The sequence below is a fragment of the Equus quagga genome, chromosome 4 (genome assembly GCF_021613505.1).
Source record: "Equus quagga isolate Etosha38 chromosome 4, UCLA_HA_Equagga_1.0, whole genome shotgun sequence".
NCBI classification, from domain to species: domain Eukaryota; kingdom Metazoa; phylum Chordata; class Mammalia; order Perissodactyla; family Equidae; genus Equus; species Equus quagga.
Genome location: NC_060270.1, coordinates 14,777,655 through 14,849,743, shown reverse-complemented (window position 1 = coordinate 14,849,743; position 72,089 = coordinate 14,777,655). Strand labels below are relative to the sequence as shown.

The 72,089-nt window shown below is 39.2% G+C and overlaps 1 protein-coding gene across 1 annotated transcript; it reads left to right on the top strand.

Moving 5' to 3' along the window:
* The first annotated feature begins 36,203 nt into the window (after positions 1-36,203).
* BTLA (B and T lymphocyte associated) lies at positions 36,204-65,984 on the top strand. Its single transcript, XM_046659208.1, has 6 exons — positions 36,204-36,424; positions 51,128-51,451; positions 57,523-57,558; positions 58,701-58,841; positions 60,651-60,697; positions 63,700-65,984. The coding sequence occupies exons 1-6, from the start codon at positions 36,337-36,339 to the stop codon at positions 63,973-63,975; spliced, it is 912 nt and encodes a 303-aa protein (XP_046515164.1). The 5' UTR covers positions 36,204-36,336; the 3' UTR covers positions 63,976-65,984.
* Positions 65,985-72,089: the final 6,105 nt, after the last annotated feature.

Below are 72,089 nucleotides of genomic sequence, written 5' to 3'. Positions count from 1 at the left end.
CTCCTGGCTGGCTTGCCAAATTGTTACCAAACCCAAACACACGTTCCTTTACCCACCGCACAAGAGGGGCAATAACTGGAACACCAGGTTTGGGGCAAAGAAAGAGGTTTATTATTGAAAGGCAGCCAGATGAGGAGATAGGAGATAAAACTCAGATCCAGCTCCTCAAAGGGAAAAAGGGAGGCGTTTTTATCTGAGGTTTTAGGCAGGGGAGGGGGAGCATGTCGCCTTGCTCGTTGGCGCCTTTCCACCAGCCTGCATTTGGCCTTGAAGACTGAATTTCTTTTCCCTTGACTGTCTAGACTTTTGTGTTTCGTTTTCGTCTTCAGCCTCCGTTCCGCCCAGTGAGGCTGAATCTGGATGTCTGGACCTTGACTTCCTGGGAAGAACAGCTCACTCGTATACTAAAGGGGGACAGAAAGATCTGGCTAGTGTTAAACAGTAGTTGATTATGCTGAGTCTACACAGCTGCAGTTAGCAAACCTTAGCTCAAAGTTTTTCCTCTTCTAGCCTAGGAAAGATTTTTAACTTCTTCATTCCTGGTTTCATATCCATAATACATTTATCAAAACTAAGAAATCAACATTGATACAATATTATTAACTAAACTACAGATTTTATTCACATACCCCGGTTTTTCCACTTAATGTCTTTTTTCTGTTCCAGAATCCTATTCAGGATGCTACGTTGTATTTAGTTGTCGTGTCTCAGTCTTTTCCCATCTGCGACAATTTCTTTGTCTTTCATGACTTTGATTCTTCTAAAGAGTAATTCATCAGGAATTTTGTACAGTGTCCCTCAATTTGGGTTTATGTGATGTTTCTTCATGATTAGACTAAGGTTATGAGTTTTGGGGAAGAATACTACAGGAGCGGTGTGCTCTTCTCTTTGCGTTATGTCAGGAGGCTGTTGGTTAAGGTGGTGTCTGCTACATTTCTCTACTGTAAAGTTATTTGTTCCTTTCCATTGTTGAAAGTGAGTCATTAAGTATATCGCCTCAAAGGGAGAGGAATTCTGGGGAAGGGAGTATCCAAGAATAGTCGTGTGTAACCAACATAGTAATTAGTAACTTTGTTGGGGAGATACTTTGAGGTTCTATGAATATCCATTTTCTCCTTAAAGTTTCATCCAGTAATTTTAGCATTCATCAGTGGTTCTTGCCTGCAAGACTTATTACTGTCTGTTCTTTTGCCTATTCCACGCTGCCTTGAATGCTATAGTAAGCCTTGATGATTCCTCCAACTTTTCTTCTGCAGAATTGTTTTGACTATCCCAGTTTCTTTGCCTTTCCATGTAAATTTTTGAGTCAGTTTGTCTATATGTACAAAAAGGCTTGCTGGGATTTTGATTGGAAGTGCTTTGAGTATATAGATTAAATAAGGGGGAATTCACATCTTAAAAATATTGTCTTCAAATCTATGAATATGGCATATCTATTTACTTAGATTTTCTTTGACTTCTTTCTTTCATCCTGCACATACTGTATTGTTAGATTTATACCTAAGTACTTTCTTCTTTTTTCTTTGGTGCTATTATAAATATTTTTTCTTAATTTCAGATTCCAATTCTTTACTGCTTGTAATAGGAATACAATTGACCTTCATATACTGATCTCGTATTCCGCAACCTTGCTAAATTCATTTTTAATTCTGGTAGTTTGTTGTAGATCCTTTTATATATTCTACACAGACAATTATATCATCTGAAGATATAGACAGTTTTACTTCTGTCTTTTCAGTCTGTGAGTCTGATGTTTTTCCTGCCTCATTGAACTAGGTAGGATTTCCAGTACAGTGTTGAGTAGCAGTAATGGGAGTGGACATCCCTGCCTGTTCCTGATCTTTGGGAGAAAGCACCCAGCTTCTTGCCATTAAGCTGGCTGTTAGCTGTAGCTTTTTGTACATGTCCTTTATTAGGTTGAGAAGATCCCTTCTATTCCTAGTTTGCTGAGAGTTTTTATCATAAATGTTGGATTTTGTCATTAATTTTCTGTATCTGTTGAAGCAATCATAGTTTTAAAAAATTATCTTTGTTAATATGGATTAAATTGATTATTGAGACAGCCTTGAATTCCTCAGATGAACTCCGTATTATTTTCATATATTGCTAGATTCAATTTTCTAAAATTTTATTGATGGATTTTGCAGCTATGTTCCTGAGGGATATTGGCAGTGGTTTTCTTCCAATGTCTTTGTCTGATTTTGATTTTATGGTAATGTTGGCCTCATAATATGAGTTGGAAAGTGTTTCTTTCTCTTCTATTTCCTTGGAGATATTGTGTAGAATTAGAATTTGCCAGTGAAACCATCTGGGCCTCGAGATTTTTTGGAAAGTTTTAAATGCAGATTCAATTTCTTTATTCTATATAGGGCTATTCCTTCTTGAGTTTGGTAATTTGTGTTTTTGAAGGGATTTTATTCTGTAATGGAGATAGAGAGGAAAGATCCTGGTGGAGTTTCTACCCCTCATGCATGGCTACGGTTCCTCTGCTCCAGGTCTGTATTACAATGGACACTTGCTAGGGCTCTTTTTGACTTTTCTGTGAGTGTCAGGAAGAGTTCATGGAGGAAGAGCCTGTAAGAGGATGGGAACTCTTCTCAAAATCTTCAGCCCCAAGGGTTTCACACTATTCTGCCCTTCTGCAGTCTACCTTCACCTGTTTGCCAGCTATTCCCGCTGCACTACCTCAGGTGGGCGGTGTCACCTCTCCTCTTCAGTAGAGAAGATTTTGGACCACTTCTTTCCTCTGCAACCTAAGGTCCCCTGTGGGTTCACATAGTCTTAAATTTGAAGCTAGTCTTGCTCTTTTTTGGTGCAAGGGTGGAAGCAACACTTTTTCCAACTCTCTACATCTTGAGGCAGAAGTCTCTATGTTTTTTAAAACCCCAACTTGATTTCAAGATATACTCCTTGGTTGAGCCAAATGGGGGGAGAATGTTTATTCTGACCTCTGCACATAAACGATTTAACCTCAAAGTACATGATATTGTGGTGGGATACAGTGTACTGTTTGTTATATAACATGATGGTGTTTACATTTTTAACTGTTTAAAAAATAATGGGTGTATTTTTTAAATAATTCAAATAAATCAATGATTTGAGAGCTCCCAAAGCACTCTGCAAACCTGACGTGTCTACAGAATGCATAGTTATTTTGTAGGGTTTGGGCTTCTATTTCAAGAAAGGAGAGACAGCCAAGCAACTTAAGTAGAGATTCTCCTAAAAATACTAGGTAAGTATAGCAGACTTGTAGAAGAAATTCGGTTATAAACACATGAGCTCTAGTAAGTTGATTTATAGGTAAAGCTTGTTATTTGCTGAGCTACAGAATGCAGAATGCTTTGTCTTTATAATTTATACTCTTTCTACTTCTAAAGATTTAAAGGACCATGTTAGTTCTTACAGTGAAGAATTATATGTGTCTGAATTCAGTAAATATGCCCTGATTAAAGTATAGAAGTAAGCCAAAAACTCCCATGAAGGGTAAAATTATAAACTTTCTAGAAGAAAATGTAGGAAAATATCTTGTCATCTAAGATGTAGAAGAGCTTCTTAAATACCAGTCTCCCCCCCCACCGAGCATGAGCCCTAATGCAGAAAAAAGATAAATTTTATTGTATCAAAATTATGAATTTATTTTCAAAAAGAGATACTATAGACAAATTTAATAGATAAATGGTAGTTTGGAAGAGGTTATTTATAAGATCTGAAACCAGCATGCGACTCATCTTTTTAGACTGTACAGGGAAGTTCTACAAATTGACATCAAAGAGCTAAGGGTATTAGTTAATCCATTGCTGCATAACAAATTACCCCAAAAATGCAGTGGTTTAAAACAATGGTAAGCACTTCTCTCTCACCTTTTCTACGGGCCAGGCATTTGGGAGTGGCTTAGCCCAGGGTTTCTGGGTCAGGGTCTCATGATGTTGCAGGCAGCATGTTGGCCACGGTTACAAATGCCTGAGGTCCTAACTGGAGCTGGAGGATCCACTCCTAAGATGACTCACTCACTTGCCAGATGACTGGCAAATTGGTGCTGGCTGATGGCTGTATCTTACCTTGTGGACTCCTCCATAAGGCTCCTTGAGTGTCCTCAGGACATGACAGTGGGCTTCTCCCAGAGAAAGTGATCTAAGAGAGTAAGGCAGAAGCCACAATATCCTTTATGACCTAGTCTTAGAATTCACACACTGTAATTTCCTCAGTATCCTTTTGGCTACACAGGTCAGCCCTATCCAGTGTGGGAGGAACCACACAAATATCATTGTGGGCCATCTCATAGGTTCACTACCACAGCCAGGAATCTTAATTTTTTTTTTAAAGAAGATGAAATATGAATAAGCAATTATAGAAGAAGAAACCCTAAAGGCTGACAAGTGTGTTAAGATTCTCAGACTTATCAGAGAGATGTTAATTTAGACAAGGAGATGCTTTTTTATGCCTATTCAGTTGGCAAACATGATTGGATAATGGTAAGCTTTCAGAGACACGTGAAGATAGAGGAATCCTCAGGCACCGCTGGTGGACTGTGGACTGGTGCAGCCATTTTAGAGAGGAGTCTGGTAGTACCGATCAGATTAAGTATGTCTCACTCCTGAGTATATACTCCAAAGGAGTGGATGCAGAGGACCTCAAAGAGACATATTAGAAGAACTGTTTTCCACCTGTTTTTCTCCCTTGCTACTCACACAGAACACTTCACTTCTTGTCACTGAATGTATGGAGGTTTTTCTCCACATCAAGCAACTGTCTCTGACACCAGCTGGATGCCCCACAGTTTAACTCAGTTCTGACACTCTCTACCCGGAGATAGCGTCAGATCCCACAGGTTAAGAGGTCAGTCCCACAAGACTCCTCCCACCCCACTTCAGATGCTAATTGCAAGTAGTATGTCCTCACATTTGACCTACAACTTCTGTCCAATTTGGCTACAAACTGGAGGTTCCCACGACCCCCTCCTCAGATTCAATTAATTTGCTAGAGTGGCTCACAGAACTCAGGGAAACACTCACATTTACCAGTTTATTAAAGGATAAGATAAAGGATGAAAAAGAACAGCCAGTGGAGAGATACATAGGGCAAAGTCTGGGAGGGTCCTGAACACGGGAGCTTCTGTCCCCATGGAGGTGGGGTGCGTCACTCTACCACTGTGGATGTGTTTGCCAAACTGGAAGCTCTCTGAACACTGTGCTATTAGGATTTTATGGAAGCTTCCTCATGTATGCATGATTAGTGATTAACTGTGTTTCTAGCCCCTCTCCCCTCTCTGGAGGATGCAGGGTGGGACTGAAAATTTTAAGCTTCTAATCTTTCTGGTGACCAGCCCCCATCCAGGAGCCCCCCCAGAATCATCTCAATAGAACAAAAGATGCTTTCAGTGCTCTTAGTATTTAGGAATTTACAAGGGGTTTAGGAGCCCTGTGTCAGGAACCAGAAGGCCAATATATATATTTATAATTTCACAGAGGACATATAGCAGGATGCTCCTTGCTGTATTGTTTGCGGTGACAGAGGTTGGAAGTAATCTGGGCATTTATCATTGGTAGGATTACAAAGTACCTTACAGCAGTTAGAAACAGAATAGCTACATGTAAAGCAACATGGATAGATCTTAAACACAGCTCTGAATCAAAAAAGTAAGTCTCAATTATTTCCTTTGTAGTTTCCTCTATTTTCCGTTTTTATTTGGTTATCTATTTGATATCACAAACATAACATGTCTAAACCAAAACACCCGATTTTATGTCCATTGCCACACAGCAACTACCACAACTGAACTGCTAACAATAAAAACACGTTCTCACTTTCGAATCTTCCCCATCTCAGTTAATGTCACTACTGCCCACTCAGTGGCTGAGCCAAAAATCCTAAGAGCCATCTTTGATTCCTCCTTCCTTCTGTCCACACCTACCCCACTGACACATATCACATCTATCAGCCTCAAGTCCTGTCCTCTCTACCTCCATGGTACATCCCCGTGCCTGGGATTCTGTAAATGGAACCACAACTCATGTGATTCTAATGCACAAAGTTCATGGACCACACTTTGAGAAACCCTAAGAAATACTGTCTCCTGCTTAGTTGAGGAGTAAACTTTTCCTTTTTGATAAATTTTGGTGCTTCTCAAGAGGGAAAAATTAGAGGAAGATATTAATTTTGGGTTTTTTAGAATAAAAGACATTTTCATGATTCCATTGTTAATCCGTGAATGGACAGGTCTCAAATGTAATATCTTTCCAGATTTATCTCCAATACAGCTGATAGCATGAAAGTTTATATTTAGTGAACAGGAAGTAGCTCAGAACTGGGCTCTAGAGCCAATATTTAGTTCCCAGATCTCTACTTTAGTCTTGTGACCTTGATTGGTTTACATGCCTCTGAAGCTCCAGGTTCCCCCACCTGCAAAGTGAGGATGGTATTTTCCAGCTATCAAGTTGCTAGGAAGATTGAATGAGATAATGCATGTAAGGCAGTGAGCACAGTGCTTGACCTTTATGCTGCTGCTGGTATGTCGGTTACAATGATTACTCTTGCACCACTCTACAACTTCCGGTTTTGAGATCACGAAGCTCACGTACATCCAGCAGAGGGCAGTGGAATAACACAAGTTTAGTACTTAAGCATGCTGGAGATGTCAGAGTTACAAAACGCTCCTTCTCCCACTTTCTGATACTTTTTATTGTAACAGGGGAAAGAGACGGGTAACACTGGTGAGCCTCCTTTATGTTTGAGATTCTCTCCCCTGCATTTATTGAAGAACAATGATGCATCCGGTTTACCATTGTTCCCTCGTAATTATTTGCAGTTCCAATCTCCTGACATCTTTCCTGCCCTTCATGTCTACCTTTCAAAAATGAGGGGAGTGGACTAAAATTTTTTTGTTTTATTAAGGTATAATTGATCAAATTACAATGGATTTGAAGTATACAACATGATGATTTGATATATGCATACATTGTAAAAGCATTCTCAGAAGCAACACATCTATCACCTCACATATTTGTGTGTGTTTGTGTGTGGTGAGAAAGCTTAAGATCTATTCTCTTACCTAAATTTCAATAGTACAATACAGTATTATCAACAATACTCACCATGCTAGACATTAGATCCTCATACTTTATTCATCTTGTAACTGAACGTTTATATACCCTTTCACCAACCTCTCCCCTTTGCCAACAGCTCCTGGTAACCACCATTCTACTCTCTATTTCTATGAGTTTGACTTTTTTTTATTGCAGTAACATTGGTGTATAACATTATATAAATTTCAGGTGTACATCATAATATATTTTGAATTCTGTATAGATTACATCATGTTCACCACTCAAAGACTAATTACAATCCAAACTTTTTTTTTAAGGATTACACATAGAGTGATAACATGTGGTATTGTCTTATTCTATCTGGCTTATTTCACTTGGTGAAATGCTCTCCAGATACATCTATGTTGTTGCAAGTGACAAGATTGTCTTCTTTTTAAACAGTGAGTAATATTCCGTTTATATACCACATTTTCTTTATCCATTTATCCTTCAAAGGACACTCAGTGTGTTTCAATATCTTGGCTATTGTGAATAATGCTGCAATGAACATGGGAGTACAGATACCCGCTCGAGGTGATGAACATCATTTCTTTTGGATATATACCGAGAAGTGGGCTTGCTGGATCATTTGGTACTTCTATTTTTAATTTCTTGAGGAACCTCCATACTGTTTTCCATAGTGGCTATATCAGTTTACATTCCCACCAACAGTACACAAGTGTTCTCTTTTCTCCACACCCTCACCAGCATCTGTTATCTCTTGTCTTTTTGAAAGTAGCCATCCTAACAGGTGTGAGGTGATAGTTCGCTGTGGTTTTGATTTGCATTTCCCTGATAATTAGTGATGTTGGGCACCTTTTCATGTACCTGTTAGCCGTTTCGAAGTCTTCTTTGGAAGAATGTCTAGCCAAGTCCTTTGCCCATTTTTTAATTGGGTTTTGTGCATCTTTTTGCTATTGAGTTGTATGAGTTCCTTGATAAATTAACCCCTTGTCAGATATGTGGTTTGCAAATATTTTCTCTTATTCCATAGGTTGCCTTTTTGCTTTGTTAACAGTTTCCTTTGCTGGGCAGAAGCTTTTTAGTTTGATGTAGTCCCACTTGATTATTTTTACTTTTCTTATCTTTGCCTTTTGTGTCAAATCCAAATCATTGCCAGATCAATGTTAAGGACCTTACCCTGTATGTTTTCCTCCAGGATTTTTATGGTTTCTGGTCTTGTGTGCAAGTCTTTAATCCATTTTAGTTGATTTTGGTGTATGGTGTAAGATAGGTGTCCAGTTCCATTCTTTTGCCCAACACCATTTATTGAAGAGACTATACTTTCCCCATTGTTTATTCTTGACATTTTTGTGAAAAATTAATTGACCAGGTATGCATGGGTTTATTTCTGGGCTTTCTATTCTGTCCCATTGGTCATGTGTGTTTTTATGGCAATACCATACTATTTTCATTACTATAGCTTTATAATACAGTTTGAAATCAGAATGTGTGATGTCTCCAGTTTTGTTCTTCTTTCTCGAGATTGCTTTGGCTAGTTGGGGTTGTTTTCAGTTCCCTATGAATTTTAGGATTGTGTTTTCTATTTCTCTGAAAAACGCCACTGGAATTTTGATAGTTACTGTCAATATTTTATAGTTTTCTTGGGTATAGATATTTCACTTCCTTGGTTAAATTTATTCCTAAATATTTTGTTGTTTTTGATGTTATTGTAAAGTGGGATTGTTTTCTTAATTTCTTTCTCAGATAGTTTATTGTTAGTATATAGAAGCACAACCGGTTTTTGTATATTGGTTTTGTATCCTGAAACTTTACTGAATTCATTTATTAGTCTAATAGTTTTTTGGTGGAATCTATGGTTTTCTATATATAATATCATGTCATCTGCAAACAGAGGCAATTTAACTTCTTCCTTTACTATTTCCATGCCTTTTTTCTTTTCCTTGCCTAATTACTCTGGCTAGCACTTCTACTTCTATGTTGAATAGAAGTGGCAAGAGTAGGCATTCTTGTCTTGTTCCTGATCTTAGAGGAAAAGCTTTCAGCTTTTCACCGTTGAATATGATGTTAGCTGTGGGCTTGTCATATATGGCCTATATAAATGAGAATTTTTATCATGAAAGGATGCTGAGTTTTGCCAAATACTTTTGCTGCATATATTGTGATGATCATATGATTTTTAGCCTTCATTTTGCTACTGTGGTGTAACATATTTATTGATTTGCATATGTTGAACATCTTTGCATCCCAGGAATAAACCTCACTTGATCATGGTGTATGCTCCTTTAATGTACTGTTGAATTTGGTTTGCTAATATTTTGTTGAGGATTTTGCATCTAAGGATATTGGCCTATAATTTTCTTTTCTTGTAGTGTCCCTGTCTGACTTCGATATCAGGTTATTGCTGGCCTTATAAAATGAGTTTGGAAGTGTTTCATCGTCTTCAATTTTTGGAAGACTTTGAGAAGGATTGGTATTATTCTTCTTTAAATGTTTGATAGAATTCACCAGTGAAGTCAGATAGCCCTGGACTTTTCTTTGTTGGGAGATTTTTGATTCCTGATTCAATTTCTTTATTCATTATTGGTCTGTTCAACACATTTTCTGTTGCTTCATGATTCAGTCTTGATAGGTTGTATGTTTCTAGTAATTTATCTGTTTCTTCTAGTTTATCTAATTTGTTGGCACATAATTGTTCACAGTAGTTTCCTATGATCCATAGTATTTCTGTGTCATCAGTAGTAATGTTTCCTCTTTCATTTCTGATTTTGAATCTTCGCTCTTTTTTTCTTAGTCTAGCTAAAAGTTTTTCAATTTTGTTTATCCTCTTGGTTTCATTGATCTTTACTGTTGTCTTTCTAATCTCTATTTCATTTTTTTCTGGTCTGATCTTTGTTATTTGCTTCCATCTGCTAACTTTGGCCTTAGTTTGTTCCTCTTTTTCGAGTTCCTTGAGGTGTAAAGTTAGGTTGTTTATTTGTGATCTTTCTTCTTTTTTAAAGTAGCCATTTTTCTCTATAAACTTCCTTTTTATTACTACTTTTTCTACATCCTATAGGTTTTGGTATGTTGTATTTCATTTTTGTTTGTCTCAAAATACTTTTTAAATTTCCTTCTGACTTCCTCTTTGACCCAATAGCAGTTCAAGTGTGTGTTGTTTAATTTCCATTATTGTGAATTTTCCAGTTTTCTTGCTGTTATTGATCTAGTTTGATTCCATGTGGTTGTAAAAGATACTTGGAATGGTTTCAATCTTCTTAAATTTGTTGACTTGTTTTGTGACCTAACATGTGTTCTTTCCTGGGGAATGTGTTCCATGTGCACTTGAGAAGAAAGTGTAGTTTTTGCTGTTGTATGGAAAGTTCTGTATACGTCAGTTAGGTTGATTTACTCTATAATATTCAAGTCAGCTATTTCTGTATTGATTTTCTGGGTGGATGTTCTATCCATTATTGTAAATGGGATATTGAAATCCCCTACTATTATTGTATTGCTGTCAATTTCTGCCTTCAGATCTGTCAATATTTGATTTATATATTTAGGTGCTCTGATGTTGAGTGTGTTATGTATTTATAATTGTTATATCTTCCAGTTGAATTGGCCCCTTTATTATTATATAAAGACCTTTGTCTCTAGAGACAGTTTTAGACTTAATATGTATTTTGTCTGATATCAGTATAGCTACCCCTACTTTCTTTTGTTTACAATTTGCATAAAATATCTTTTTCCATTCCTTCTCTTTCAGCCTATGTGTATCTTTAATTCAAAAGTGAGTCTCTTGTAGACAGTATATTGATGGATCTTGTTTATTTATTCATTTAGCCACTCTGTGACTTTTGCTTGGTAAGTTTAATCCATTTATATTTTAAGTTAATTATTGATAAGTGATGACTTAGATTGCCATTTTGTTGTTTTCTTTCAATTGTTATGTCCCTCTGTTCCTCTCTTGCTCTCTTCCTTTGCTATTTGATGACTTTTCAAGAGTGGTTTGCTTTGTTTATTCTCTTCATCTTTTGTGTATCTAGTATAGGTTTTCTTGTTGCTTAGCTTGAGGCTTTTGTAAAATATCTTGTAGTTATAATCTTCTATTTTAAACTGATAGCAACTTAACTTTAAATTCATGGAAAACACCGCTCTTTTATTCCCCCCACCCCAACGCTTTGTGTTCTTGTAGACAGTTGGCTTCATTTATATTGTGTATCCACAACCAAATTTTTATGTAGTAAATTTTGTATTAGGGTTAAAAGTAATTTGTGCACCACCCTTACTGTGTTTGTATATGTCTATATATTTACCTTTTTCTGTGAGATTTGCGCTTTCACATGCTTTTGTGGTGTTGTTTACCATGTTTTCATTTTACTTGAGCAAGTCACAGCTGAGGGGATACCTCTTGGTGTGGGTCCAGCATGCATGCACACTTGCTGCAGTGGTGGAGCCAGTGTCTAATGTGCAGACTCACATGGAGTGCTTGCAGAGATAGGGCCTGGGGTGTGGGCATGGTTTCAGAAGAGTGGTGTCAGCTCTGGCACTGGGGGCCATGGGGTCCAGCAATGTGCACAGGTAGCTCTGGCTCTGAGGAGGGGTCAGCACTGTGCAGAGGCGTCTCTGGCCTTTGGGGTGAGGGTGCAGCTGCTACTTGGGTCCCAGCATGGGATTGGGTACAGCAGTGGCTCCTTCTCCAGAGGAGGCACAGCATGTGGACTCCAGGCAGCTCCATCAGCTGGTTTCAGCACAGCTGTAGACGGTGGGGGTCCTTGGTGGCAAAAGCTTTGGGTGTCCACAGCAGTCATGAAGGCTACTGAGGTCCTCATGTTCTCCTTTTCCCTAATAGGGGGTGGTCACACTCATCTTTGTTGGCAATAAACTGTGCCAGACTGGGGGAAGAGGTGACATAGGTATGCTTCCTATGCTTTTCTATGCAACTATCCTTGGTTTTTGTGCTCCACAGGGTTTCTGCAGCTACTTTTTTGTGCTCTGGAGCTCTCCCAGAGCTATTGTCATCAGTATGTAGTTGTTTATTCATTATTTTTTGGGGTGAGGGGAAGCATTTTATCCTCCTAGTCTACCATCCTACTGATGTTACCTGTTTTCATATCTTTGGGATAAATACTTAGGGGTAGAATTCTTGGGTCATAAGGTACATGTGTAATTGTATTTAAAAGCAGAAAACAAAAACACTGCCAGATCTTTTTCTAACATGGTATGCTACTTTACATTCCCACCAAGAATGCCTGAGAGATCTAGTTGCTCCAAAACTTCACCAACATTTGATATTGTCAATCTTTAATTTTAGCCATTCTGGTAGTTGTGGTGTCGAGTTTAAGTTTTCATTTGCATTTCCGTGATGACTAATAATCTTGAACATTTTTTCTACGTGCTTACTAGCCATATATATGTCTTCTTTTGTAAAGTGTCTATTTAGATATTTTGCCTATTTTTATTGGACTGGTTTTTTAAATTTTTCATTGTAATTCTTTATATATCCTGCATAATAGACCTTTAGCATTTGTACGTTTTGCAAATATTTGCTTCTAGTCTGTGGCTTACCTATTCATTTTCTTAATTGTCTCTTTGAAGAATAGACTTTTTAGTTTTGATGATGTTTAATTTTTCGATTTCCTCTTTTCTGTTGCTTTCTGTATCCTGTCTAAGAAGGTTTTCTACCCATAAATCATGAACCTATTTGCTGTTTTACCTCTAAAGGTTTTATTATTTTTAGCTATTGTCTTTATGTTTAGGTTTGTGTATATGGATGAAATACTGGTCGGTGTTCAGTCCCCACTCCCCCACTTTATTTAAAAGACTTTCCCTTCTCCATTGGATTGCTTTGGCATCTTGTTGAATATCAAATGATCATAAAAGTATAGGTCTATTTCTGGACTTTCTTATCTGTTCCTGTGATCTACTCGTCAGTCCTTACACCAACATACCTGGTCTTGATTGATAGTTTTATAGGAAGACTTGAAATCAGGTAGTGTATATCCTCAAAGTTTTTCTTCCTCTTCCTAGATTGCTTTGGATGTTCTAGGTCCTTTAAATTTTCATACAAAAGTATAAATAAGTTTGCCAATTTCTACACAAAAAAATTCTCTTGGAATTCTTATTGGAAGTGTTAAATCTGTAGACAAATTTGGAGAGAGCTGACATCTTCACAAGATTGAGTATTCTAATCCATGGATATGGTATATCTCTTCATTTGCTTAGGTGTTCTTTTATTTGTCTCAGCAATATTTTGCAATTTCCAGTGTAGATGTTTTGAACATCTGAAATTTATTCCTAAATATTTTGGTTTTTACACAGTTGTAAATGATATTCTTCCATTTCATTATTTGATTGCTTCTAGTATGTAAGAATACAATTGATTTCTTATATTAACCACATTATCATATAACCTGGCTAAACTGACTTATTTCTAGTAGTTATTTCTAGATTCTTTAAGATTTTCCAAGTACACAATTAAGTCATCTGCATATAGAGATGGTTTTACTTTTTCTTTTTTAAACTTTATGCTTTTATTTCTTTGTCTTGTGTTCTTGCAATGATTAGGACCTTCAGTACAATGTTGACTCAAAGTGATATGACTGTGCATCCTTTCCTTGCTCCTGATCTTGTGGCAAAAACATTCAATATTTATTATCAGTTGTCTTAGCTATGGGATATATGTAGCCTGTTGGGAGACAGTTCTCCTGAATCTCTCATGTTGCTATACATCTTGTAAGAATATGTATTAACCACCCTTTTGTTCTGGACTATCTTTTCAAAGATTTTTTTTATAGCAAAAAGCCTTGGAATATATGATATCTCCCATGAGAGCAAAGGGTGCATTTATTTACTGTCCAGTGTAATAAGGATAATATCTCCCTCTGGGGCAAAGCTTAGGCAAGTTCACTTGCAGCTCATTGCATTTGGGTTTGCTAACCTCAAGATTCCTCTTCTGTAATGCAAACCACCATGTGTACAGGTGACACCTGGCCCTCGTTGTGTCACCCTTTGAGAACTGGGGCTTGAGAAAGTGGAACAAGAAAATGCTAATACTCTGACTACTGTTTTTGTTATGAGAAATAAACTGTCCTTTACACCTGACCCAGGAGACTTGTGTTTTCTGTTAGCATCCATTAAACTATGGCAGGCTGATTTGTTAACTTGTAAGTAGAGTAAAATCTCAACTCTTTCCAACTCTTGATAATGACCTCGATCAGATTGTGGAAAGTCCCTTCTATTCTTAATTTGATGAGAATTTTTTGCAGATCTGATTCTCGGGACTCTCTTCCTCTCCTAAATTGCAAATCACTTAATATAATAAATTTAGAATTTTCAATATAAGCGGTGCCATGCTTGTTGCCTCTCTGAATGATGATTACCGCTATCCACCAGCATATTAACATGTGCAAATTCAAATAACTTGTTCATCTTGGCATTGAAAGGACTCCAAAAATAAAAATATATATACTCCAAGTAGGATTTTCCTTCTCCCTAAAATAATCTCAGGCTTCTTTTTTATTGTGAATGAGTGTTGAATTTTGTTAAATGCTTTATTTTTTCAATCTATTGAAATTGTATCTGAATTCTCCTTTATTTTATTTTGTTGTGAATTTCACTGATTTTTGAATATTCAACTAATCTTAATACACCATATTTGGTTATAGTGTATTATCTATTTTATGTATTGCTGGATTTGATTTACTAATATTTTGTTAAAAGATATTTTGCATCTATGTTCATGAGGTATATTGGTCTGTAATTTTTCCTCTCCTTCCCCACCTTCTTCCTTTCCTTCTCTGTCTCTTTCTCTTCTTTCTCTGTATTTTGCAATATTTTTGTCAAGTTTTGATATTCTGGGCACACTGACCTCATAAAACTAGTTGGGAAAACTTCTTTTTTCTGTTATGTTCTGATGGGATTTATGTAAGATAGGTCATATTGTTTTTCCTTAAATGTTTGATGGAATCCACTAGTGCAAATGTCTGGGTCTGTATTCTTTCTGTGATGATTTGATAACAGATATAATTTCTTTAATATATGTAAACATATTCAAATTTTCTGTTTCATTTTGTACCTGTGTTAGTTAGTTGTATTTTTTAAAGAATTTGTCCATTCATCTAAGATGTCAAATTTGTTTGTATACAGTTATTCATTCTATTTTCTTCATTATCTTTTTAATGTATGTTGGATCTGTGGGGATAACTTCTCTTTCATTTCTTTTTTTTTCACTGAAGAAGACTCGCCCTGAGCTAACATCTGCTGCCAATCTTCTATTTTGCACGTGAGCCACTGCCACAGCATGGCCACTGACAGACAAGCAGTGTATGTCCACACCCAGGAACCAAACCTGGGCCACTGAAGCAGAACACGCCAAACTTAACCATTAGGCCACCAGGGCTGGCCCCTTTTCATTTCTTATATTGGAAATTTATGTTCTTTCTAGCTAGAACTTTATCAATTTTGTTGAACTTCTCAAAGAACTAACTTTTGCCTTTAATAACTTTCCCTGTTGTTTTATTTCCTGTATTTCTGCTCTTCATTATTGTCTTCCTCCTACTACTTTAGGTTTACTTTGCTCTCCTTTTGTTAGTTTTTTGAGCTTTAAACTTAGCCAATTAATTTTGACCTTTCTTCTTTTCTAAAATAGGCATTTAAAACTATAAGTTTCTCTCTAATCACTACTTTAGCTGCATCCACAAATTTTGATATATTTTCATTATCATTCTATTCAAATAGTTTCCAATTTCTCTTATGATTTCTTCTTTGACTCATAGACTATTGAAAAGTCTGTTGTTTAATTTCCAAATTAGAGAGTTTTTCCAAATATCTTATTACTCATTTCTAATTCAATTCAGTTGGAGTCAAAGTACATACTCTGTAGAATTTCAGTCATTTTAAGTTGATTGAGACTTGTTAGATTCCAACATTTGGTCTATCTTAGTGAACACACCATGTGCACTTGAAAAGAATATATATTTTGCAGTTGCAAGATATATTGCTCTATAAAAATCTATTAGGTCAAGGTAGTCAATAGTGTTATACAGATCTGTCTTTATTATCAATTCAAGTACATAAAAAAATGTCATTCACTTTAGACTATGTAGTATGTATGAAAAGGAGGGAAAAGAGGGGATAAAAGCACCTTTTGTCTGTGAGTTTGATGTTTTAGAACTCTGACTTTATTATAATTTTACATTAAAGCTTTCTCTGTATAGTTACTAATTATTAGAACTAATGCTTGGTATAATTATGGTTAATTACCCATACCTGCTAATAGAAACAACAAAAGCTCCATCTTAAAAACTACATAAAAGTAAGAGGTTGTTGGTGACCTCTTGGGAGCGGGAGGAAAAAGAGTTAGGTGCAGGAGGAATTAGATCAGATTTGCGGCATCTTGAGTCATGGTTTGTCCTGATGTTCAATGAGTCTGTTGTGTTATGACAGGTTTGCCAGGAAATCCCTTTTCCAGGGAAGAAAATGAATGAGCCCCATCGTATGCAAAGCATTGTGCAATGAACTTTACACATATCGGTTCATTTTCATTCTTTAAGAAACTCTATTAGGTAGACATAATTATCTCCATTTTTCAAACGACGACACTAAGATTAATTAAATTGTCAGGTTCATGAGGTTAGAAAGCATGGCACAGACGATGCTTTGTGTTCAATGTTTAGTTCGATGTTTTTCTTTTCTGGAAATGAAAAGTTTACTCCTCATCTCCGTTGCAGTTAAGTGGGGCCATGTGATAGCTCTTATCAGTGAGCTGAGATGAAGCAGCGAGAAGGCCCTGCATACGTCTGCAGTCTCTCTCTCTTCCCCTCGTACTGAGAGGATGGAACTATAAATAGAAAAACCTGAATTATTGAGTCACTGCTGAAGGCATGTTGCCCTGCAGTTGCCTGGACTTCAAGCAGACACTTGAAAAGTGAGGAATAAACTTGTTTTGTTAAACCACTGAGCTTTGGGAGTTTTTTGTTATTGTATCACAGCCTAATCTATTCTGATTAAAATAGAGGAAGCTGGAATTTGAACCCAGATCTGTTCAACTCTGAAAGCTATGGTTTTTGTACTACCTCTTCTGAGTCCCAAAGACACAGGAATCAGAGCGAATATAGAAGGAGGGGATAGACATCCTCCATTAGCTAGAGTTGGGGGGCTGGATATATGTTAAGAACCTAGTGGGCATTTGTTGACTATTTTTGAAACTACCAAAAACTGAGCTCTTTAGCTGCTCTGTGTACTTCTCATTACCAACCACACATCAACTGTACACTGAAAAAAAAATCCATTCTTGCATAGGTCTATCTTTGTTTTTAATACAGATTGCTTGACCTAAGTAGATATTGCTGTTAATTTCTGTTGCTTGACTCACCCCTTTCTTTTTTGCAAAATTTTGAGTGTGAGTACATATTTGCCTTTTTGGGATCTTAGATACTATAGAGCTATAGTAAACAATATGGTAGCCATGAGCCACATGTGACTATTTAAATTTAAATTTAAATGAATTAAAATTAAACAAATTAAAAATTTAGTTCCTCAGGGGGCTAGCCCTGTGGCGCAGTGGTTAAGTGTGCACTTTCTGCTTTGGCGGCCCAGGGTTCACCGGTTCGGATCCTGGGTGCGGACACGGCACCGCTTGGCAAGCCATGCTGTGGTAGGCATCCCACATGTAAAGTGGAGGAAGATGGGCACGGATGTTAGCTCAGGGCCTGTCTTCCTCAGCCAAAAGAGGAGGATTGGCAAGAGTTAGCTCAGGGCTAATCTTCCTCTCCCCCCCAAAAAATTCAGTTCCTCAGTTGCACTAGTGACGTTTCAAGAGCTTGATAGTTTGCTTCTGGCTAAAGGCTACCATACTGGACAATGCAGATTAGGGGACATTTCCATTATCTCAGAAAGTTCAGTTGAACAGTGCTGCTATAGAGCTTTCATCCATTTTCAAAGGAATCTGACTACAAAAATGTTAAAAAACATTCAATTAGTATGGGTGGTTGACTCACAGTGTATAAAAATATCTTTGTCCCTAAGAAGTGGGCTAATCCTGGGTTAATGATGATTGTGAAATGCCTGCGGTATGAAACACGAGGACCCAAAGCATAACACCCTGGTCCCTCAGGTTGCAGTAAAGGGAAGTTAGAGGGACCTCAGTCACTCGGGGCACCTCGGTCACCTCTTTTGGATGTGTGCGTGAGACAAACCAGGGAAGGGCACTGTGTCAGTCTGCTTGGACTGCCGTAACAAAACACCACAGACTGGGTGACTTAAACAACAGAAATCTAGCTCTTCACAGTCCATGATCAAGATGCAGGCAAATTCTGTTTCCAGTGAGGACTTCTTCGTGGCTTTCGGGCAGCCGCTTTCCCACTGTGTCCTCCCACGGCCTTGCCTCTGTGTTGTGCAGGGAGAGAGGGAGAGAGAGCAAGGGAAATCTCTTATAAGAAAACGACACTAGCCCTGTTGGATTAAGGCCTCATCTTTATGACTTCACTTAACCTTTATTACCTCCTTACGCGTCCTATGTCCAAATACAGTCACACTGGGGGTTAGAGCTTTAATGTCTGTGTTGAGGAAGGGAGGGAGACACAGTTCCATTCAAACAGGCATTTTTCAGAGAAGTGAATCAATTCCTATAGCAGATGACAGAAAACAGGTAGCTTCTTCATAGAATAAGTGCTAAGGGGTATTGAATACAGAAAAACTTAGTAGTGTCAGCCGGGGACATGGAAGGCTTTCGAAGGAAATGAGTCATGCCCATTCATTCATTTATTTATTTGAGAAATAATTATCGAGCATCTACTGGATGTCTAGCGTGACGTTTGGAATTACGAACATGTAAGATTAACTGGATACGATAAATGCCGTTGACGATCTCCAGTCACCTGGGGGATGTGGAAATGCACACACAGGCAGATCTGTGTAAGGTGTTAGGAGCCTGGGATCCTGGTCTGGTGAGTCACAGATCCTGTTATGTAAGCTGGGGTCTGTGGTTCCGAGTTAATGTTTTTGTTTTAGATTTCCTGTGGTTTCTACGTGCCGTGATTGGAAATAATTAGAGATTACCTCAAAATAGGTTTGGGGAAAATCTAGCTCCCTGAAGGCCTGCTTCCAGCCTCAAAACACAGCAACACATCTCAAAATATTAGAGAGGAGGAGGAAAAGACTTCTAGTTCTCACTTAGGCAAGGAAGAGAGTATGGACAGAGTGATAATTTAGTCAGGCTCTTTTAGGGTCGATATTTAAGCACCAAACAATCTTGACTTTTAGGACAAATTTAATTCCCTTACTTTACAAACACGGGCATGAAGCCCAGAGAAGTTCAAAGGCTTGCCTGTGGTCACACAGAGCCCTGATGACAGAGCCAGGAACAGTATCCTGTTTTGGGGTCACTTCCTCTGAGTGCTACTGAAGCGTGTTGGTGTTTATTTTATATTTACCACCAATTATTTCAAAAACCAAAAGTAAGCTTGCAGAAAATTTAACAGCGATTTGGTATTGCCATAACAACCAAGCACTTGATCATTTTTCTAGTAATTAACTTTTGTTGATTTTACAAAAGTATCCATCACAAGAAATTGGAAAGAGAAACCCGGCCTCTTAGATTGTGAAGCACGGCTCTACAGTGTGCTCCCTCTCAAACGGTACCCAGGGAAGGTCAGGTTGATTTCCTCCACACCTGCGGGGCGGCCTAAGCCCTGGGAGGCTGGCTTACGCAGGACAACAGCCCCAGGCCTCTGCCCTTCCCTCCATCCATTCCTCCTGCCTGCACCAAAGGTCGGTCTCTCCCAAAGGCCTGCCGTTGAATGCCTTCTTTTCTTTCTCTACACTCCCTTGAATTCTCATTTACTCCCACAGAGTCGCATTTTTAGACCTGTCTCACAAAACTCTGTTTCTTTCCCCAGCCCCTCTCTGATTCCAGTCTCTCATTTCAATCGTCGTACACCACCTAGTCAACATAGCTTCAAGTCTATAAAGCACAAGATTCTCTCCTCACCCACCAGAGCTCTTTGCAATCACTCAGGCTCAGACCCTCAGGTATCCTTACCCGCTTCCCGTTTCTCAGCTCCCTGATGGTTCATCGTCATCATTTATCAAAAATCCATTTTGCTTTTTCCTTCATACCGTTTCTGGCACCTCTCTCTTCCTTTCCATCCCCACTGCCACCATGGCAGGTCAGTTCTTTAAGGATTGCAATGGCCTCCTCGCTGGTCTCTCTGCTTCCACATGCTCTGCCCTTTAACAGATCCGTCATGCATCCTAAAATGCTAGTTTAGTTGGTAGGACTTCCTCCCGTTTAAAAACCTTCAGGGACTCTCTATCATAAGATAAATTCCAAACTTTTACTCTGATTATAAAGGCCCTGTCCAAATTCCCAATCCCTTTCCATCCTTCCAGCCTTGTCTCTCACACCTCCGTCCCACGTCTGCTCCAGACAATTGGAATTTCCTGTTGAGTTTAACACGTTCCCCACACTTCCCTAAGCCGCATTTCTGTTCAAGCTATTTCTTCAGCTAGTGTGTTCTCGCTCTCCTCTCGGACCACTAAACACCACTCATCCTTTAAAGACCAGCTCAGATCTTACTATTCTCTCTCGCCATTATCAGAAATGATATTTCCACCTACCTAACTGCAGAATTTTGGTTGTGCCTCCACTGTGGCACTGAGTTCTTATGATTTTGCATTATAGTTATTTGTACACATGAAATCTTTCCTAGGTTATCTGCTGCTTGGGGACAGATGCATCACATTTTATGCATGTAGCTAGTATGTTGAATAAACATGACACATGGATTAAACAAAAACAATTTTATTTTTATCCTCCACAATTGCTTCAAACTTTATTCAGTAGCAGTCGTTTTTCCCCTGACTCTGGGTAAAGGCTCCAGCAAGCCCATGACTGTTCGGATCTTTCTTGAGTAATAGATTGTCCTGGAATCATTTTTGCAAACACAGTCGTAATTTGGTAATCCCTATGGTCAATCCAAGGTAGAAAACAAAACCCCAGGATTGACGTTAAGCTTTCTCTCTTTGCCTTGCTGGGATAGGCACCCTGTTTTCTGTTCTCGTTTCTTCCACTTCTTTCTTTCCTCACATTTGATGGGTTTTACTAAATTGCAATTATCCAATTTATCTGTTCAATTGTCTCATCTCTGGCCAATGAGAGCCTCTTCAAGTTGGCTCTGAATCCTTTTGCTATAAGCCTAGTAATCTTTCATAGCTTCCTTGCTCTCCTTTTGACAATATGTTCCAGGTTTATTTGGTACATTTTCCGCCCCAGGTCCTGAATCAACTGTTTCTCCAAGAAGCCCTGGTTTTTGTTTTTGTTTATTTTGTTTTGGGAAATGGTGTGTTAGCACCACAATTCGGGTGCTAGAGATAGATGCTCGTTGATACTTGGTTGGTCATTGTTTCCAGGCATCTTCAGTGGACAGAGGAAAGTTTCCCCCCCAACCCCCCGTCCCCTCCTTCCTCCATCTTTCCTTCCCTTCCTCCTTCCTTGCCTTCTTTCCTTCCTTTTCTTCTTCCCATCTATCTCCTAGCTCTGTCATTACGTATATACGTATTTTAGAATAAAAAGCTTAATACCACCAACAAAAACGTGGGAACATGGCAGAGTCTTTGACCTCTGTCTTGCATCTGTATCTCCTTTCTTTCACAGAGACTTGTAGTTCTCAGAGACATAGGGGTTGATAGATTTAGATTATCCCATAATTACTTATCTACTATATCCTGTGTTACACACGTAATAGTCTTAAAATAACAATATTTTTTTATTTCAGGAAAATTTTTAAATTATATTTATTAGTATTTTTTCTCTTGCTTTGGTTTTCTTCACCAGGGAGTTATATTAACCGTATATTGGATCCTTTGCCTACTTTCAATATTGTTATTTTTTCTCAAATCATTTCTACCTGTTCATTTCATTTTTTTTCTTCTTCTCCCCAAAGCCCCCCCAGTACATAGCTGTATATAATAGTTGTAGGTCCTTCAGGTTGTACTCTGTGGGACACCACCTCAGCGTGACTTGATGGGTGGTGCCATGTCTGCGCCCAGGATCTGAACCAGCAAAACCCTGGGTCGCTGAAGTGGAGCATGCAAATTTAACCACTCAGCCACAGGGTGCCTCCCTCCCCCCCATTCATTTCTTTTGAATTTAAAAACTTGTCTCATTCTCACCTTCTATTTTATTAAGGCATTATCTATTGTGCTGATTCACTCTTGTGTTCCTTCTTGTTTAGTCTTTGTTTCTGAAATACGTTACTTTAATTTTTTTCTAATTCTTTTCTGAATTGTCACCTTATTTTGAGTTTCTCTGATCTAAATTATGTTGTTCTTTCAAGTCTTGTATATTTTAATTTCTTTTACCTTTTTAAAAATTTGTTCTATGGACATATCTTTCTGGCATACTTTCATTGTTTGTTGGGAAGTTAATCTGTTCTTTATTCTCTTTTCCAGTAATAACTTAGTATGGGATTTGACTTCAATACTTTCCTGTTTCTTAATTAGTTTTCCCGAATTTTTAGAAGCCTTATTAGGAAGGATTCAGGGTAGCTTTTCTAACTTCAGAGAGCACTATTTTCTGGGGTTCTTTTTTCTTTTTATAGAGTTCAAAAATATTGTGGCTTGCTTTTTGAACTCTCTTTCTCTCCCTCACCTTTATATGAACATTTTCTTCATCTTTATCATCCCTGTCCTGTTCTACTCTGATGCCACTCCTAGTAGTTACTACTCAGTGTAGGGCCCTTTTCTGGGAGGGAGCCATGGTGGTTCAGTTTGGAAAGTTCACGGAAACTAGTCTTCTCCAGCCCTCCTACAGCAGGCTCCTGGGATTATCTGCTAACGGGGCGGGCACCTCCCCTCCCAGTTTCAGCTACTATTTCCCATTTGGCCCACTTTGTGCTCCAGTGAGTTCCCTTGGCTATTTGGAGGTTCTGCTATTCTCAGGTCTGCAGATGCCCTGTCGCACCCCTTTGCTTCCTCCCGCACGCAGTGATACCACGCGGATTTATGGCTGTTGGTAGTGTGTCTTCATCTGTAGTCTGTGGGCCAATTTGTTACCTGGGAGTTTTTGTTTATTTGTTTGTTCTGGTATCTTTGCAGATGTTATTTATGAGTTTTTGGTTTTGCTATATAGTTGCTCTGTTTCGATGTGGGGATTTGGAAAGATTCAAAAACCGTGCCACTGCCACCCCCATCTTCCCAAAATGAACTCTTGAATCATGTTAAAAACACAAAATTTTCTAAAATTTATTCTGTCTCTCTTAATAAGTCCCTTTCAAAGAAAGGAGTTTCCTGTGATTCTTCAGAATACTCTTTCTCTTTGTTTTAAGTGTTCAAACATACGTGGCTTGCTTTTTGGACTCTGTCCCTCCTCCATTTTTATATAAACTTTTTTCAAATATGAACAATACTTTTACGTGACTGTCCTATGATTTTTATCCTTTCTCATCCCCTCCCTTCCTTCCTTCCTCTCTTAAACCAAAACAAAAAATAATAAAAGGGTTGTCCTTGCTTTTCAGTTACTGATTTATAGCCAAGAGGAACTGCAGCCCCCCATATCCCTCGCCCCACTTCATGCACACTGCCCAACTTCCAGTTGCTGGCACCTGCTCTTCTTTGCTTACAGACTTCTCCTGGCCCCCAAGGGCTTGCTTTGTTTACCTGAGCAGGAGGCTAGAAGCGCTACTGCCCCCCTTGGGAGGAGTCTCCAGCTAATGACTGATGAGAGTAGACATGGAAGATATGGCCCACTCAGAGATGTGCATATGCTAATCCCCCATATCTACGATTACGTTACCTTATATGAAAGTTATCCCGCAGAGGTGACTAAATTAATGATCTTGAGATGGAAGATTATCCTGGATTATCCAGGTAGGCCCAATATTATCACATGAGCACTTAAAAATGGAAGAAGGAGGTCATTGTCAGAGAGAAATTTGAAAATGCTGTGTTCCTGGCTTTGAAGACAGGAGAAGGAACACCAGCCAAGAAATGCAGGTGCCCTCTAGAAGCTGCAAGGGCGAGGAAACACATTCTCCCCGAGAGCTTCCAGAGGCAGCCCTGCTGTCACCTTCATTTTATCCAAGTATGACCCATTTTGGACTCCTGACCCACAGAACTGTAAGATAATAAATTTGTGTTATTTTAGGCTACTATGTTTGTGGCAGTTTGCTACAGGAGCAATAGGAAACTAATAAAGTGACTTAAAACCCAGCTTCCTCAGTCCTTGAGTGGGACGGCTCTGAGGCATTCGTTCAATGTTGGTGCTCAAGAGTTCCCAGGGGTGGGGAAGGTGCCTTATCTACAAGGGCAACTTCCTAAACGACAAATCACTTATTAACTTCCTTCCCTTTCCTGTGTAACTTTTCACTCCACTGCTGTGTTGAGAACTCCTGCAAATAAACTGTTTGCACTCCAGTCCTTGAATTGGGATTTGCTTCAGGGGAAACCTTGAATCTAAAACAGAAGTTGAAATGGCTTTGGTAAGAGACTGATGTAGGAACATGTTCAAATTCTTCAAGTTCAGATTGAAAGAGAGAGAGTTTTCTATTTATCATAAATTTTTATCGGTTATAAGATGCCGTGATGCAGAGTCTTGGGAAGTGAAGTGGAAGCCTGAAGCTCAGTGGTCACAAAACATAGACCCTATCTTTGCTACAGAGTCTTTTCTGGGGATGCGTTCATTGTACCCGTCTTCAGGACTCAGAGTAAGACTGCATTGGGAGCCTCTAGAAGTGACTCCTAGGGCCTCCACTGCCACCCGGGACTGTGAATCTGAGCAGGAAGTTTGAGGCAGACACTGTAGATTAGCTCACTCTACGCCAGGATTTCTCAACCTTGGCACCATTAACATTTCGGGTTGGATAACTCTTTGTTGTGAAGTTTGTCCTGTGCATTGTAAGAGGTTTATCAGCATCCTTGACTTCTATCCACTAGATGCTATTATTACCCCCATCCCAGATATGACAACCAAAAATGTCTCCAAACATTGTCAAATATCCCTAAGGGGCAAAATCAAAACTTGGAACACGGAAGTGAACATCATAAGGCAGCGGCCATGAGATTTTTCTGAAAAGTACGGTCGTGGAGATATTTGTTTTGTTTCTAGAATGGTAGTGATGAAGTTCTAGTCTCTGGCTTCACAGGTACTGAGTGCAGTAGAAGCAGTGTGATTTCATTATAACAGCCCTACGGGATAACTTGCTATTTCTCTCTGCTGTATTTTCTTCTCACTCTGTAGCACCTAAGTTGATTTCCTGGTGCTTCAAGAAATTTGAAATGAATCCTTTTCTGATTAAACTAGCTATAGATGATCCTGGTATCTGAAATGCAGTCATTTTTACCAGGACTGTGTACAAGGAGCATTGCAACCTAAATTGTGGCTTTGGCTTCATGAAGGAAGTAGGGAGAAAAATACTAAGAATTTAGAAAGATACTAAGGATTTAGATTTTGCTACCAGAAATAGCACTTGGTTAGGAGAGGCCATGGGCCCGTGGCCAGCAATCTAAGTAGACTGAGCCTTCAGTAATTTGGAATCTTGCAGAGTTAAAAAATTCAACTGTGGTGTTTACCCAAATGAGTTAAAAATTTCTGTCCACACAAAAACCTACACATGGATGTTTATAGCAGCTTTATTCATAATTGCCAAAACTTCTAAGAAGCCAAGATATCCTTCAGTAGGTGAGTGGATAAATCAAACTGGGCTACATTCTGATAATAATGGAATATTATTCAATGTTAAAAAGAAATGAGCTGTCAAGTCACGAAAAAATGTGGAGGACCTTAAATGCATATTATACTAAATGGAAGAAGCCAATCTGAAAAGGCGACATACTGTATGATTCCAACTAGATGACAATCTGGAAAAAGTGAATTTATGGCCACAGTGGTTGCCAGGGGTTAGAGAGGAGGAAAGGAGGGATGAATATGGAAAGTTCAGTGATTTTTAGGGCTGTGAAATTACTCCGTATGATACTATAACAGTGAATAAATGTCATCATACACTTGTCAAAACCCATAGAAGGTAAAATACAAAGAGTGAATCTTAATGTAAACTATGGGCTTTTCAATCTGTCAGTGTTGGTTCATCTATAGTAACAGAGGCACTACTCTGGTGTAGGATGTTCATCGTGGGAGATGCTCTGCTCGGAAGGGGGGAAGGGGGTATATGGAAAGTCTGTACTTTTCATTCCATTTTGCTGTGAACCCTAAAACCTCTCTAAAAACTAAAGTCTATTTTGAAAAGTCAACTACTTCCTTACCCGAACAGTGACGGCTGTAAAACTGCAATCTGTAGTTTACAGTAGCCTTAACTGTAACTGTGGCCTTAGAAGGAGGTAAGGCTCTGATCTCAAGTTTTTTCAAACAAATACCTTAATAATTCTTTGCCTGATAGTGGGAGCTGACTCACTGATAAAGATCAGATTAAGAATAACCTTCCCACCCAATCTTCCTTCAAATAGTCTTGGGATAACTATGATTAAATGGGAGCTAGAGGATGGACAGAGCATAGCGGCCAGTAAGTCTTCTGGCTTAAAAATCCATGACTATACAAGCTGCTTAACTGTGGTTATTTGCATATGAAACTTACTGAAAACTAACAGAAAGAAATCCTACTAGGTTTTTGAGGGAATCCTAAGACTGTCTTGTAATAACCTGTGACTCTTAAATACCACACTGTACCTGGACCCCAACTTGCACAAACAGGAAGTAAAAGGATGAAGCTGTGCCCCCACCAAAGTCATCCTCTCCAATTTCCACCTTAACTGTGGTCACAAAGAAAAAGGGACCAGTGTAATGGAGGCTGTAATGCACCATCCAGATCCCCTTCAGGATGGAAGGACTTATTTCTCCAGCTGCTGGGAGTGTTCTGGCTGAGAGTTCCCAGCTTCTGTCTTGTCTGGAATTTTGCTGAAGAGAAGTTCTTTACCAAAGGACATACCACCTGGAGACAGTCTACATCCAATGACTGGTCAATGTGGGGACACAAAGTTCCCATCTTCTTAGCCAAACTTGAAAGTACTCTGAGAGGCCAAGCCAGTTTCAGACCTCCCCAAGGTTGGCTGAGGCCTTGCTGAGACTGCGTCACAGCCTTGTGTCTCCCTCCACTTAATCCTGCTCGCTTCCCTTCCTCTATACTCGATGATCCCTAGAGCACTCTTTCATAAATTTCCTGCATGCTAATCTCTGCCTCATAGTCTGCTTCCATGGGAACTTAGTCTTCACAAAACAGGAAGAAACTGCAGAGGGCAAAGGCTAGGGCAGTTGGATGCATTAACTGAGAAGTTCGTGCACTGTTGCAGCAGGGTACCCTCATTCTTGATCAGTAACTACCTATATTTTCTCTACACTCTTTTCTGAATAGAGTGTGTGTGTGTGCATCTTTTTCCTAGAAGCTGAAAAGAAATCATGTCAACATTTTTGCCCTTGGCCTAAAGTAGCCTTCTATATAATATGGAGCATTGATGTGCCATGGCCTAGAAAAGATATGCAGAAACTTATGCTATTTTTATCAAAATGGACCAAATATTATCCAATTCAAATTGACTACTGTCAGAAAATAATTTGAACTATGAATACTATATTCTTTCTTCATTTTGGGAGACCACTTGTTCTAAAAGTGGAACTCTTTATTATTATGTTTTATTATTGCAGGTGGCACTCAACAATGAAAAATTGTTCACGAAATTTTTTTAAGCACTATTATGGAAATGTTGGGAGCATATAACTTGCCTTTTGAGTTCATAGTTCGTGGAACCATGAGGAGCTACATGTAAATCTAATGGATATGTGTTCTCAGAATACTTTGACTTTGGACAAGCCAGCAAGGTGAAACAATGGTATTGTCCTTCTTGCAGAGGAGAGTGTGCTCTTTGTGGATATTTAGGTGGCCAAAGTGGTGGATGTGGTAGAGACAGCTTTGGCCCTTGTTTCATAGTAATGGAACCTAGAAATTTAGTTAGCTATTTTTTCTGCCGAAACAGAAGATTTTATTTCCAAGTTTTCCTTGCAGGAAGGTGTGGTCATATGATCAAGTCATGTCAGTGTGTTGTTAAGTAAAAGTTTGGTGTTGCATTTCCAGAAGGTCTCCTTAAAGGGTCTCACTCATCCCTAAGGGCTGCCCCTTTTGCCCTTCTGCCTCTTTTCAAGCTTACAACTCAGACATGATGACTGAAGCTGAGATCATCTATCTTGGACCATGGACCCAGAAGATGGATGTTAGAGTTAAGATAGCGAAGCAAAAAGACAGAAGGAGAGAGGGTTGCTGCTGAATGAGGAGCTGCAATATCAGCCTTGTCCTCTCTACTTCTAAACCTCTTTTTGCATGTGAAAGAAATAATCTTCTATTTTATTTAAGCCATCACTATTTTGGATTTTTCCATTATATACAGCTGAACTTAATCCAAACTGATACAGAATTCAAATGATGAAATCCGAAAATAGCCCCTTGATCTGTCAGTACTCTTCCAAGGGAGGATTAAGGACGTGCTGCCTGGTATCCTCCATAGTTATCAGGTACACTGAGCCTCACAGGAGATTAATCAGGACTGAGAACTTCATAGCTTCTTGTGGTCCATCCTCATTCACACGATTTCTAAAAGAAATCCCGTGAAAGTTCTATAGTGATGCAAGTTCCCTCTTGTGTTAGTACGGAATATTCACTAGACACTCAACACTTTGACATCCCCTGGGAGTTTGTGTGATGGACAGCAAAATAACATCGCTTGTTACTTTTCTACTGCCACTGTAACAAATTACAACATAAGTTTGTCCTGGAGATCAGAAGTCCAAAATGAGTCTTGCAAGGCGAAAATCAAGAGGTCAGCAGAGCTAGCTCCTTTCAGTGGCTCCAGTGGGAGAACCTGTTCCTTGTCTCTTGCAGCTTCTAGAGGCTGCTGGCATTCCTTGTCTTGTGGCCACAGCACTTCAACCTCTGCTTCTGTTGTCACATTGCCTTCTATTCCAACTCTGACTCCTGTGTCTCTCTTACAAGATCATGTGGTTACATCGGGCCCACCTGGATAATCCAAGATAATATCTGATCTCAAGGTCTTTAATGTAATCAAATCTGGAAGGTAACTTTTGCCATACACGGTAGCAGGTGTTCCAGGGTTCCAGGCTTTAGGATGTGAACAGATTTGGGAGGCTGCTATTCAGCTACCACACTCATCTAGACATCTTAATTAGAAATCATTCAGGAAAGGTTTTCTTTCCTAATTTAAAAGCAACAGAAATTGTTAGATATGGTTACTTCAAAGCAGGCAACTTCTATAAATCAAAAACTACTATTCAAATGTTAAGAGGCAAAACAAACTATTTGCTGACAATATAATAGGTGAGGCGACAGAGTTTAATATAGTCAATATATACACTATTAAATTTTTTAAAATAGTAAGAAAAGGGGCCAGCCTGGTGGTGTGGTGGTGAAGTTCTTATGCTCCACTTTGGTGGCCTGGGTTCACAGGTTCAGATCCCAGGTGCAGACCTACACACCACTCACCAACCCATGCTGTGGTGGCATCCCACATACACAATAGAGGGAGATTGGCACAGATGTTAGCTCAGGGCCAATCTTCCTCAGCAAAAAAGAAAGAAAGAAAGAAAACCACTAAGACTCCAATATCCTGATAAACAGTTAATTGTGCATGAATAACAAATCCAAATGATAAAACTCCCCCAAGCCTGTTCACCCTCCTTAACCATAAAAATCCAGAATAAACTGGATGTTTTACTTTTAAAATTATGATGATCACAACAAGATATTACTAATGGTAAGAGTGCAGTTAACCAGATCTTAATACAACTTGCCTCTAGGAATGTTGGTCTTTCTTGGAAGTTATGTAGCACTAGGTATTAAGACTGCTAAAAATGTTCATATCTTCAACCCAGTAATTCCATTTTTTGGAAATCATCCAAAATGCAGCAAAGCAAAAATGTTCATCTTTATGTGAAAGAATGGAAAAACTTAAATGTCCTGTAATAGGAAAATGGCTAAATAAATAGTGCTATAATTATAAGATGGAATATTATTCAGTTATTTAAGGATATGTTTCTGGAGAATACTCTTTCTAAATCACTTGGAGAAATGCCTATGATGAGGGCAGGGAGAGAAACCCTACAAGGCAGCCCGGCAGCCAGCTGAACGTCTGCTCAAAGGTCATGAGAACATTCCTCCTCCGGACCTGGGCTTTCCGAGTTTCCTCTCAAACCATTATGTTGGACAACTTAGACATATAGTTATTTGGGTTTATTAACACTGTCTCCAATCAGCATTAAAGGGATAAACAGGACTGAAATTCAGTTGGTTACCAGTAGCATGGCTCTACCAGATGTTAAAATGTGAAATGCGGCTCTCTGCGCCCGTTGGTGAATGGCAACTCATTGTTGCCCTGGGCCCTCGAGTGCCCCCTGCTTCTTGAGCTCCCGGGACACGTCATTGGGATTCCTTGCTTGGACCTCCTCATCATTGATCAAGTAAAATAACCAGCACAGCTGGGGCCTCCAGGAAGCTGCTCCAGCTCTGTGGCCAGCATATGGCTGACTGGCACTATACTGGTTACTAAATATGTATATGAATTTTTTTTCATTTCAGAACAAACTTCTCCCAAATTCTTTCTTAGATCTTACTCTAAAATAAAGCTAACTCCATTTCGTTTTGTTTTGAATTACTATTTACTTCATTTGCATGTTCTTTTTCTCATAAAGCCATATAAATAAGGAGAGGGTTCTATGCTAAGACAAATGAGAGTGGAGCCTGTGCCGTGCGGCTCTGAAAAAGGCTTTCACTTTATTTGGTCCAACACCTACGATGTTCTTAGCTACTTTCACTTTTATCGTCAAAAGAACATGAATTTTCCATGTTTCTGCCTGTTTTCTATGCCTGTTTTTTCACTCTTTTTCCCATTGTTTTGGCTGATCTTCAATTTCTCCCAAATTGACTAATTTAATCCTGCTATTTCTGCTAACTAGCATTCATGCCTTCCTTCTTCTATAAAATAGATTCCCCCTACGAAGAATATGACCCATTGAACAAGGGGTAATGGAAAGCAAAATAAAAAGTTGTGTATTTAATATTGTCATAACTATACAAAATTAATGAGTTAGATTGGGTTCTCCACAAAGCAGACTCTAAAACAGGATGAAATGTGCAAAGATTAGATTAGGGGAAATGGCTGTGAGAAAAAGTGGGGAGGTAGGAGAGCTGGGATAAGTATTAGACCACAAAGCAAGCTTGATCCCCAGCGACAGACAGCAGGAAGTAGGTTAGGTGGAAGCATGCTAGACTGCTGTGTACTCTAAGGAAGTTCGGCAAAGCTCTAGGGGAGCCCTTAAACCAGTCAGTCATTGGAGGAGTCCTGTGTCTCCCAGAAATGGACCTGCCTTGGTATTTCTGTTGTGTTCAGTCACTGTCTGGGAAGCAAGGCCCCATGGCACAAATGGGTGATGAATTTCAGAGTGCAGAACCTGGGGCTCCTGGTCAATTACACCCCTTGTAGTTAGAAATCTACAAGGCACACCACCCTTATTTTCTGTGTAACACCCCTAGTGCTTCCAGGAAAAACAAGTTCATGGCTGCAGACCCTAACATTTTGCTGAGATCTGAAGCTGTAGGCACATCAAAGCAAGTGCACATCCACAAAAGTAAAAGATAAAACAGTTTGCAAAGCAATGATGCTTGCAAAAGTTGGTTTCATGAGGAAAGCAATGAGGTAAACATACACAGTGGCTCGAAAACATAGGCGCGTACAAATATAGTATGCACCGGTGCAGAGGATATAAGAAGTCAACTCAGTCTGCCCATGCTTTAAAGATACAAATAAACAAGACATCGGAACTCTATACTTTTCTGTCTGAGTGAGAGGGGAGAAAGGAAAATGCATTTATCAGGATCCTAGTTTTGTGATAGGCACTGTGGTAGGTGGTTTCATATATGTTAACTTAAAATAAGTCCCTTATTAAATCCTCATAACAACCCTCATGGAAGATATTGTTCCTGCCTTACAGAGGAAGTAAGGGGGTTTAAGAGGTAATAGATTCAAAGTTAAGTAACTTGTCTGAGGTCACACATCTGGTAAATGATAGAACCAGAATACATCTCAAGTCTTCCAAGAGGAAATAAAGGTAAAAGGGCATTCTTCAGTATTCTCTGCATATATTTAATATATAATGCATAATTATAATAAATAAAATGTATAATAAAAATAAAATAAATAAAAATGTATATATTTTTTATTGCAAAGAATTTTTTTCCCAAAGCATCTTCAGTCTTCTAACTTTTACACCTGAAAGTCTTTTTATACCATCTTTCTGGATCAGCCTGATCCACCTGACAGTATGGGAGCAATCCTCTGACCAAAGGGATACTTCCAGGAGCCAAGGGGAGCAGTTCAAGATTGTCAGCATCCTCGCCCATCTCAGGTGTGGTGCCGATGACTGTGATCCCTTCCTGTATCCCAGTTTCAGGAAGTGGTCCCTCCTTGGTTACCTATGCAGCCCTCCAGTCTTCCTGTGACTGCACATCTGCTTTGACTTGCTCCAGCCTGTGGGAAGATTCGAGCCTTTTCCCTGAGGGATAGTCTAAACGGCTGCACCCTTTTTTCGATCCGCAGGCCTTTAATTCTTTCTGCCCTTAACTTCTAAGGGCTCCCTGCAGGGTTGATTCATCCTTGTGAATCTTTTTGGAACTTAGACCATCTTTAATCTGTTATATTTCTCAGCTAATCAAAGCTTCATTGTAACACTTACCTCAGAGTCTGGATCTCTATGCAACGATGACACCTATTAGCAAATCAACATTTTTAACTTGCTCCACTATCATTATCTTTTGGCTTGTTAATACAGGGCTTCCTGGTGTCCATCTTGTCTAAATGAAAGCCTTTGTTTCAAGCATAATTATAGGTGCAATTTACTGATCACTGCATGCGTTATCTCAGTTAACCAACATACATCAATATTATGAGCACCTGTGTTCTGCAGAACAGGAAATCGAGTGTGGAGCAGATTTGGTTCTCTGGAAGCAGACACTGAGGTAGATTATGAATCAACACCTGTGAAAGGAAGGGGGTAGAAGCAAGATTGGGCAGAGAAAGAAGTCAAATTGTGATACAGGCCTAACATAACCTTGACTGACTCAGCTGAGAGCTCTGAGTCAAATATTGCCCATCAGCATCCCATGTGAGGCTGAAATGGCCAGCCATTGCTACACTTTCCTTGCTTCATCACTGGATGCAGGCTATCATGGAAAAGCACAACTTTGGATCAGGAGAGTTTCAATTGAGCAGACCCTGAAGGAATTTACACCTGGAAGCTGTCTGCTAACTGCATTCCCCACGGCTAAGAGCAAATCTGTCCTTGAAGAGGGGTCTGAGTGGTGCATCTCTGTGTCTACGACCGACTCTAAGAATCTAGGAAATCTATGAAAGATTCTACAGCTAGTTAGTAGCAAAGATTTGATACCAAGTCTTTGTGACTCAAAAGCCCATGCTCCCCGCCAGTTCAAAATTGGTTTCAAATATCCATTCAAGCCAGCTATATCAGAATCATCTTAGCAGATTTCTTTAAAATAGGGATATTTGAACTCAGTTCTGTGAGATTCTCACTCAATGCATGTGGATGCGATCCGGGAATCCCACCCAGTTTATAAAAGTTCCCAGACTGATTCTAAAGTACAGTCATATATAGAGACCATTGTTGTCAGCAACATTGATGAGGAGAGGGACACCAGGTGGAAGAATGGAAAAGGTTGTAAATGCTGGACTACATTTGCGGTAGAGGCCATGCAATGTTTTTGGGGTGACAAAAAATTCAGAACCAAGATTCATCCCTCTGGGCTGATGTTATCTAAGGTGAGTGGCAAGACTTCTCCAGGATCCTGCATCTTGTTTTGTGATTGCTGTTTCTCTGATCACCCTGGAGTAAAAATATTGGAGAAAGTACAGCTGCTTCGTGATTCACGAAAGCAACTGAGTCTGTAAGTGAATGGAAGAATTTGCCCTCTAAGTAACTCCCAAGATGTTTGCAAAATGAATTTGAAGATGCCAAATTCTATTTTGTTTTTTTCTTTCACCATAAAATTGGATAGGTTCATGTTTTTAAAATGGTTTCTAGAATACAATGCAATCACTTTTAAGAATGTAGTACATTCTTTAAATTTGCACATTTGAATAAAATGTATAATTTTATGATCAAACAGTACATGATTATAATGGGTCAAAGGTCAAGATAAAAGCTTAATTCTAGATAAGGTGTAAATTTAAAGCAAAATCGACTTGTTGCTGAACTAACAAACTTCTGAGCCAGGCTTCTTTCAATTCTTCTTTGCTAGAATGAGAACAAGAGTCAGATTCTGAAGGAGGGTTTGTCTACAGTGCAGCTCTCAGGACTCCAGTTGTGGAGGGATAAAGGGCCAGTTATGCTGATAAAAGGCACAAAATAGATATTTTACAAAAATACATTAGATGCTACATAAGGTTTTTTGCAAATTTTACCTAATTAGCATGGGCTATTTACATGAAAAAATCTTTAAAATAGTGAATCATAAAGGTTTTGTGCTGAGAAAAACAGAGTTTATATGACTTTTCGCTGGTTTGGGACAATATCCTCCGATCCTTGGTTGCGTTGTATGGCTTTCGCCCTCTTATTTTAAAGAGACAATGAGCCTCGCCTCAGCTGCCACAGGAAGTTTGCATTCCACCTGGAGCCTGAGAAAGAAAGTTGTATAAATGCTGCATAAATATTTCACAGGATGTTTACTTGATAATAATGGAAGTTCTAAGAAGCTACATGTAGTTGCTCTGTTACACTGTGGTGGTTGAAGGCATGAATATTTAAGTTCCAACACTAAAGATTGATATCAGGAAATTACAGTACTGACTGAGCTCTTTAAAATCAGGAACAGTGACTCATTCATCTTTGTGCCTCGAACCATTGCACAATGTCTGTTCGAATCAACAGATACCTAAATGTTTTTTGTATGTGTGTGAGGAAGATTGGCCCTGAGCTAACACCTGTTGCCAATCTTCCTCTTTTTGCTGAGGAAGATTGTCACTGAGCCAACATCTGTGCCAATCTTCCTCTATTTTGTATGTGGGATGCTGCCACAGCATGGCTTGATGAGTGGTGCATAGTTCCACACCCAGGATCCAAACTTGCAAACCCCGGGCCGCTGAAGTGAAGCATGTGAACTCAACCACCACGCCACCAGGCTGGCCCCAGTGAATATATAATTGTTTTTTTTAACCTTAAGTACATAAAACCTTTGAAGTTTGGCCTTGGAAGAAAATCACCAGCCTCTGAGAGAAAGACTTACAAAATCAGCTTCTGTCAATGACCACAGATTTCACAATTTTGATTTCTCATTTGGACTCTCAAGTGGGCAAGTTTAATTAGCTTCTATGATTAGAAGCTAAGCTAATTATTACAAGTGGCCATGGAGAAAACAGTCCCACATTGACCCTGAGCTATCTGATCTTGAACTTTTCCATTTCTTCCTTTGTTGTTTCTGTTCTATTTAATCCAGACAATAACCACATGAAGAATGTTGAAAATGGAAGTTTCCTTTAACTGATATTCAAGATGTCATTTAGCTCGGAACTTTATTCTTTAGAGAGAACATATAGCCAATACTCACGATGATCTTGTTCCATTGATATTTATCTACAGATTAAAGACAGTTGCCCTTTCCTCATCTGTTGAGGAAGTGCTTCCTGTCACTCATTTTCTCCATGCCTCAGACAAATCCCCACTGCTTTAATGACAATAAGCATTCTCATCTTACCATGACATGATATTTGGGAAGAAAAATCTGAATCTTTTACATAAAAGAAGTTTCATAATCACAAGCTATGAAAAGGGAGAAAATGTATACTTACCATAGGTACTTTTTACCATGAATTTCCTGAACTTGATTTGATTAAAATCTCAACCTAAAGATTGCAACAAGAAAGGTTTCTTTAGAGTTTAATTGCTCATTTCACTGAACTTTGAATGAGAAAAACCTCAATGTGGGGCAAAAAAGGTGGTAAGTGGAAGGAGAAGTTAGGGACTGAGCTGCTTTGCAGATCACAGCACTTGAAAGTGAACAGACGCTGTGACAAGAAGCAAAACCACAGAGCAGAGTACCACGTAGTGTTTCTGTTCACTTTGTTTCACAGACTCTTCAGGCTCTTTCTACTGTCCTCTCTCCCCTCCTCTCTCTTTTTTATTTGTTTCACAGATGTCTCTGAGGTAGGTAAGTTGATTCAATCCTGAAGAATTCAGGGGAGGAACGGAAGCCATCTCCTTGAGAAGTTTGTCCATCCTTGATATACACAGGAAATGGAGACATCATCTGCCATGCTTGGAATTGGGAAATTGTTTTCAGTCTTCTTCCTAATCCCACATCTGGGCATCTGGAGTATTGACGGTAAGGCAGCTACTTACATTGTGTCTTGTTTTATTTCTCAGAGGTGTGGGAGGCAATGTTTTCCTTTGCTGTTCTCAGTAGAATGTAGTGTTTATGTCAAGTGGATAATGGCAGGTGAAACGAAGTAGTTAGATTTTCTCACTGAAGACATTACAGGACATAAACCAAATTAGAACATGGTATTCAAATTGTGGCTTGGCTGATTTTCTTAAAAAACATGTTCTGATGGTAAGAAAAGAGAATTGGGCAGATGTTACAAATAGTTAAGTTCAAATTTATCACTATTACCAGCAAAAATGCCCTGGATGCCGTACTGTTGAGTAAATAGCTTGTTCTTTCCAAACTGAGGTGGGCAGAGAGCTGTAGTGCTCAGCTGTGTAGGCTAGGTGTTGGATAACTGGGGTTATAGCTGACTCCAAGGTTACTCTTTAATAACGTCACTAAATAAAAACTCGTGACTTACTTCAGTGGGCTATGTGCCTTGAGACTACTGAATGAGAAAATGCTGAGAAATGCGGGGTGGGAGCATTCTGTCTTTGCTTCTATTATGTTGAAAGAGAATGGTTCCTACCTGGGTGCCATTTGATACAGAAAATAGCTTGGGTTCTGCATAGACGATGTTTGGCTTCTTCCACAAAGATTTTACGCAGGCAAAAAAGCAATTTCTTCCTTCTGGTGAGTTCACTTGCTCCCTGACATTGACACAGGGGCCTGCTTCTCGTAAAGGGAGGAGGGCTCTAAATAGCTGGCAGAAATATCTGATTTTTCTCAGGTCTCGTTTCAAATATCCTGCCTTATTATCCCCCACACGTACTCTTATCGGTTTGTGTGCTGTGGTTTTAAATCGGAAAATATGGTCACTGAAATCCTATAGAATGTCATCTTCAGTTCTAGAACTGTATGGTTTTGAATTTGTCTTTGTGGTGCCAAGATGGCACAATTAGGTACAAAACAAAAATGCCCTCCAATCATTTAAGCATTTTTATGTTTGCGAGTATTTGATATTACATTGACAAGGTGCTTCGATGGCTGACTGGATTTTTCACTTTCCATCAGATGCCTACAATCACATAGCTGGAGTCAGACATTATTAAACAGAATTCATACCAACTTGAAGAATATGTAGACCACTCTCTGTGAAATGGAGTAGAAGAATTTTCAGTGCTATATCGCGCTGGAGTAGGGCACAACTTCTGCTCCTCCTCCCAATGTGCTTACAAAAATGGACTTGGCTGTTAGGACTGGGTTCATTTACTGGCTCTGCCACTTACTGTGTTATCTTGGTTAAGTTTCTTTTCCTCTCTTATCCTTGGTTTTCTCATTTGTAAAGTAGAGAGAATAATTGTACCTAAATTATGGGCCTACTGTGAAGACAATAAATGTAGCAAAATGGCTAGGGTGCCTGGCAGAGTAAGTGCACGTAATGAAAGCTTGATAAGTGTTAATGGCATTTTTGCTAATATTCTTTTCTCCAAGCCACTTCCATAAAATTCAGTTAAATGAGAAGTCAGTTTTAACGTTGTCATTTAAAATAGTTCAGTTTTTAAAACTAAAATAAAATGAATAAATGAAATATATTGCACAATATTTCAAAATATAGTGAATCAAATTATTTGGAAAATGAAAATTCCTTTGTCCCAGAAAAGCCTTGAAATGTTTGACAAGATTTATTCTCCCACACAGAGCTGACGGCTCTATTCCCTAAAACCACATTAATTTTAACCTTTATATCTCGAGGATTTCCTATGATTTACTTAATTACTGAATTATTTACGCTGGCACAGTTTCAAAATAATTAAAAGAAATTTTTTCTCCTCCTCTTCAAAGCAATGTGAGATCTGTGTCCCTCTTTTCAGAGATGAGGCTGCTTTTGTAACAAGGTTGGAAAAAATGTAATTTCTACAAACGTCCTGCTTAAGGTCCTTCTTTATAATGGAATTATGCTTGCTTGCTTTTTGTGTTTCTCAAAACAAATTAGAAGGAAGTCTGCCCCTCAATATCTGGCCTACGATTTCTGTCCTGATGAAAGTCATAGAAGTGTCAGCACCTTCCCTTCATGGACAGATGGGCAGATTATGCGGGCAAGAACTAGGCTGCAGAAGAGACACCGTGTCAGTTGCTTGCCTAGTCGCCGATGAGCTGCTCCAGTTGTGAGGCCCTGGACCCCTTGTTCAGTCGAGGACCAACTGAGAGTTCTACCTCCCAGGAGGCAGGAGCATTGCAGTTAATGCCTGGCATTACATATGATCTAGAATGAAGGCAGTAGGAAATTTCTGATGGATCACTGCTTATTCTGACGAAAAATAATCCTAATCTGGTCTAGTACCAGAGGATGCTTATAGTTTGGCTCCCTTGAGAACACAGTAGTTAGGGCCAAGTGTCCATTTGGGTCTTGCCTGTGTCCTCTTTCCCCTTTACTGCGATAGTTGCTCATGGTGCATGGATCCACACTCCACCTCCCACACAGATTGTGCTGCTTCACCACCAACTGGCCATATCCTTGGGTCAGAGCAGACATGTTATGGCAGAAAGTGCTCTGCACCTGTTTATCATTCCTTGAAGTTCTGGTTTGTAGCACGGTGTCTTTATCAGGCTTATTTCCATGGCTTGAGCTATTTGTTCCTATTGAAATGTGCACATGGTATGCTAGAGATGCAGCTCTCTGTCTTCTGCCAGATGCCTGTGCATTGCTCTTACAAAAATGCCTGCCACAAAGTGTGACTACCTTTTACGTAAATGTCTCGGAATACATTCTGCAGCTACAGGATTTCCTGGATTAAGGCATGAAAAGACTAACCCCTGTGCCGATAATAATGTTGACTACGCTTTCGTAACACTGACAGGCTCTTCAATGAATTGCTGCTTCCTCTGTCTCACTATCAAAATTTCCTTTATTGTAACGTTGAAATCAAATGCTTTTCCTTCTGCTTTACTGGGACTTTCCTACTTAATTTCCATTATTTGTGTTTCACCTTCACTTAGAGTTCAAAATTGTTGAAAGGAAAATGTCTACGGGCATCTTTAATCAGATCCAAAAATGAAATCCACGTTTTGCGTTGTTTCTTGGAGAGGCAGGGTGGAGTGGTGAGGATCAGAGACTCCACAGCCAGACTGCCTGGATCACTGGCCCACCTCTGCCATTTACTGGTTCTGGGACTGTTACCTCTCTGATTCTCTTTCCTCATGTAAACAATGAGGACATAATGATATAGACTTTACAGGGTTATTGTGAGTACTAAGTGAATTAATTCTATGAAACACTTAAAACAGTGCCTGATGTATCGTTAAGCGTTGTGTAAGTTTAGCTAACAGTGGGTTTTTTTTTCCCTTTTAGTCCAAAATTTAATTTGCTTGATGATTCCCTTAAAATAGTTTTGGGAGACTGTCTTTCCTTTTGGGTTGACAAAAGTAGTTTATAAATAACTCTGGAAATTATTACCCACTATCACTTCCAATCCCCAAGAAAAGATAATAGAATTTTGGAGTCTTGCAATTTGAGTTATTCTGTCAGTGAATTGTTGTATCATGTTCAATTTGCTTCACTTTTCTAATATTTGCCATTCCTTACCTCAAAATAAGCTCAATATTATCCACCTTTCTGGTATCCTCTTGTGGTCATAGACTGTGATGTACACGATTATCTCTATAGAAGAAATTACGTGTGGGCGTGTGTCTATGTGTACACGTGTGGGGGTATCGTTTTAGTATGCTCAGAATCTAAGCATGTGTCATTTCAGGTTCACTGAACGGAGTCCAGGAGAGTGTTAGAGGGGCCATGTAGGCCAGTCATAGGGAAACTTCAAGTTTAGCTAGTGGAGCTCTCTAACTTCTCCTTTTCTCCTTCCTGATGACCACCTGTATCTAAAGAACACAATCTGAAACTCACATATGTCACCAACAGCCCATTGTCCAAAAGTGGCTGTAACGAAGGCTGGGGCATTTAAGTTCCAGCTTGGTGGTTATGGGCCCATTTAATTTTCTTCCACAACATTAGAAGAGGAGAATTAATATTTGGGGACAATTGGCAGTTTTTACCCACATAGATATTGTTAAGTATCTTCTAGGGCTTTGAAAATGCCAATGAACATCTTATGTGATCTCTGTAGAGTGTCATCTCTGTAGTAGAACATTAGGAAGGTGAAGAACTATCTGGGAAAAGAGTGGGGATGGACTTTCTCTGTGTCTTTCCCATAACACACAGCTTACATCTTACACTGAGCACCATAAGTAACCACTCTATCACTGAAGGCAATATTTAGAAATATCCATGTTGGGTTCTGATAAAATGCCAAATGCTCTCTTTTATGCTGTTGTCCACAGCTCCTAAGGGACGCTCTAGGCTTTTTCTGACCTGCTTTTCTTCCTGAAGGCATTATGACCAAGGTGGAGGGCCTAGCATCTCTGAAGGACAAAGCCCTCCGGAACAGGCTGTTAAATCTTCCCTGACCAGAACGAATCTCTACATTGTCGACATGAATCAGTGTTCTTTAGGGCTCATTAAACTGGCTAAAAACCTTTGCTACTCCAGGGAGATGATTGCACATTGCCCAGTGAACACTCCTCCAGATGCTCAACCTTGTCACCTAGGGTGGGCGAGAATCTAGGGGAATGGAACACATGTGAACCCTCTGACCTGAGGAGACAAAGGAAGTGACAATAGGGAAGAACTGCAAGGGGACATCTGCCACTTGGTAGAAATGTAATTAAAAACTGGTGAGAGAAAGCTCAGAGAAGTACCCAAAGGCAAAGATTTTATTACTTTCGAGTTTTGACCAAGGCCAGCCTTGCTGGTTAGTGTAATTCTGTAGGAATTCGTCTCTCAGATAAAAGGACATTTTTCTATGGGACGTATTGCCTTTTGTCTATTATATTTGTTTGTCTGATGTATGTACCAGTCATTATGTATCACTGCTGATCCCTGAATGCGGTGGAGAGTAACTGTTCAGAACAGAGGGACTTGGGGCGGACTTTCTGGGTTTCCATCTTGTCTCTGCCACCTACAGACTTTTCTCAACTGCTGTGTCACGTCCCTAAATTCCTCTTATTTAAGAAATAATAATACCTGGCATTTATTGTTTATCATGAGCCAAGCATAGTGCTAAGAATTCTTCCTGTGTGTTCCATTTACTTTCACAACTACCCTGCCAGATAGGGGCTTATGCTTTGGAGTTAGCCAGGCCCAGGTTCACGTCCTGGTCCTGGCTCTGCCTCCCACAGGCTAGTGATCTTGAGCAAGTGGCTTAGCTTCTCTAATACTTGGTTTCCCCAACTTAAAGATAATAGAGTCAGCCCCAGTGACCTAGTCGTTAAGTTCCACATGCTCCGCTTTGGTGGCCTGGGTTCGGTTCCCAGGTGTGGACCTACACCATTTGTCTGTCAGTGGCCATGCTGTGGCAGTGGCTCACATATGAAATAGAGGAAGACTGGCAACAGATGTTAGCCCAGGGCGAATCTTCCTCAGCAAAATATATAAATAAATAAATAAAAATAATAATCATAACTACCTCATAAAATTGTGAGGATCAAATGAAACAATATATGTATGGTACCTAAAAGTGAATAGCACATAATAATAACTCAAAAAATATTAGTCATATCCCTAATTTCTTCTGGCCAAGAGGATCTAGAATGGGTCTACAGCACTTTGATAATGCAGGGTGCGGTGCGCCTGTGGGCACGTGGCCATGAGTGTGAAGCAGTGATTCTGGAGGTGGTCTCCTACATGTGTCGGACTACCCATGTGCCATCCGACCTGATGATGACTAAAGCTTTCTGCTCCAGGAGAAGAAATGGCACAGGTAATTTGTGAGATTTGCTAATTATGAGACAACACCGTGGCAAATACTAGAATGACTGTTTCAAGACAAATCAATTTCAGAATTATCCCAAACAAGATAAAGCAAAGAAATACGTGGCTTAAAGTCTTAAATTGCTCAATGTAACTAGATTGGACAGATAGTCTTCAAATTTTCCCATGAAATAGTCATATCACACTATGAGAAATTCCAGTCTAGAAGAAATAGCTTCAAAGTGTGCTAAATAAGTACTATATGAAAACAAACGTAAAGAGAAGTTTCACATACCATTAAAAAGAGACTTTTTAAGAGAAAATAGTAATAGAAAATGGTTGTGAAAATTCAATTTTCTCATTTCAAGGTCTTTGTTTTTTAAGCAAAGGGAATAAATATGGATTCATATCCTGTGTATGCTTGGTGTAAAGTTAATTCTTTCCAGTTCCATTTTTGCTAAAGGGATTTTATATTATGTGAATGTCTCTTTCTCTGTATGTGTGTAAGTTTGTGTGTGTGTGTGTGTGTTTTAGACAGAGAGAAGATGCCTACCTCTGTCTAAAGACCAATATCAGACAATATGAACGGAGAAGAAGAAAAACTTAAACTATTATTTTACACTGCTTCTGTGGCTGTGAGCTGTATTACAGTATGTGTTGTTTGTCGGGTAGATGTTTGCTAACATCTTTCATCTCACAGCAGGGACTGAGGCTGTCAGTTTTCATTATAGCCTGAGATCACGTCACAAGGTTTTCCTTAAACTAACCCTTTACAAAAGAAGTTCTGATTTTAACATACGTATGGGTGCATCAAATTTCCCCAGGTTTTCCTAGCGCTTCTGGGAATATCTAACATGTGTACTGGGTTTGTTTACCACAGAGTTAAAGTAATACGTTTAATCAACAGTACATAATACTATATTAAATTAGTGGTGCCTGTATGAGGTGGAACTCCCCCACCCTCATCTGATGTCACCGTGTTCCCGATTTTGTGAGTCTATGCCAGCTGGCTTATAATGAGAAGTATGCCGTGTGTGCTTTCTGATGCTGTGCCTGTAATTCTTTAAGGCTATCCTGGTAGATGTCCTTCCAGGATCTTTGATGTGTGATTACGTGGATGTTGTTGCTGTGCATGGATTGGCCTTGACTACGCTCAAGCCCCTGGCTCATGGGATCCTGAAACCCACACCAATTTGCAAGGGAAGAGGCCTTATTCCTCTTCTTGGTGGTCATCATATCTCCCTGCCTTTCGTTAAGCTAGCCCAGTAAAGGAAGACCAATTACACCACCTGCATCCTCTGGAGGTCTGTTTTCCTCCTGAGTCTGAATATTCTCTCCTTCTGTAGCCTCCTTACCGCGTGCTGACGTTTTTGTTTATTTGTTGTTTGTCTACCATAGTATCTTCTTTTTTTCTTAAACATTGGCACCTGAGCTAACATCTGTTGCCAATCTTTTTTTTCTTCTTCTTCTTCTCCCCAAAGCCCCCCAGTACATAGTTGTGTATTCTAGTTGTGAGTGCCTCTGATTTTGCTATGTGGGACCCGGCCTCAGCATGGCCTGACGAGCAGTGCAGTGTGCGCGCCCAGGATCCGAACTTGCAAAGCCCTGAGCTGCCAAAGCAGAGCACGTGAAATTAACCACTCGGCCATAGGGCCGGCCCCCGTAGTATCTTCTAATAGAAGCTAAAATCCAGGTTCTCATCACAGAAAATTATTCGTCTATTATACCTTTGTAATCATTTTAGTTTTTCAAAAATTATTTGTTTACACTTCTATGTTCAACAGTAACTCTTAAATCAAATTAAGGCAGTCTACATTCATTAGTCATTCATTTCTTTCAGCGTATGTAACTAGCCATTTTGAACTTTTCATAATATGTGAGGATTTTTCAGTGGAGAGATAGTGAAGCTTGGTTGGGATTTTCTTCCTGGTAATAGTTATAATCAAGGCATATGCTCTTTAAAAATAAGAAATAATTGTATTTCATATAAGATTCATAATCACAAATCTCTTTTATTAAGAGCTAATAGGTTTCACAAATTGCCTACCTTCTTCAGCTCCTGATGGTATTTATAACTGCAACTCCCCTTGCTCAGCTGGAAGGTACTGGATCATGCAGTTGTTTGTGGCTGGCATGTCTTTCTGATTGACTGATCTGTGTCTGGGTGACCATGGAATGTCATTTATTAATTTTTTTTTTTTTGTTTGGTGAGAACGATTTGCTCTGAGCTAACATCTGTTGCCAATCCTCTTCTTTTTTGTTTTTTATTTCTGCTTGAGGAAGATTAGCCTTGAGCTAACATCTGTGCCAATCTTCCTCTATTTTGTATGTGGGTTGCTGCCACAGCATGGCTTGATGAGTGCTGTAGGTCCACGCCTGAGATCCAAACCCATGAACCTGGGCCGCTGAAGCAGAGTGTGCCGGCCTTAACCACTATGGCATGGGGCCAGCCACTAAATATTTTGACTATCACCCCTGAGTGGACATAAATCAGGCCTTCCCACACTGCATACTTGTGAGGTCTAGTTTGTCTTTAGTGGTTATAACTTAACCACTACTGAGTAGGTTGAGAGTACATACATTTTTCACCTCAGTGCCTTTTAGCCCATCTCTCTAAGGTTCAGCTGCGGCTGCTCTGTGCCCTTAGTGCACAAAGAGCATTAGTCAGAGTTGTGAGCAGGACGTTTTTCTCTTCATGAAGCCCTCTGTTCAGTCTCAGAGTCCTTCCTACCTTCTCACTTTCACACTTTTTCTAAGGCTGTTTCCTCCTGCAGAGACAAGTACATCCCATCCAGAGGGTTGTAGACCAGAGAAGAAGACAGATGCATAAACACATATTTAATTATGATAGAGTGAGGTGTGTCCCATAAAATAGCATGGGATGTCCCCCAGGCAGAACGTCAACATGATTTACGTTGCTGGAGCACGGGGGTAGAGTGAGTGTGCCTAAGAAGGCAGGGGCTAAATGCCATTTGATGAAGTCTGGACATTTTCTTGCAGGTATTAAAGAGTCCCTGAAGGGCTTTAGGCAAAAAATCTTGCAATTGGATTTTCACTTTAAGAATACAAACTGTTACAGTGATGTGGAGAATGGATTGGGGTGGAGACAGGGGAGCAAGGCCAAATTTGGAATGTAGAAGACTATTGGTAGGCTGTGACAATAATCCACATGAAACAGAATGAGACCCAAATTAAGGCAGTGGCATGGAAACAAATTTGAAAGATACTTTGAATGCTGAATCAACTTGGTGACCGATGGGATGGAGCAGTAAAGGGGAAAGAGACCAGCTTGGCTCCCTGGTTCTGGCCCCTGTGATTAGGTAGGTGATGGTATTACACTGCGATCTTGGGAGGACTAGGTTTGCCCCAAGGTGGGGTTTGGGACAGAGAAGATTCAGCCTCCTCCATGGAGCCTTTCCTGATTGACCTAGCCAGAAGGAACCTCTCCCTCTTGGAGATTTGAAAGCTCTGAGAGATTGCATCTTATTTAAGATAACCAAAGAAAAATCTGATGGGAAAATTGAAGAGCAGCGTAAGCCTCTTTCTGCATCCCCTTTGCGATAGAAGCTGTTACATTACTAGTCATGGACAGTGGGCTATCTACACCCCAGGGTGTGTACGATAAGGGACTGCATTGTCTGTACAGAATTTAAAACACTCAATGCTTGGTCTACTTTTAATTATCACCATGTACCAGCAATTCTGAACGATATCAGTGATAGAATACTCTTCCTCTTAAAAGTATTTTTGGTCTAAGTTCTAAATAATTACTAGGGTTACTGCTGGGTTTTAATAATATGTATGTAAGCTTCAAATTAGCACATTTTTTTAGTACTTCTCCTTTGATAAACAGTGCCTTATATATGAAAGTTAACTCAGAGAACTTCCTACTTTTAGAGCTGGCCCTGGGCACGTACAAATTCAGCTGCAAGTGGTCATTTCGAGAGTAAATTCACAGTGTTCAGAAATCACTCAAGCTTGCTCCAGGCAGTTGGTGTACCCAATATCTGCGTTTATACATGTTCCTGAATTTAAACAGTAGATTTTAAATAAACAATAATACCACAGTGATTATAAAGCCAAAGAAACACAATGCAAGTGGCTTTATTGCTTTCATTCTATGCAATCATTTTAAATATTTACTTTTTTACAATTTAGAACAGTGAAACAGTAGAAACTGTGAGGTGTAAGTTTTTATTAATTAATATCTTTACAATTGAAATTGAAATGTATTATTCCCTTTAAAGTGTTAATTGTTTTAAAATTAAAAAACGAATCAAGAGAATAAAATTTACATTAGTGGTACAATTTCGTAGTTGCCTAAATTGTATCTTTTGTAGAATTTCAGTTTCAATAAAATTTGCTTGTTGGTTGCTGGAAACTTATTTATATAAATGACTATGTCAGACGTGTAACTAAAGGACCAAAGTTCACATTATCCAGGTAGATATAAAAATTACTAAATAAATAGCTGTGCGTTTTTCCTTTTTTGTATTCTAATATTACTTTTCAAATTTTGTTTAACTTGCGTGGTTTTATATATGGAGTCCAACAAAAGAAAATATTCACTGTCTGTGTTTCTTTTATGGCCACTTTATTGTCTGTTTCATTTCATGATCATTTCTGAAAATATTTTTCATATAGAGAAGAGGGTTGTAAAAATAATGCTGTCTGGATATCAAATATGCTAGCTATGTCCTGGCCATGGAAAATACATACTGTAATAATACAGTAGTGGTTTTCACAAGAATTTTTAAAATGAGAGGCTTCCTAAATCTATAGTGACTTAAACAGGAATGCCTCATCATATGAGAGTCTGGGGATGGTGGAGGCTTCATTCTTTTACTGCTTGTATTTATTTAATTATTTTTAGCATTGAAAATTCCCTACTATCAGATATGAATGTTTGAGGAAAATGGCAGGAACAATGACATCAGGGACAACAATAACTAATGTTGGCTGATAAGTCCCAGCCAAAGCAGCTAGGACCTTCATCCCTATTCAGACAATGTTTATTTGACAAGACGAATTTCCTGGGAACAGCTTTGGCTATCCTAAGTGTCATGAGATGGATAAACATTATTTAGGATGAGCAACAAAGAAATGTCAACATACTCGTCAGATGGGAAATTGGAATTGTGCCATTTAGCTGAGTGCATCATTCCTGCACTCCAAACATCAGTTTTGGTCTCAGGGAGATGCAAGTGTTAATACCTTCTTTGTACAAAGAGGGAGTACTCTTGATGACTTCTATGCCCATTGGCCAGCCTGCATTCATCTGTTCGTTCTTCCATGCAAGAAAAATTCCTATGCCAGCCAATGTGACAGTCAATGATCCTCATCCTGCTGATAAGAATATGCAAGAACCACAGTGATGTTTCTGTAATGCCACTGCAAGTCAGTGATGTGGTCAGGACTAACAGCCAGCTCTCTTCTCCACTCCTAACCCACTTGGTGCATTCCTCCCAAGCTAGAAGTGGAAGGCATGTTCAATTGTGCTACTAGCATTGGGTGACAGCTCGATGGCTAAATGAAAAGGTAACACATTGTAATGGTGAGACTTAGAAGTGATTTTATAGTGTCAGTCATACACTGAAGGAGGTGAAGTTGTGTAAGAAATCGAGGACCAGTGAGAATGGGTGCCTATCTCACCATCACACAATATGTTTGCATTTGAATAGTCATGTTCAAATGAATATTCTCGTTTTTAGCTATTTACATGACCTTTATAAATATCCCCAAAGAATCAGGCTTTGTATTCTCTCATGGGTAAGCAAAGTTTAAACTTCTCCCACCTAATGCTTATTTAATTTATTCTGAAACAACCATTGGTCTCCTACAATGCCACTATTTCAGAAAAGCATGATCCAAGTGTATATCAATTCCCTGAATCTTCCATGAGATTCTTGGCCTCTCTGCATTTGCCCTTCCATTATCTCAGTCTTAAAATGACTCCCTGTCCCATTCACTGCTCTGATTATCAACGAGCTACTCATTCACTAATGTACAGCTCAAATATAACCTTTCCATTAAGATGTGCCCCAGTAGTCCCAGCTGAAGTTAATCTTCTGCACACCTAAGCAGAGTTTGCACTTGTTTATGGTGTTATTTCATTCTCCCATTTGTCAAGCATCTCTATTTCTCATTAGAAGGCAAGCCCCTTGAAGGAAGGCACCTTGTCTAATTTATTCCTACACCCTCTAACACCTAGCGTACAAGATCCTTCTGAACCTTACTTTCAGTTTAGATAAACTGGAAGAAAAAAAGAGTGGTAGAGAGTAAATTTATTCCAGAAAAGTGGCCTTGTTAGTTAATCTTGTCTCACCAATTAAATGAGAAGCTCCCTGAGAGCAAGAAGGTCTTTGTCGCTAACAATCTTGTTGTTTTTCACAATGCTGGCATGGATATAGGGTCCACAAACTATGACTGACTTATCCAAGTAGGTGAAAGTGAGGTTAGGAGGCTGAGATAGGCTACTAACTTGGTAGAGAAATGGACTTCTGGAAACAAGAGTTTCACTTGGCCTATCTACCTCCGACCATATTGCTTTTTTTGTGATAAGTCTAACCACATCCAGGTGTTGTATTGTTAGGCACTTCCTTTTGGTAAATTATCTCATCCTTTCTCTTCAATTTTTTGAAAACCTCATCCTCATAATTTAGCTTTTAGTTTGCTTTCATTTTTATTCTGAGTCTTTAGAAGCAACTGAATTAGGAAGGATTAAAGTGAACTTGTTTGAGGTCTCAGAGCAGCTATAATATATAAATATGCAGAGCTTCTAAAAGTTTTCTGCAGGTCTTTTGTCTCAATCTGATTCCTGCAGACTCAATCAGGTTATAATTATTCTGAGAAGGGACTGATGCGATGTGAGCAGAATTATAGTGGGAGATTTATTGAGTGGTAAGAAAAAGCTGAAAATGAGAATATTAATGCTGGCAAGGATGTAGAAATAAAGTGGCACCTTATGTTACGTACACAAGTACGTGGAATGCAGGGCTGAAAGTTGTCCTCTGGTTCAACATCTGACTAGCTCTTAGCCCTCTTTGTCTTTAAAAGAGAGTTTTGGCTATAATCTCAATCATACTTATGTCATCAAAACCTATGATACCAGAAATCTATTAAGAAGAACGCTTGAAGATTATTGAAAGAAATGCATGAAGGGAATTGATTGGATATATTGCTGAAAAAGCAGTTCAAAAATAGAGAAAGACAGAGCCAAGAAAGAACTACAAGGATGTAGGAAAAGAAACTTAAAGAGAAAACACTCTTAAGACTACGTGTTTAGTTTAACTCTACTAGAAAAATAAAGAGATATAAATCACTACAAAATCCTTAGCTAAAGGGATTCATGGCTTCTTTTAGTTATTTTATTTTGCCAGTTCTGGAGTAAAATGTTCTATGATTTACATACACTCATGATGTAACTGATGCAAAAAGGTTAAGTGGTTGTCAAATTCGTGCCACTTCTCACGCTCATTTACGTGAGTCTCAAAGGGCCAATACAGTGCAGCATTGATCAGAGAATGAAAAATTCCACATAAATGCATGTTCTAAGGAATCGGGGTTTGCCGCTTTGGAGATCAAAACGTTCTTTGAAGTAACCATTTCTGATGAAATTCTTTGTAAAACGTATTGAACACTTCCTTGTTTTTAAAAGTGGATATATTAAACGTAATTTAAAGTTTTATTCTTGGTTCAATCTTATCATTATGAACATAGTTATTATTCTGTATTATACAACATGATTATGGCCTCTGGGCTAATTAGGATATGATAATGAAATTGTAAGAATTACGTATAAAAATGAAATAAAATTTGGATTTTGCTATATCTATTTTGTTTGCTTTTTCATGTATTTTAGTTCTCAGTTATACTCCAGATGTTGAAGTTATCATATATACTTTCATAAGTTAAGGATAACAGAACTTATTCCATGATACGGAGAATTAAATTTTTTTTCTGCGCTGCAGATTTTCTATACAATTGGCAATTACTAATTGATGGTTCATAGAAGATAATGGGAAAATCTGTTTCCAGGAAAAACTCTCCCACCCAAACAAAGAAAGGCATATTTCCTGTATGTTGGGCCAGTAGGCAGAACTTCAGAAAGAGCTGAATCACTGCTTCTCCTCCCACTGGGAAAAAAAAAAAAAATCACATTATCGCAGACCATCTTATCTTCAGACAGTTATCTTGAGTTGCATGTCTCCTACATGGAAAAAGTCATGGGAAAAATTGCAAGGCGATATTAAAACCATTGGAAAGCAAGTAAAGAAAAATTTTAATGCCAAGTATTATAGGGAAATAATTGTCTACAAAATTTCTCTCTCACTCCCTGGAGTATACCAGAGCTAGTAATAGAAAATGTGATTACTGCTCAAGAAACGTTACAGAGGAATGGCTAATGAATTATAGAATAATGGACTCCAGTATGAATTTAAATCTTGATTGTCGTAATTATTGACATATAATTTTAGGCAAATTATTATTTCAGTTTTCTTATCTGTAAAATAAAGTTCATAATAACATATATTTTTTTCATTGTGAGGATTAAATGAGTTAAAATATTTAATGTGTTTTTAAACAACCCCTGGGATATAGTAAGTAATTGAAAAGAAACTGTTATTATTATTTGTACTAGCTGAAAAATAAAATATAATTTTATAGGAATAAAAATATCAACAATATTTTGGAAATTGAGTAAATTATTGAGTAATTGAGGAAATTATTTATTTTACTCAACAAGTATTTATTTGGTGCTAACTGTGTGCCAGACACTCTGTTAGTGAGGGTTAATTACTGGAAAATGTTATCTGGGAAAATTATAGAATTATGCTTGAAAAATCTTTGTTGAAGTGGCAAATGTCTCTTCCTTCCAGAAGAGATTTGATTTTAATTTTGTTTTCATCTTTCAGGGGGAAAATCATGTGATATACAGCTTTACATTAAGAGGGACTCCCTACACACTGTCTCAGTTGGGAGTCCATTGCAACTGAAATGCCCTGTATCATACTGTGCAAATAGACCTAACGTGACCTGGTGCAAGCTTGAAGAAAAAAGCTGTTCATATCTTAGGAATAGACCTCAGACGCACACAAGTTGGGAAGCAAAGGACAATATTTCCATTTTTGTTCTGCATTTTGATCAAGTACTTGTTAGTGACAATGGATCATACCGCTGTTCTGCAAATATTCCACCTGGAGTCATTGAAAGCCACTCAATAACCGTTATTGTGACAGGTGAGTTCTAGACACTGAGACTACCTAATATTTTTCTCATTATGTTTCAAGGAAAAAGAGGACCCAGATTCTCAAGTGATTATGTTAGATGCTGAACTCATGTAAAACATCAGAATACTGCCACACCTCACAGATTGTGATATAAGTGCACATACATGTCTGTGTGTATGTGTCTTGGGATTGAGTGAATTAGAGAAGAGCAGAGAAAAATATAATAAAAGTTATTGTTCTTGCCTTTAGGAGGTATAAAATTTATTTGGTAAGTCCAAAAATAGATCACTGAAATATGGAAAAAGTTACAAAGTGAATACCATTAGTAGGAGACAGCTTTCTATTCTCTGTTTTTGTTTTCTTTTTCTTTTATTTTTCCTTCTATTTTTCTGTCCTTGACTTTTACTGATACTAATTCCTCAAAGTTATGTTTGTGGAGCTCAGATAGTTACATACTTGTCAGTAGTTCACAGTTTGCACAGAAGGCAAACAGAACACAAATAACCTGACTCCTGATGAGTTTTAGGAATATTGATAGCTTTAGTTGCCTCCCCAGTCCTTCTCCATAGGCCCTCAATAGGCTGAAACATCAGAGGATGGACTGATTGAGGTTAAGCTGGGCAAAACAAGGCTAAATGAAACATGGAAAAAAAATAGAGAGGAGTAGAGGAGAGTAAAAATATATTTGGTTAATGAAAATCCCACAGCTAACATCATACTCAATGGTGAAAGACTGAAAGCTTTCCCCCAAGGACAGAAACAAGACAAGGATGTAGGCTTTGCCACTTCTGTTCAACACTGAACTGGAAGTTCTAGCCAGAACAATTAGGCAAGAATAGAGAAATAAGAGGTATCCAAATTGGAAAAGAAGAAGTAAAATTACCTCTGGTCACAGATGGCATGGTCTTATATATAGAAAATCCTTTAAAATCCACAAAAACTACTAGAGCTAATAAATGAATTCAACAAATTTGTTGTATGATCAACAGAAAAATCAGTAGCATTTCTATACAGTAGCAATGAACAATCTCAAAAGGAAATTAAGAAAATAATTCCATTTATAATAGCCTCAAAAAGAATAAAACACTTAGGAATGAATTTAACCTAAGAGGTGCAATACTTTACACTGAACAAAACATGGCTGGAAGAAATTAAAGAGGATGTAACTGAATAGAAAGACAGCCCATGTTCATGGATTGGAAGATTTAATATTGTTAAGATGGCAATATTTCCCAAAGTGAACTACAGATTCAATGAAATCCCCATCAAAATCCCACCAATCTTTTTTTTCCAGAAATGGAAAAGCTGATCCTAAAATTCATATGGAATTGCAACAGACCCAGAGTAGCCAAAAAAATTTTGAAAAAGAATACTGTTGGAGGACTTAACACTTCCCTATTTCAAAACATAATACAAAACTACAATAATCAAAACTGTGGTAGTGGCATCAGGATAAATACATAGATCAATAGAATGGAATTGAGAATCCAGAATCAATCCATACATCCTTGGTCAACTGACTTTTAGCAAGAGTGCCAAGATCACTCAACGGGAAAAAAATAATTTCTTAAATAAATGGTGCTGAGACCATTGGATAGCCACATGCAAAAGAATTATTTGGACCTCTATTTCACACAATATACAAAAAATATGTAAAAATGGATCAGATATTTAAATATAAGAGCTAAAAGTATAAATTCTATGTTTATATAAAGCTAGAATACTATGTTTCCTTAGAAGAAAATATAGGAGTAAATCTTCATGATCTTAGATTTGTCAATGGTTTCTTAGATATGAAGTCAAAAGCATAAGTAACAAAAGAAAAAAACAGATAAATTGTACTTCATCAAAATTAAAAACTTTTGTGAATCAAAGGACACTACCAAGAGAGTAAAAAGACAACACATAGAATATGAGAAAATATTAGCAAATCGTATGTCTGATAAGGGACTAGTACTCAGAATATATAAAGAATTCTTACAACTCAACAACAGACAAGCAACCAAGTAGAAAATGGGAAAAAGATTCCAAATGGCATTTCTTCAAAGAAGATATGTAAATGGCCAATAAGCACATGAAAAATGCTCAATGTCAATAGTTATTAGGGAAATGCAAATCAAAACCACGAGATACCAGTTCACATCCACTAGAATGACTAGAATTGTGTAAAAATGGAAAATCACAAGCGCTGACAAGAATGTGGACAAATCAAAACCCTCATACATTGCCAGTGGAAATGTAAAATGGTACAGCTGCTTTGGAAAACAATTTTCCAGTTCTTCAAAAGGTTATATATAGTTGCCACAGACCTAGCAATTCCATGTCTAGGTAAATACCCAAGCGAAATAAAAATACGTGTCCACGCAAAAGTTTGTACATGACTGTTTATAGCAGCACTATTCACAGCAGCCAAAAAATGGAAACAATCCAAATGTCCATCAACTGATAAATGGTTAAAGGAAATGTATATCCACACAACAGAATATTATTCAGCCATAAAAAGAATCAGGCACTAATACATGCTACAACGTAGATAAACCTCAAAAACCTTATTCTGAGTAAAAGAAGCCAGACACAAAAGATCACATATTGTATGATTCTTTTTATATGAAATATCCAGAATAGGAAAATTCATAGAGATTGAAAGCGATTAATGGTTAACAGAGACTGGGAGAAAGGGAGAATGACGAGTGACTACTTAATGGGTATGGGGTTTCTTTTTGGGGTGATGAAAATGTTCTGACACTAGATAGTGGTGATCATTGCACAACGCTGTGAATGTCTCAAAATACTACCGAATTGCACACTTTAAATTATTAAAATAGTAATTTTTATGTTATTTGTATTTTACTATGATAAAAAAATATATTTGAATCAAAAAAGATCACCTTTTAATTATAAGAAATGAGATGGAGTTTCTTTTGTGGCCCATAAACTGACCTTGAAGGTTATTACAAAAGAGAAATATCAAAGAGGTTTGGTGCAGTGGTAGCGTGTCTGAATCTATATGTAGCCTCATTTGGTTACTTCTATGGACTCCGTTTACTTGGATGCATACATTTTGTGTTTCTTGAAAATTAATTTATTATTTTACACTCAGACTTCAGAGTCAGATTTTAAACTCTCTTCAAGTAGCCCAATGAAGCAACCCTTTAAATCTCTTTAAAATCCTTTAAATCATGTTAAGATCTGTGAAAGCAACCTGATGAAGAAACGCTCAGTACTCTAGTGGTAGCTGCAACCCTCTGCTATGAGGCACAGAGATGTAAAAGGGATTTATGGCAGAGTTGGAGACTCTGTATTTGCAAATTTGAGGTCAAACTCAATGCTGTTGCCTGTGACCATTGATGCACTGGCTTATAAATCTCTTTAGAATAGAGGCTTTGTCTTAAACATCTGCTTCTCTACAAATAGATGGTATAGTGTCTGGCACATAGTAGATGCTCAATAAACATTTCTTTGTAAATGAATTAAAGAACATAATCTATGCAAAGTGAAAAAATTGCCTTTAACAACCTGGAGAAACCTATATTGAGGATGTATGGAATGAATACATTTCTGGAGAGAAATTTCACTATTAATTTAATAATGAGATAAAATACCGAATTTTTTAAGAGTTTTTTTAAGTGGCAAAATAAATGATAAAAATAAGCAAAACTTGCAAATCATTACCCTCAGAATATTAATTATATTATTAAATATAAAATAATTAAGTGCCCTTAGATAATTTATATAATGTATATTAATATAATATATAATAAAATTAAATGCAGTGGTATTGAGTCCATTTTCCTTGGAAGACAAGACTCCTTGTGTAACTTAGTCTTTCTTCGTGGGAACCAATCCACTTCTGTACAAGAGGAAGGAATTTAGCCAGGGTCAGAGGCAAGCTAATAATTACTTATGGCACAGAATTCTCCCAGGAGTGTTATGGTTTCCACTCTGTCCCATATTTGCGTTATTCTATGAAGACTACAGATGGTTGTCGTTTGCAAAATTTGCATAAAGGTGCCTGTTCTAGGGATCAAGTCAGGGCTGGAATTAGGATTAAGAATCTGGCTCCCTTGGAGAGGAGGGGCCTAGCTTCAGGGGAAAGGAAGCAGTGTTCTCTCTTAAACCCTGTCCCCTGAGGGAATATGCTTATTAGAGTCTGACTCTTATTAGGGTCAGAGTGTGAAGGATGAAATGTTGAAAGGGAAAGTCTAAGAGCTAAGTAGGAGACGTGAAGGGCCTTTGACATTTTTCGTTGAAGAGTGCTACTCCCCTAATGTCATACTCTCATATCTTTGTTATCACTTTGTTAATTAATGCTCCTGACCCCCTTTGGGAATTTCCCGGGGTCTTGACCTTAGCCTTCTATTCTTGTCTGTCAACAACCTTCCACTCTGTGATTTGTTGCCTCCTTCAGCTTCTATGAGCATCTCACACCTTCATTATCATCCTTTTAAATATTCTGATTAATTGTATGGAATGCTTGTCTTTGGTGTTTTGCCATTTTGGTCCACTTCCAGCCAAAACCCGTCCTAATACACTTAACTTGCTTAATAAACTTCTTTCATAATGTCACTCTTTTATTGAGTCCCCTGCAGAGACTCCTCAGTGCTTATAATATTAGGCTCATGTTTGTTAACCAGAGGCTTTCCACAGTCCAACCCCACTGGCCTTTCTGGATTGTTTCTGGATTCCGGATAGAACCTCTCAACTCCAGCCTAACAGCCCTCCTTGCCATTGCCATGCTTCCACCACAGTCCTTCCTATGTTGCTCTCCCCCTCTGTAGGACACTCATTCATCTGCCTCCACCTATCAAAATTCCATGCCTCCTGTCAAGCCCAGCTCATTTCCCAAGTTCTTATTGAAGCCTTCCATGTTAACCCTAGGGGGAAGGGATTTCTCTTTTCTATCAATTTTTATGCCATTTAAGGTCTCTGCCTCTCATTCATCACTTACTGGAGTAATATGGGCAAGTGTCTTTTATCCCATGAAGGATTATAATGTCCTAGGAAGTGGTAACTGTCGTATTTCTCTGGTCATCCCTGCTTCCTTTACAAAATTCAAATGAATTATTTAGGAAATGGCTTTGAACTGGGCTTGAATTTTTCCTTTAATGAAGTGATGAGAACAAACATAACAGAGAAAGGGTCAAAGGAAAATTCTTTTTCCTTCTGTACCTGGGAATCCTCAGTAAACTGAATATGAGGTGAGGAGAAAAATATACTCCAGAGTTATATTTAAGGACCATGACTTCTGTCAATCAATTTTGGAGGTATGATAAAAAATATTCCATTTTCTCCCCTTGAAATATCTTTTGAGGATATTGGAAATTTTTCTGTTTTGTATCGTACTCTCCTTTGCGTTTTATGTTCAAGTTAAGAATTGATCCATGTAAGAACAAAGCTCTGACAGAGTGAGGGCTTGGATGCTTTTGGAAAAGTAATATTCTCCCAGAATGAAGAAAAGCACTTTGCAAAGCAAAGTCCCAGGGGAAAGGCTGGCAGAGCTGGGATCAGTCGCTGGAACATGCATTGACCTGTAACTCTATCCTCCCCAACCCACCCTTGGTCCATCCCTGATTAGGAACTTCACAAAGGCAGGTGGCCATCACCTTAGCAGGGAAGTGGGAATGGTGTGAGTGACCAGGATGTGAGAGACACAATCTTTCCTTCAGCTTGTCATCAAAAGCATCCTTTCCGCGTGGCCTTCTACACTCACTTGGAGCACCTGCTGAATGTGTATATTGTTATTCCAAGAGCCAAACGGAAGCATACAGGCTGTCTTCCGTCCTTATGCTTATGGAGTGGGGAAGAGAGAATGAACACAGACAGATGAAGGTTGTGTTGTAATTATACAGTCTTTCTTTGAGCCTCAAAATAAACCCAGGGATTTACTTCGTGTCCGTCACGTTGAGGTGATGATCTGCCAATTATGCAAATTGCCTTCGAGCTGTATCATTGGATTCTCTGTTAGTGTGCAAATGCAGGAGTTTTCTCAGAGACTAGCTCTGATTTTGGACAGACCTGAGTATACGCCTTCACTGTTTTCACCGCCAATTTCAATTCTTTATCGTATTTTTCTGTTTCAGAACGGACTCAAAACAATTCAGAACACCCTCTAATAAGTAAGTATCAAACTAGTCAAATAAAATTAAGGAAACTAGAATGTTTGGTGGCTGGAGAAATAATACAAGTTGGATCTTCTTAACTAGGTGCATTTGTTTGCATCAGGTTATCTGTTGTGGGAACCTTACCACAACATACACTTCCCCGAGACAGCTATGTCTGTCACTCCTGACAAAGACTGAGTTGCTTGTCCAATCTAAGCAACAGCTGCAGCATGAACAATGCAGCATTTGTTGCCACTCTGAATTACCAAACCTCTTTATGCATGGCTCCAGTAGCTCCTGACCACCTTTACCCCAAAACCAAGAATATGGGGAAGTGAATATCTATATGCTAACATATTTAGAAATAAAGCTTTCTTGCATTAAAAAAATTAACGCAAGTATCAAATTAAAGATGTGATGTACTCTGACATTTTCTATTCTATGTTTCATTTTTTTTAACATTATTTGAGATCTATTAAATTATTTCATGACCCACTAATAAATTGCAACCTACCAGGGACAAACAGGGCCTTCATGTATATTAACATTGATCAATAATAATGAGTACTACTTGTATGCTCAGCAAAGCATATTTGGAGATACCAAAGTTATTTTGAGATCCCAAAAGTATTCAGTATTTGGAGATACCAAAGAGTTATGAAGCAACAAAAAGGCATTGTGTTAAAGGAACTTTAATTTAATATTAGAAATATGTTGACTCGAGTCCCAATTGCCACTCACTAGCTGTCTGACTTTGGGCATTCTTCGCAAGGCAGGGGAGTGGATAAAAATAACGGCTTCCTTACTTTTCTTAAGTGGTAAATATGAGAGTTAAATAAGACAAAGGAAATGAAAGAACTTGGTGAAGCACTTTCTGAGAACTGTTATGGATATTGTTTTACAGGGGATTAACCCTAGCAGATTAAAGAATTTTTGCAAAAATTAAATTATAATGCAGAGCCACCTACACATGCTCAGCAATAAAGCAAGTGGGTGAGAGTCCTGAGGCCTGGGGTTCTTGGGGAAGGCCTCCTACAAAAGAAACAGAAGCATCAGCTGGAGGTCTCTTTCATTCAAGTTCTGACAATGCTGAGGGTGTTGCCAATCCTACTATATTTCAGATTTCCTAATGTCTTTAGCATTGACTAACATTTCAGATGCAACCAGTGCCTCAGCAACAACCTCCAAGGAAGAGACAGCGGACAAACGATGGATCCTGTATAGTTTTCTTCCTTTGGGGGGATTGCCTCTGCTCATTACCTGTTTCTACCTATTCTTCTGCCTGAGAAGGCACCAAGGTGGGTTCCGTCTCCCTCTGCTGCTCTGTGCCATATGTTTGGGATTCAATTACTAGGGACGAGAGATTTTTAGTTGGTCCCTATTGTTTTCTTTCCCAATACTGTGTCATAAACCATGGATAATGATTTCCTGGGGGACAACTCATCCTTCTACGACAAAGCCAAATGGATTAATTGAGCTCCCCTTTAGTCACGGTAAATCATGCTTACCACAGTGAGGTGCTCCAGGCAAGGTTTGTGGTAAGAAGGGCACATTGCTGGGACTTACTCATTCTACCTGTGTCAATCTTAGGTTTGCATGAGGAGGAGCTCTTCTAAACTTCAAGAGTGTTGAAATAATCTCAGATCAACAGGTCTGATTTGAGTTAGTCTGTCTGGTCCTCTTTTTCACAGCCACACCACATCATGCAGTCATACACGCCCTTGTCTAAATGAAGACCCAGTGTCCACAGAGGAAATTCATATGCCTGTGCTTTCTGTTGCCATCACAAACACATGCTTTAACTGAGCCCTCACCCAACAATAAAGCATTTGAAAATGTGGGTTTGGCTATGATGAAAGAGATGTGATATTTTGAAAACAATTCCTTTCTGCCTTTGTAAGAATTCCCTCAATGTCATGAGTGAACACTTAAACACAGTAATGGAGAGATATTTGGAGAATTCTTTCTTGTTTTTTTTTTTTATAAATACCATGTATTGAGTGTTTTCTTTTATTTTTTTAGATTGGCACCTGAGCTAACGACTGTGGCCAATCTTTTTTTCTGCTTTATCTCCCCAAATCCCCCCTGGTACGTAGTTGTATATCTTAGTTGCAGGTCCTTCTAGTTGTGGCATATGGGACGCCACCTCACCGTGGCCTGATGAGTGGTGCCATGTCTGCGCCTAGGATCCGAAGCAGCAAAACCCTGGGCCACCGCAGCTGAGCGTGCGAACTTAACCACGCGGCCACGGGGCCGGCCCCTGGAGACTCCTGACCTAGCTCTGGTCTAAACCACCTCAGCTCTCCCTCTTCCTCTTCTTCTACGCCAACTCCTCCCATCCCTTTTCCCATAACAGCAGCCACAGTCTAACTATAGAAACTAAGCTAGACAGAGCAACCCTTATTTTTGCCACAAGAGAAAGCTTTGTCTGGGCAAAAGTGCTTCTGGTGTTTTGTGGTGAGCACTCTCGGAGCCCAGAACCTTCTCAGAATGCTGAGGGAATCCTCTGTAACCCCAACTCCACATCTGCAACTCCGAGGCCCTTCCCATGGTCGCTCTCCAGGTTTCACCACTTTTCCTAAGGCTGCTGTAACTTATCTCAGAATTTCAGGAAAAGAGGCAGGAGTAAATCCTTTGATTTACCACATCCAAAGCCAAATAGGCAACAGGAGATCCTGGCTAGGTAGGTGACAGGACAGCAGTTTGTCTGGCACTGAGTACAGAATGTCCCCAGAACAAGGATTTCCAGCCTTTTTAAAGTGATGTGCTAGATTCTGCTCCTTCCTCTTGGATGTGCCACAGGGCTCTCTGCAGTGAGAAGTGAGGAACCAGTGAACAAAACGGGCAGCATAGTTCTCACAACTGGGGTGTGTGTGCCATGCTAGTCACAGCAAATAGACAAGTCGAAACTAGTAACAACGCTGGTAGGCAAGTGGGTAAGCATGGTGGGAAGGCATCCCACCCCTGCTCTGGGGGCTGAATTTCAACCTAGCAATCTATTTCGTAACCCATATTCTTACCACAACCCTAACTTGCAGGACACTGGGGAAGAACTTTGTGGTGTTCTTCATTCCTTTTGGTTTCTTATTTTTCTTTTTGAATTCCAGGGAAACAAAAGAAGCCTTCTGATACAACAGGAAGGGAAATTAACCTGGTATGTTTAGTGTATCTGTTAAAACAAATGCAATCTGTGTTATACCACGTCAATATTTCTGTTTCTTAATGTAATGAGTCTGTGTAACACTTATCGTATGCCAGGCACTGTTCTAAGTACTGTATTTATCGACTTACTTTAAAAATGTATTTATTTTACATTCACCTCCATCTGCAAAGATTGTTCAGGATTAACAAGTCTCATAATAAGTGGTCCTTTGGAAGGGCGTGGGTGGCAGTAGAGACCCTAAGCAGAAAAGTCAGAGACTGAATTGTATTACCTTGGTTCTACTCTTGGCCAGTTATGTGACCAGGCTATTCATTTATCCTCACAAAAATATCTTAAAGTCTTTCGGGAAGAGAGTTGAGAGTTAACGAGAGAATAAACTATAAACAACCTCATAAAACAAGGTGTGGTTTCTTGACAGATCACACCAGCAGATAAAGAGGCATGATCACAGGTCCAGTTACTATGCAAAGGTCCCTCGGGATGTGTGTGGGCTCCTTGAGGAAGAGACTTCCCAGACAAAGGGCCTCTTGGAGACCGTGCCAAGTTTTCCGAAAAGTTCTTAAAATATAAACTTAGGCCTTTCTTTTGGGTTCAATATTGTGTAAATATAGAAACCCAAAAAAGAATGCAAGATGAGGCAACATATTTCTGAAAAAAATTTTATGAAGCTTTTTTGTTAAAAACAAATAGTCGTAAGTGAGGTATTGCAAAGGACTTTGGGGGGGTTGTTTCAATACAGAAGACTAGAGATAAAGATGCAGTAAACTTCTTGAAATTTCCAGAAATACCAGAGGCAGATACAGCCAATAATTCTACATATAATATTAAATGGCATTCAGCATTCCCCACCAGGTTGCCTAATTTTAAATCAAACCAAATACATTCAACTTGATAAACTTGAATTAAGGTTTTAGTAAGAATCAGTAGGCATCATTGCGTTAGATGCTAAGGTTTCATTTCCTCAAGTAGGGGCATTTTCTTAAATATTATTTCCTTTCTTTCTATAGTGAACAACAACAAACTACATTTTGTTACAATCAAATCTGAGAGCTATGAAACCATTTAAAAAATAATTTACTGTCCAAGCAAAGCCCCGATTGGTTAAAATGTAGTTATATTTCTTCCTGCGTAAGCAGGACAAATTATTTATGATTTGAAGTTGAATTCAGGCGGGGTGTTTCTGTTGTTGTAATTATTTGAGAATTTAGTTTTAAGGTGTTCCTGTCTTTCACAGGAATTCACAGTTTTGCCCTCATATGAATTGTGAAACATTTCAGAAAATAATCAAAGAGATGCCATATTAGATCTTTGAGACTAAAGATTTCTTAAGAAGGAAGTTGTATGGGAACCAGTGGAATAGGAATCCACAGTAGAGAAAGCAACTGGTAAAAGGTTGGCAGGTACATATAAAAGCCAGAGTTCCCAACTTATTCCAGAATGGTCCTTCAAGGGTATAAAAGTGCTCATATACTAAAAACCACTGAATTGTATATATTTTTTAAAAAGTGCTTTGTAAACCATAAAGTGCCATACAAATATAGAATAGCATAGTGCCTCAGTGTCTGTCATCTGTACCCACCACAGCATGGTGCACCAGCCACGTGGCACTCACCCACTTTGATGAGGTGCCACAGGAGAGGTCCAGCCTCAGAGTGCTGTGTGTGAAAGAGCCTTTCACCCTACTCATTCTAAGAATGTTTTCCATGGAAATGAGCCATGGGTGGGGTTGGGAGCCAGATAACTGAGTTGACAGACTTATACAGACTGAAAAGGAGGACAGGGACCTTGTTGATATATTGAAGATTTATGGCTGTGTTTTAGATCACACGACAGTCTTCTCCTGCGCTCCTCCAAAGAGACCTTAACCAGGCTCCTCCGAGTGGAGACTGGAGCACTTTCCTTCCTTCTGAACCAAGAGACTGGGAAGGTTAGAGCAATCCCTGCCTCTTTCAATTATCCAGCCTTGGTGTTACCTCCTGAGCAGTCACCCCTTGGAGGGAGGCAGTGTACTCAGGAGTCAAACTCCTAGCTTCTCAGGATAGAGCCAGACATGCTCGTGTGGTAGAACTCTGCCAAGGAGGTGGGGTAGACATACTACTGTGTACATCACAGTGTGGACGACAAAGGACCAGATAAGGCACATAGACTATCAGACTGTGGACCCGATACCTCAAAGGAGCTGGATCAAACTTCAAGGACGTAAATTGACTGGCAAAATTGGGACTAAAAAATTTGAAATAACAACCCTTAGCATTAACATGATATCTTCATTTTTATCAGGTGGGCCCCTTGTTTAGCTTGGAATGACTAACAAATAACTGAAGAGAGTGCAAACCATCAGGACCCATTTTATTTTTAATTCCCATAGTTTCACACTTTTCTCAGAAGCTTTAAGGTATTTGACCGTCTTTGGAAGCGTAAAAATGTTCTTGTGATAGAAATACCAGTTGGAATATTTTAGAACTTTTTCTAAGCTTTGGCTCCCCCCTCCTCAAAACTGACAGCAGTTTTCCAGTTCCAGGTTTCAAATCATAATAATACGTCTTGGATAACCCATAAAGTTTATTCTTTCTGCCCTCTTAGAGGATATCTGTTCTGCTTTATCTTTAATCATTTTATTCTAAACTATGTTAATATTATCCATTATATTGTAAGCTGCCTGAAGTCCTTGTGGAATATGTTACGCTTCTTTCATTAATTTTGCCTATGTTTTTCATCCTGAGGAAGAATCGAAAATCGTTCTGCAACCTCAAAAGTGACTAATAATACAGCACAAAATAACTATCTGAGAGGAACATAGTGGTTTTTGTCCTTCCATCCTTTAACCAGCAAGAATCTGCTAAAAAAGTAGATGTCAGCAGCATATTGAGGAAGAGTAGATTATTTCTCTCACTGTATAATGACTCAGTTTAGCCTACATTCATAGTTCACTAATGGATATGCATTATCACATCCTTAAGTGGGACTTAAAACACTCTTTTCTTCTCTTATAGGCTGATGTTCCTCAGCCCTTTAGGAGTGAGCACACTGAAGTGGGCACCAGGCAAAATTCCCAAACACTGCCATCAGAAACTGGAATTTATGATAATGACCCCCTGTTCGGGGTCCAGGAAGAGTCTGGGGTTTATTCTAACCCATGTCTGGAGGACAATAAACAAGGCATTGTTTATGCTTCCCTGAACCATTCCCTCGTTGGAATAAACCCAAGACAGGCAAGAAATGTGAAAGAAGCACCTACGGAATATGCCGCTATATGCGTGAGGAGTTAAATCTGGTCCCGGTCTCCAGCCATGACTACAGAATGATCAGCATGTCAGCACCATTGTCTGAGCCCACAGAATGTCAAAGAACATTCCTTGACCTGAGAAGTTTCACTTTAAGGAGGTTCATGTTGGTGCTTGGGTCTTAAGGGTCCACAGGACAAATAACTAAAATTTCTCCCAGGTGCTTCTTTGGGAGCCTTTTATACTATAGCCTTGAACAACAAAATCTTCTCTCTGAAACTATGTGATATCCTGAGTAGCAGAGTAGTAGAACATTTCAATTTAGCTACATTTTACCCAATATACAAACTCAATATTTTCTTTGGACCTATCAGAGACATGAAAGGAAGAGAGGTTTGTGTTATCTGGATCAGTTCGCTACACTCTCTTGAAAAATAATGTCCCAATTAACTAACTAGTCATAAATACAGAAATGTTTATTTCCAGTCAATCTTCCATAATAAGAAATTATGCTCTGTCAATCTAATACTGGGGTTTCTTAAATGTAAAGGAGAAATAACTTTAGATTTGGTGATATTACAAAAGAATGGAAAGAATAAATGGTGCAATAAAGATGTGGAGTACAGCAACTGGAAGCGAGGTAGATGTTCCCCATATCTGACAAACAAGTGCTTATTATATCCGCCCTGTTAGATTGCTAAGCAAACATAGGTAGTCATGGAGCAACTAATGTATGGTGCATTTATAAACAAAATGGTGACTCAGTGTTTGGGTCACATAGACTAATATATATGAATGTGACATAATGCTGCTGAATTAACATACTTACAGGTATCTGAACAGGTATAAAAATCAGTGAGATTATTGTCAGGCAAGGGCAGATCGATGGCTTAAACTGCTTCATGGTTGACCTCATAGCAAATTAAAAGCACAATTAATAGAATGGAGAAAAGTCCAAAATATTTAATTGGCCTGTATAGGTCAACATACTTTCATTCGCCACATCTGTGTCTTGCTGTTCTTCTTATTAAGGAAGAGAAAATCAGATAGTGAAGTATTACAGTTTGATAACCATTCCTTTAAAAATACTGAGGTTGCAGCTACTGAAGAGTATAGCAAGAAGAGATGCTTCCAGATTTTCTAAATTTCCAGAGTTCTTGAGTCTAATTATTTCAAAAACAGCCTACAACTTTTTTCAACAGCTTGAGGCTATTCAGGTTCTCAGGTGCTGCTACTAGTAATACAATAGACCTCATACAAAGTGGATAGCAAAGGTTAGGACCCATTTGAACCAATGTGTGAGCTGCTGCACAAACGAATGCGGGGGTGCGTGTGTGTGTGTGAGTTAGTGCGTAGAAGGAAGGGTAGGTGACTTACAGAAATTGTACAAGAGAAACTGACAAGCTGAAGTTCTATTTCAGTTCGCTAAAGAAGCTCAAAATATAGAGTAAGCGGGTCATTACAAAAAAATGTATGAAAGTAATGTATGAAATTATGGGGACAGGAGTAAAATTTTTTGTCCCAAAAGATGAACTTGAGATTTTTGTGGCCAAGCTTTTCTTATGTAACTTTGGCATTAAGATTTTGCCCCTTAGATTGGGGTTACGGGTGTTGTTTTAGAGTCACTATTTTCTAGCCAGTATGATATCGTTAAACCTAGAATTTTGAGTAACCCTAATTCTAGGTAGACTCTTTTAGCCAAGCTGCATTTTTGGGAAACTTAGGTACAAAAGGCGTATTAGAATAGCTTCTTGCGGTACTCTTAAAAATAGAAACAGGAAGTATGGGGAGGATGCATTTTGCTGTCCTTATCAGATAAACTCACAAAGCTGAACAGTTCCTTCATAATCTTCTTGAATTTAAAAAACAAGATATTTCTGTCTATTGTTTATAATATTCTTAGCATGCCTTACAGTAAAGACAATGTTGATAATGATTTCATCTCTGTAAATGATTTATATATGTATTTGTACCATCCTGCCAAAATCATAAATCATTTATGCTTTTATTTCTTCTTAATAAAAGGTGTCAGAGTTATATATGTATTTCCCAAATAAATCTATTTCAGTCTTATTTACATGGCTTATTTCATTAATGAAATGTGAGAAAAAGAATATGTACATAACTTAATGATTTTCCATGAATTTTAAGATTGTTGGTTGTTCCCAATAAGAAAGTAAAGTTATTAAAACTTATTTGGAATCAATTCGGTATTGGCTTTTGTATCAAAAAATGCATGGGTGTGAAATAGAAGAGTGATTCTCAAACCTGATGGCACATGAAAACAGCCTGAAAAACTTGTTAGATTATCAACCTGTTGATTATCAACTCCCAGCACTAGAAGTTCTAATTCCGGAGATATGGCTCCATAATTTTCACTGTTAAAAGACACTCCCCGTAATTTTAATATAGGTTTCTCAATGTAGAGGCCAGTTTGGCATATGTGGTTTATTTGATCAGTTTTGTCCACCAATCAAAACTTTCCAGGCCCCAGAATTTATTCTCTAAACTGATCACATCTGTATCTATCTCCATATATCCTTTTTTAAAGAGCAGTTTTAGGTTCAGCAAGGTTGAGTGGAATGTAAAGAGTTCCCATTTACCCCCTGCCTCCTAATCTGCGTGGCCTCCACTATCATCAACATCCTTCACCAGGGTGGTACATTTGCTGCAATCAACGAACCAACACCGATGCACCATTTTATCAACCAAAGTCCATAGTTTACATTAGGGTTTACTCTTGGTGGTGTAATTCTATGGGTTTTGATAAGTGTATAATGACATATATGCTTTATTCTAGTAACCTACAGAATAGTTGCACTGCCCTAAAAATCTCCTGTGCTTTATCTACTCATCCTTTCCTCCCTCCAAACTCCTGACAACCACTGATCACTTTACTGTCTCCATAGTTTTGCAGAATGTCATATAGTTGGAACTATACAGTATGTAGCCTTTTCAGATTGGCTTTCACTTAATAATATGCATTTAAGGTTCTTCCCTGTCTTTTCTTGGCTTGATAGCCCATTTCTTTTCAGTACTGAATAACATTTCATTGTCTGGATATATCACAGTTTATCCAACCACTTACTGAAGGACGTCTTGGTTGTTTCCAAATGTTGGCAATTATGAATAAAACTGCTGTAATCATCCGGGTGCAGGTTTTTGTGTAGACATCAGTTTTCAACACTTTTGAGCAAATACTGAGGAACATGGTTGCTGGATCATATGGTAAGAGTATGTTTAGTTTTGTAAGAAACTACCAAACTGCCTTCCAAAGTGGCTGGACCATTTTGTATTCCCACTAGCAGTGAATGAGAGTTCCTGTTGCTCCACATCCTCATCAGCACTTGGTGTTGTCAGCGCTCTGTATTTCGTCCATTCTAATAGGTGTGTAGTAGTATCCCATTGTCCTAATTTGAAACTTCCTGATGACATATGATGTTGATCATCCTTTCATATACTTGCCATCTGTGTATCTTCTTGGTGAGATGTCTGTTCAGATCTTTTGCCCATTTTTTAATCAGGTTATTTGTTTTCTTATTGCTGAGTTTTATGAGTTCTCTGTATAGTTTGGATAACAATCCTTTATCAAATGTGTCTTTTGCAAATGTTTTCTCCCAGTCTATGTCTTGTCTTCTCATTCTGTTTATGGTCATATCATTATGCTAATGGTCATATCAGCACTTATTTGTCATTATGTTTGTCGCCACATTAGATTGTGGACTTCTTATGGGTGAGGATTATGTCACATTCCTCTTTAGTTTCTTAACCCAGTACTTGGCACATGGTAGAAGTAAATAATGTTTAAGGAATGAGTGATTGTGTTTGTGAAGTCAGTTTTCTAGTCCATTGCTACTCAAAGGATGGCCCTCATATCAGTAGCATGGGCATCCTGGGAGTTATTAGAAATGCGGAATCTCTGGCTTTACCTACTGAACAAGAATCTGCATTTTCACAAGATCCCTCAAGTGATTTTTAAAGCTTGTGATCCATTTAGCCTTTATGAACTCTATCTCCCCCTGCTATCCTCCCCTTCCCCGCCCCCTGCCTCCGGAGACAGGTGTGGCAGGAAGCCAAGTCACATTCATAAAACAGACTCATTTGGAAAGTCCTATTTTAGGTAGAAACAGGAAGGGCCTCACCACCCAGCCCAGAAAGTAAAAATGGCAAGTGAGAAAGAAAACATTAATACTTTATAGAATGTTTGTGCTGAACTTGAGAACACAGGAACTGAAAATCCTGTGCTAGAAATCAAGTTACAGGTTCAAAAGGAAGTTCTGGGTATTAATCTTTAAAATCAGGCCCTATTCTGAAGTGAGTCAGGGTAAACATTCCATGAGAATTGCTTTATCTGCAAACGACATATGATCACATACTAGGTACCTACTGGTTTGCTAGCTTCTGCGGTGTCGTGTGTGAGAAAGATTCCCTTCCTGCCTCTCAGTGCTTGCAGTACAGACAAAGAGGTAGAAACCAAACAAAAAATTGTGAGCTGATAGTGGAATTCTGTCATGGAGGTAGGTGTAAAGTGCCATGAAACACCTAACTGTAAGTTCCTTGTGTATAAGGACCACGTCTTATTCACTTTAGTAGAATCCGTGGTCCTGAGATGCTATTTGGGGTTTTTGAGGGAAACTAATTAATCACATTCCTCTGTGTCTGTAAATTCTTAATCAGTTGAGAAATTAAAGGAGTCAAATTGGGGGAAAGACTAATATTGATAGGAAAGGTGAATTGGCAAGCATGGCTTGGGTCCAAAGACAAAGTAAGTTTCCTACCAATTCCTCCACCTAAATCCTGCTTGACTTTGGGACCTGTTTTTGGGAAGAGTTGAGTCTAAAGAGACATACCCAACAAGCCATGTGGGAGATGTCAGTGTGCTCCAAACCTCCTTAATTGCAAATGAATGAGAGCCGGAGAAGTGATGACAGTGTCCTTTGCCTTTGATGCAATGGTTCCTTCCTGAAGTTAATGTGGTAAAAGGGTGAGAGGTTCTGTTGTGCGACCTTGGGGGCTTCCTGGGTGTAATCTGAAACCAGCCCTGTACTCTGTACTCCCAAGACAGGGTGAGACCGGAGAAAGAGGCAGGCCATGCCAGATTGGCAGGTGGCAGGTTTATAAGCAAGGGAACTTACTGATGAGGCTTGTTTGGGTACTACAAGGTGAGTAGATTTCCACACACACCCACCAGAATCTTAAAGTTTATATAGAGGACTTACCTGGGTTCAGTCTCATATATAGTCCAGACAGGCTCATCACCACATTACTATCTCAAGCCTGTATCGTTGGGGCAGCTTCTGGGAGCAGGGAAGGCAAGCAAGCCACACGTTCCAAGGACAGGGGAAGGGGTGAGGAGAATCCAGTTGCCCAGATCCAGCTCATGGGTCAACTAGCAGTCACGTCTTTTTGGTGACCTCTTCTAACACTTCATCCCTCATGACTGGCTCTTACAATGTTTTACGTCCCTTCTCCTTTAACCATATACACCCCCCACCTTTGTAATGTGCCCTGAGCAGTAATCAAGGGGTAGTGCTAGCATGGCGGTGGCTCATTTGGCAGATAGCTGGCTGCACTGGGGGCTGATGTCACAGCAACAGCAGAGGCACATGTAAGAGAAAACAGATGAAGTCAATGATTACCAAAATCAGTGACAACTTTTTCCACCAAGAGCCCTATGATGGAAACCACTGATTGATTAAGTCCCTTAGTCTGGGGGTTAAATCACTCGGGGCGTTCACCTGTGTTTTCATGTGATATAATAAAGATGATACATTAGCAGACTCATCAAGTATGAGCACAGAACATTCTGTTTGCATAATGGCACAGGCGGCTTCTTGTGAGGCAGTGATAATGTCCAAGGCCTTCCTGTTTTGGAGGACAGCTTTTCTCATTAGAGACGTTTCTGGGTTCGGTAAGGACAGGCTTTGCTGGCTTCCTGGTCGAATTTAGTAAGGGCTTCTATGTGTGCTATAATGTCCTCCAGGCCAATGGAGGGAAAAAGACGGTGGCTAAATGATTGTACCAGTGGAAAACAGAACATGCCCACCTGGCCTTGAGGAGAGGGAGGTTGGCATCTTTAAGAACTTGACGTGGCTGTGAATATCATATGTGTTGGCTGAGGGAGGCAGCACTGGCAGGCATTAGGAGATGGACTGGGGGTGGGATATACCAGACCAGAACCCCCACATTCTCTCCTTTTTCAATGTGCATGTTCCATTCCAGGTATAGTGCGTTTCCACAGATCCGGCTTGAAGCAGGACAGTGGGATCCCAGTGGAGATTGAGTATTTCCTCTTCCCCCAGGAGTCTGAAGTAACTCACCCATCTTGGTAGGATGTCCCATTGCAAATCCCAGCAGGTAATTTCTTTCACAGATACAGTGAGGCTTGGTGTTTTCAGCAGCATGGCATGTTGATCCATGGTAAGAGTTGGAGCAATGGCTGTCTCCCAAGACTTCTATACCTTTGTGGTATTGGGTGCCTTGGCTGGGCTTCCCAGTCTGGCATATGGAGCAATGGACCCTACTGGCTGATCATTCAGATGCATTAAAGCTTGGGATAGTACTTTAGTCCACCCACCCAAGGTGATTTTACCTGTTAATAATTTAATTTGCTGCTTTAATATTCCATCTTTCTTTTCTACCAACCCTGCTTCTCGTGGGTTATAGGAGAGATGGAACCTCCATTCAGTGCCATGTTCTTTTGTCCAGTCTTGCACATCATGACATGACCTTTGAAATGTGATCCCCAATCACTGTATGTGACAAGAGTATCCATACATGGTACTCAGCTTCTCTAATCCCCTAATGGTGGCGGCTTTGTTTGCACAATGATAGGGGAAAGCTTGGGCTAAGCCAGACGTGGTGTCTACACAATCCAAGGCATATTTAGAACCCCATTTGGAGGGAAGGGGCCAGTATAATCAATTTGCCAATTTCTTACCAGTTGGGAACTCCAGTGGATGGGCCCAGACTTCTTTGGCAATTGCCTTGGGCATGGTTTAGAACACAGAAGACAGGCTGTTAGTGTACTAACCAAGTCACTGTATTTCAACAGTAATTGAGCATCCTTGGCAATACACCATCCCATCCACATGCTTCAGTGGCTGCTCTTCCTATGCACTCAATCTGCTGTATCTACTGAAGGATCAGTTGTTAGGGCCTGTACCTGGGCTAGGGTATCAGCTTCCTGATTGCCAGAGGGTGTCAGTTCCTTATGAGCCGGGACATGAAAGACAATGAGGACTTCCTCAGGCTCTTGCAAGCAGATCCAAATGTCTTCCCACATATCCTGACCCCACAGGGTTTATTCATGATCATCCATCCCTCAGCTTCTTATTCTCCATGCCATAGGGTTGATCCCTTTAGAACAGCCCAATTGTCATTACAAATGGTTACCACCAGGGCTCATGAGTGATCACCAGCCAAACTGCTCTGAGTTGGGTCCTGCTGTAGTTCGTTTCTGTTACCATTCAGATGGTGTCAGTGTTACGCTGAATAATGACTGCAGTCCATGTGGACATACTGTCTTGACTGGATCCATCTGTATACCAAGCATCAGTAGGAATTTCCCCAACTCTCCCTTTACAGGCTACAGGTGCCACCACAGGAGTTGGGGGTGGGGGGCATCTGGAGGATCTACATACTCTACAGGGCCAAGCAGCCCCCACATTTCTAGAGACAGTGGACTGGAGGACAGGGTACTCCTCTGCTGCAAATAGGCATGCCACTTAGTCAAAGTGGGAGTTTGAGCCACAGCAGAGGTGGGTTGATGGAACGTATTCTCAATCCACCCCTTGGTAGAAAGGTAAGTTCTTACCACGATATGCTGCTCCTGCCTGAGAGGTTCTACCAGGAGGAGCACTGTGGACACTGCCAGGAGCTGTGGCTCTAAGGGGATATATCAGTTTTCTGCCATCTTTTAGAACTGGGATCAAAATCCTAGGGGTACTCTCTCCTTCTGTTGTCTCTGCCACAGTACCCAACCCATAGCTTCTGGAATCACAGACACATCTAACTCAAATGGTAGCCCTGCTTGGGAGATGCCCAGAGCTTTAATCTACTTCCCTAGTATGTTTATCTTCTCAAAGGCAGCTTGCTGCTCTGATCCCCAGTCCCACACGTGCCCTTTCTTTATCAGGTGGTATAAGGGATGGAGGCAC

Bases quoted from the DNA above. Each gene is read 5' to 3' on its own strand.
- BTLA (XM_046659208.1), top strand. From the start codon at position 36,337: ATGGAGACATCATCTGCCATGCTTGGAATTGGGAAATTGTTTTCAGTC. The intron at 57,559-58,700 runs GTAAGTATCAAA...CTAACATTTCAG, and splicing joins TTCAGAACACCCTCTAATAA to ATGCAACCAGTGCCTCAGCA. The intron at 58,842-60,650 runs GTGGGTTCCGTC...TTTGAATTCCAG, and splicing joins CTGCCTGAGAAGGCACCAAG to GGAAACAAAAGAAGCCTTCT.